Genomic DNA, 69,443 nt, shown 5'->3' on the forward strand with positions numbered 1-69,443 from the left:
TGGGGCTTCAGGTGGTGGGCGAGGCAGGCTAGAAGGTGCGAGAGGAAGGAGAGGTGCTTCTCCAGCCTGTCTGATGGTTTTCTCGTCTCCATGCCCATCTCTCGTCACCTCTTTGGAAAACACGTCTCAATCTCTTTCCCCCTCTTCTTTGGGGCCAGCTTAATGGCGACAATCACAGGGCTTGGGCAGGGCCAGGCCTGGGACAGGGGAGTTGCCCCCCTCTTGGTTTTGGGGTTTTGTGCTTTGGTGGGATAACTCTGAGGCATTCCCGGGGAGCAGTGGAATGAGCCTGCCTGGCGGCTCAACAGGTTTTGGTTACAGGCAAAACGTGTTTATGGGATATTAAAAATAGACTGCGAACGAATTCATCCCTCTCTTCTATTCCTGGCTCTTTGCCTCTGCTCTTTCACCTCCGGGGGGCCCTGAGGCAGGGGCTCGATTCGCCCAGATTGCCTTTGACTCCAGGGTCTCCCCAGCTCTCTGCCGTAGGAGACCCGCCCTCCCGCTTCCGGATTGTTCTAGGTTCTTCTCGCCTTTCCTCACCAGAGAACATCTCTGGCAGAAAAGCTGACAAAGCAATTAACAGCCTGGGCAGCTCATTAAATGCTAGAGCTGAGAGGTGCTAAATCTTCTCCAACCAGTCAAGGGCAAGGGCCTGCAGGTCATTCGAGAGGAAAGCTCTGTCTCGAGTTCTGAGACTGGGCTGCTGGGCGAGGAGCTCACCCCCGTGCCGCAGCCCTGAACCGGCCGCCCCCCACCATCCTGCCCACCACGCGCCGTCCCTCCCTGTTCCCCGTGTGGTCATTCGGTAAATGCGTGCTATACTCAGCCTGCTCAGGTCTCTGCTTTAAGGATCCCATCTCCTGGCAAACCACTCAAGGCTGAGTAACTCCTGGGCAGGACCCAGGATGGGTGCCGTGGGGACACCCAGGGGGAGAGGAGACATCGTCCTCTCCTCGGAGAGCTCCTGGGATTGTGTCCAATTGTGTGTGGAGGGGGTACAAGACACTCAGGCCCAATCCTTGGCAAACTTCCCTGCATTACGTGATGCTGGAATGGCAGCAGATGTGGGGAGCGGGGTGGGAGGGAACTGAGTCAAGGGGAATTAACCAGGGAAGGATTCTGGCAGAGAAGGGCCTTCAACAAGCTTTGAAGAATGGGGCTTGACAGAAAGAAAGTGATCCAGATTCAGGGCAGATTAGGTGACCTCAAAACAGGGCTCAGAGGCAGCAAAGGGGGCCTTTGATTGGAAGAACTAGGATAAAGTGCTTGGAGGTCGACTGGGCTAGGATAAAAATACAGCATCACGAGAATGTTCTCTCTTTAGATCAGACCTAGGAGAAGAATGATGAGGCAAGGAAGGCTTCCTTCCAGGGAAGGACTTAGGATCTTAAGACAGCGGGGTGTTTATGTGTGTGTGTGTGTGTGTGTGTGTGTCTGTACATACGCATGTTACACAATGCAGTGTAAGTGGTTCTCTGTGTGTTGGGCACAGAAGCAAGGAGTGGGTGCATGTGTGTGCTGCAGGTACCAAGGTGAGCTGTGTGTGTGGAGTGAGCCGAGGGGGCACAGTGGCTGCGACAGCCGAGAGTATGTGTGAATCGCGGCTGTGGACAGAGATCAGGAGTGATGACCCGGGCATGTTGCGGAAGGATGACTAGTTTAGGGAACATACGGGATGTTGGACAGAGCAGCGCAGCCCTGTACCTCCGTGTCCCCCTGCCCTGTGAACTCCTCTCTCCTGACGTCTCCTGCAGACCCCAGCCATGGTCCATCTCGAGTCCTCCCTGCAGCACATTCATGCCCTGCCGCCAACCTCCAGTGCACCATCCTCCTCCTTCACCTCTGCTCTCTCACTCTCCCCTCCCATCCCCACATATCCACCCACCCACATCCAGTCCTGCCCTGCTCCAAAACCACCAGGCCCCAGAAGGGGCAGGAAGCCAGATGCAGACCTTCCACTGTGGCGCCCAGGGAAGAGCCTGGCCCCCAGTGCCACGGCTGGCAGGGTTTCTGATGGGAGGTCCGTCCCCACCATCCAGTGAACCAATGTCACTGGTGGGCTGATCTCAGAGGAGCACCTTCACCAGTAGCCACGTGACCATGTTCGGAATAGCCCGTTTCTCTTTTCTCTTCGCCCCAGCCTCCACTTCGCCGTGATTCACTCTCCCATCACCTCTCCGTCTCCCTGGCCTTGTGATTCTTCGGGCTGCTGGCTGAGCACGTTCCCTCCTCTCTGCCTCCATCATCGCTCTTCCAGCCCTCTTTGTTCTGGCTGCAACTCCTGCCCACCCTCAGCCCCACCTGGCCCTGCCCTATTGCTGTGGGGTCAGAGACCTGCTGGGGAGGAGTGAAGACAGTGGGCAAGAAGTCATCAGCTCAGGGGGCACAAGAGGTGCAGCTTGTCAAGAAGAAGCTCAGGTTTCGTTCATTCCTTCATCAGATATCATTGAACTGGGCTCAACACGAGAAATCCATCAATGGATAAAACACGTGTATGATGCGTGCCCCCTGGAGCTCTCAGGCTAGTGGAATAACAACTGAGAAATGACTACTCAGATATGTAACAATAAACGTGACAAGTCGGCAGATCCCGTCGTTTCTGCCTGCACATACATCTAGAATCTGAGCATTGCTCACGTCTCCACTGCTTCACCACGGTCCGCGGCGTTGTCATCTCTCCCTCGATTATTGTGGGGCCGCTGGTCTGGTGTCCCTCCTTAAACTGTTGTTTCCCTTCAGTCTATTTTCACCCCAGCAGCCAGAGTGGTCCTTTAGAAACCTAAGTCAGATCTTGAGAGCCTCTGCTCAGAACATTGTAGCGGCTGCCCGTCTTGTTCCAAGGGAAAGGCGAAGTCATTACTGTGGATAGCTATGGCCCCACGTGATCGATGACCCTCGTCTCTGATAAAATCCCCTCCCACTTCCCCTCTGTTCAACCCTCTCTGGGCTCCCGGCCTCCAGGTAGTAAAGGTGGTATTTAAACCTGGGTCTGTCTCATCCAAGAGTCCACGCCCCTTCCACCAATAGTGTTATCATCCCCTCTTACAAAAGAGGAAATAGATGTTCAGTAAGTTTAAGACTAGGCTATAGTCACATGACCAGGAAATGTGACTATAATTGCAATTTATATCCGCAATTATCTGCATAATTGCAAATCTTGGGATAGACCCCCTACTACTTCTAGAAGATCCTAAATGTCTACCAGTGTAGACCAGGAAATAACATCTTTGGCAGTTCAAGTCACTTCTGCCCTACCAAATTCCCCTTGATTTTGTTTCCACTTAGCTTGTGGTCTTGGTCCTTGCAGCCTAAGGTCACTTTAAACTGATGTCAGGTAGTCAGCCAGGAAATGAACATTTTTCTTTCTTTAAATTCTTATGCTACCCACAACGTAAGGGCAATTTTTTCATCCTCATAATTTTTGTAAATGAAGCTGAGGGTGGCACGCAGGAGGTCTGAGAACACGTCTTCCGCTCCCAGCCTTCTGCAGAGAGGTAACACGGGGCCAGGTTCAGGAGAAGCCAGTGAAAGCCTTCATTGCAGCGTCAGTGGAACCATCGTGCGGGAACAGGGGAAGGCCCATCAGACAAGGTAACCTTGGAGAGAAGCAGGAGGCCCAGGGCACCATCTCCCACTCTGAAGTCAGATCACACCCACGCAATGAGAAGAAATGAGCAAAAGCACCCTAGAGAAGTTTCTCCACCACGGAGAGGAACACCAGAGTTACTGTCTGCAGGATGGACACGAGACTGGACCAAGAACGGACCTCAGGCCTTTCCATGGAGCCGCTGTGCTGGTGCCCTGTCCAGTGGTTCCTGATGGAGTTCCTCCTCCTCCAGGGGCACGAGTCAGTCAGCAGGCGGTAAAGCCTTCTTCCGCCTCAGGCAGTAGTGAGATCCAGCCAGCTCCTGTCAATCTCCCAGGAGCAGGCATCTAATAACCTGGGCTGACAGGTGGCCCCCTGGGATATGGTCTACAGTGGAGCCCTGGGACTGCCTGGGGCACTTTCCAGAATTAACTGCAGGGAGGGTGGGGGCATGGGAGTTTTAGGAAAAGGGAAGTGGGGACATACGGGGAGGCACACACTCTGGGTCCTGAAATTACTTGTTGATGCTGGCTGGGCATTTGGAAGGAACAGAACCCGTAAGTGTCACTGAGCTAAACACACCCAAGGGGTTTGTCACCTTTCCTCATGACTGGTACTAATAATATCCTCTGGGGGAATTCTTTTCTTTTTGTGGGGGGAGGATGGTTCTTTCTCTCTCTTCCTCCCTCCCTTTCTTTTTTTCTTTTTCTTCTGTCTCTTCTGGTTCTTTAGGAGGAAGTTCTGTAGGGGCAATTGGACGGGTTGCGTACTTGATCTCTCTTGTTATATAAAAGGAGAAGCCCAAGTGTTGAGGGGTGAGGAGGCTTGTCTGCCTGGGTCCCTTCCCAGCTCTGCCACCATATCAGTCAGGCTCTCTCTGTGACCTAAACTCACTTCACCACCCAGTGTCTCAGGTTCCCTCTCTGCAAAATGGGGACGGGAGACCCACCTCATGGGATAGCTGTGGGATTAAAGGTACCCATTTGTGTAAGAGCGCGGGGTGGCAGGGCTCTTGTTTACTCTCCTGGTAAAGGTCTTCGTGTCCACCTGACTGCTCCATCACTCATGGACTCTGACAGCAGCTCACACCTCCTGGAATGTTGGGTCTAATCTTTGGAAAAGAAATTGAACATTTATTTGGAGCTATGTTTGAGAAATTAAATGGGGGGGGGATGGATTGTGGTGAACACACTGGGAGGAGGTCAAAGAAATGATGTGAATCTGAAACAAGAAGACCTCATAGAGTTGCCTCGTGGAGCCACCTGTGTACATCTCACCAAACGCACCCAAAATTCTTGTCCTGACGTTACAGTGACTGATGTTTCTCCTCCACTCAGTGCTGTCTTCCTTTTGCTGCTCTGGTGTTTGTGTTTGAGAATGTTTAAACATTTGATGGAGTTTTAATACTTCGCATCTCAAATTCTGGTTGGGTAGCTGAAGGCCTGTTCTTTCTGAACCAAAGCCAATCAAGAGAAGTTAGTTTTGACTGACGACTGTGGTTCCCTTTGGGCCTCCAAATGTCAACCCATTCTCTGTCTCTCTCCAGGAATGGGGAGGGCAGATGGCTTTGTAAGCCTCTTGGTGACTGTGTACCTGTTTGGTAATGCTGTGGTTAGGGCTGAGGCAAGGAAGGCCCACTCTGTCAATCCCACACCCTGACTGTCATCTCTCAGCCCCTAACTTTGAGCCTATGACCAACCATGCTTCTAACGGTTTGCTCCCACACTGGCCGTGTAATTCCCCATGAGTAACATTCCCACTGGGAACCTCATTGTTCCCTTTATTGGGAACCTCTCCCTTCCCTGTCTTCCGGTTTTACTACACAGAGCCGTGACAGGCATCCTCACAGTTCCAGAGGAGTCTCCAAATGTACCTGCTTAAAATCAAGTCGTGGTGGTGGGGAAACTGTGTGTCACCTCCTGCCCCCTGCTCCCAATTACAGTCCCGTAAACTATTTGTAGGTTCTCTCTGGCCCCATTCAATCAACAAATGAATGCCAAGCACAGTTCTCAACTCAGTAAACAAAACAGAATCTCTCTCTCACGAGGCTTATGGGAGAGCCCATGAACAAACACCAGGACAGGATCATTTCAGTAAGAGTAAGCGCCAGCACTTTGTGTGGGATCATCAGAGAAGGTAAAATAGGAACCCATCGACGAGGAGTCAGCTAGGCAGAGGCGACAGCGTGCGAACACCTCCCTACCATCCACAGTGGAAGCATTAGACGTAAGTGAGAGGATTAAACGACATAATAATATATAGTGCGTAGCTCAGTCATCCACTGTGGATGCTCAATATGTGCTAGTTTCTCTCGCTGTTGTCACAGAGAGCTGGCCATCAGAGCCAGCCCAGCGATGACAGACGCCATGCATTTGTCACCCAACAGTGGAGATGTTGTCTCCCCAGTCAGAGGCGAGCTCTCTGAGGACCGGGGCTGTGACTTTGCCACCACGTATGGAAAGCAGGGGCTGTGTCTCCCCGTCAGGGTGCAGGAACAGTCTCCTGTCCAGTCCCTAGGGGAGGGTCCTGTCTTGCTGTTTCATAAACAGGGGACTGACGGCCATCTTTTGCCCCTGTGTCCAGGCTGCCCAAGGACTTGAAGTGCCCAGCAAGCCCGGCCTAGCTCCCTGCCCAGCCCTCAGACTGACCCCTGCTGTGGCGCCCTGCTTTGGCACAGTGCCCCAGGGCCAGGCTGTTGCTCAGGGATGGGATTTCAGCCTGATCTTTACCACCAGCTGCATGTGGCCAGGCTACTGGGAATTTGCGAAATTGTTGCCAGAGGGAGGACAGCTGACCCCAGGGAAGGGGCCACGCAGCCCTTTGAGCCGGAGGTGGGGGGATTGCATCAGAGTCTCATCCCCGGGGTCCTGGTCTCGGCTGGCTAGGGGTGGGGGGTGCCCAGGGATGAGTCGTGTCCCCGTCTGGCCCTCAATTTCTACCTGGGGCAAATCTGTCCATAGCATGGAGCTGGGTGTGCATTCAGGCTTAAGTACAGGAGTTGAGCGTCCCTATCCCCGCGGTCGGGAGCCCCTAGTCTCACGTGGGAGACACAGCCCCTACGCTTGGGGAGCGCCAGCTAAGGGGGAGACAGGTCCTGGCTTCAGGTTTTATCCATTCCAGTTTAATCAATACACAACGCCCAGGGCTCTTCCTAAAGCATAAATATGTTATTTCTCTGCCTGAAAACCTCTCCTGGCTCCTCATCCACTCAAAATAAATGTCAAACTCCATTGCAAGACTTAAAGACACTTTAACCCCTCTCTGGGGTGAAGCCCTTGGTGTGACCGTTGGTGACAGGCTCTCCTGCCACGTCACAGAGTTTCACCTGCCAAGAGGCTCCTTTGAGGGTGTCTGCTAAACTTGTGTTTACCTAGGACTCTCATTTGCTAAAAGGCAATGTTTCCTTGCAGGGTGGGAAGGGGACAGGAGAGAGACAGCTCTGACCATCCCCCAAGGCTGGGGCTGTGGGTTCAGAAGCTGCCCTGTGAACAGAGCTGGCCCCAGGGGCAGTGGGCCTGGGATAAGGTGTCATGGAAGGAGACGGACATTCTGGCCCTTGGGAAATTCCAGGGACTCGGAGGTGGACAGAGTGTGCCCCCAGGACAGGCCTGAGACGTGAAAGCTGCGGTGAATTAATGTGGTCACATGGACATGTCACTCAATACGGGGATCACAGGACGGCAGGAAAGTCATCATTCTAGACAGGAGGGAGGATGAATTGGGGGACAAGAGGCCAGCGTGTCTGAGTTGAGAGAACAAACCAGGAGGTCAGGAGGGGAGGGCGTTGGTTGGTGGAAAGGCCTTGGATGCCATGGGGAGCTGAGATGGGGCACAAGCAGACTCCTTGCACGGCATGGAGGGTCCACTGGGCCTGGCCTTGGTGGTGTCTGCTTCTAATCCAGGCGTCTGAGTTGGGCCGTCCTGTGGGGCATCCACGGCAGTTCCAGGACTCAGGGCTCCTTGGATCCCCACTGCAGTCTCCCTCAGGTCCCCTTCAAGGTCCCCCGGCTCGAGGTGGCTAGAGCCTCCTCCAGGCTGCCTTGCTGCTGCTGCCCCAGCTCCCTACCTCCCTCAGGACTCAGTTTCTCCACGGGAGACAGGGCCTACAGCTCTGTGTTCTCAGGCCCCTCAGGGCAGTGACTTGACGGAGAGCTGGGTGGGATTCCAGAGGAGTGTCCTGGTGGGGCCTCCCGTCCACCCCTCCCTTCTTCTGCCGCATAAGCCTCTTGGTGTGGGGCCCCATGCCACCAGGAGAAGTGGCCCCGTGATTGTTGGGGCGTGTGGCGCAGACGCCGTGAGGTGTGGTGGCACCACGGCCACTCTCATCACAGCTCTCGGCACAGGTGGCAGGAGGGGCCTTCTTCCCAATGGGCTTGCTGCTCCTCCCGCCGTGCCTGTCACCGGGCTGGGCTTCCGAGGAGGCTGTCACCTGGGCCACTGTGCTGAGGGCCAGTGGGGACTGGAAAAGGGGCGAGGCAGAGCCCTCTCTGAGCCCAGCAGATATTCCTCCCCTCCTGGGCTCGGGCCCAGGCAGAGCCCGCCGGGGATGGTGGCACGTTCTCCTTGAGGGGCCTAGCATTATCTCCATGTGAGTTCTCCACAAGGTCATAGAAAAACACTGAGGGGAATGAAGGAAAGAGTGCTCATTTTACACTTTTAACGACAAACAGTGTTCATTCTCATCTTGTGCTGCTGGTAGGGCACCGAGAATTAACCATTTCATAAAGCCTGTGACAATCTGGGAACAGCCTGATTATATTGCCTGGCGTTTGTGTCTATGGGTTAAAAGGGTCAAGTGGTTAAATGTAAACATTTAAAATATACCACCCATATTTAGCCCTGTTTTATCATTTCTTCCTTTAAAAAAAATCTCAAAGTCACAAAAAGTCTTTGAATTCTCAAAAATTGCAAATGGCTGGGCCCTGTCTCAGCTTCTGATAGGCCCCCAGTAGATTTGTTGAGGATAAAGTTCATGACCCAAAGAATACAGCCATGAAGGCTACAAAAGGTTGGATTATATCTAATTTTTAAAATTCTGAATCTCTGGCCCGGAGGCAGAAGAGTAATGGAACCAGACTGCCTGTTTACATCCCTGTTCGATCATATTCTAGCTGTGTAACAGAGGGGCCCATATTCAATGGCTCTGAGCCTCAGTTTCCTTCTGTGTACAATGGACACAATAGGCTTCTCCCTCATAGGGTTGCTATGTGGCTAAAGGAACGACCACGTAAAGAACGTCACTCAGTGATTGGAACCCAGTAAGCACTGTAATTTGCTGTGATTATATGAGAACAGACAAGTGTCCCTGTCAGATGGCCAACTAATGAAAATGCGACCTCAGGAAACTGAGTGGGTCTGTGGCCTGTTTAGTAGGACGGTCCATTCCATCCTCACCATCTGGTTGACACCTCGGGGAGAAGCCTTCTGGAATGACTCGTGGTTGGTGCTTCTCCCAGCCTTGGAAGTGAGTCTGGCCAATTCACCGTGTGCCTTTTGGCAGCTGATGCCCCTCTGCGGGCCTCATGGCCATCTCTGAAAAGCAGGGAGTCGGGTTAGGTCCTCAGAGTGCTGGTCATTAAGAGGGCAGACTTGAGAGTTAATATATCTAAAGTCGTTGAAGAATGTCTGACATGTAGAGAGCTCTATGAGTCAAGTACTGTTGGTGTGGTTGTAATTGTGTTGTTGCTGCTGTTGGATGCTCTCAAAGGCTCTGTCCAGCTCTGATCTCCTGGGAGGGTCTACACTGCGCCAATAGACCGCTGCCCGTAGTGGCCTAACCCCTCCTGAGACTGGAGCAGGGGCCCCGCCAACCCTCTGCTCCTGTGGAGCAGGTCTGTGGCCCCAGGTCAGCTGGGCCTGCTGGGCTAGGCCCTTTCAGATTAGAGGATTGGCTCCTGACTTGAGTTTCTCAGTTGCTGAAAGCCAGCTTTGCAAGCGTGAAATTGCCCTTAGGGTTTCCAGGGTGTTCATTCCTCTGAGGCCACAAAGCATTCATTATATGCAGGTGGGGTGAGAAAGACAAGAGCTAAGGCTGACCCGGGGCTGGGCTGGAGATGGGGAGGCATACCAGCCAGGTGGGCAGCTGTGAGTGGGGTGTGGACAGTTGGAGGGAGCAGCGGAGGGGACGGCAGCCTGGTGCGAAGCACGGGGACCAGTGTTGTCTGCCGCCACCCGCGCTCTCAGCTCCATCTTCCTGGGTGAGGACTAGTTGGAGTAGAGTTCTGTGCCCCAGCCCCAGGCCCAGAAATGGGCTAGATTCCCGGAGCCGTCTCCACGGAGCAGCACGTGGCCTTCTGCCTCTCAGCAGAGTCTAGCTCTGTGGGTAACACTGCGTGTGTGTGCGTGCACATGCATGTCTTTGATCAGAACCGTGTCCTCTTACCCCACCTACCTGGACCTCAGTGGGAGCAAGAGAGGACACTGTCCCAGGGAGAGCGTCCTCAGCGGCTTGCCTAGCTGGAGCAGAGCCATTGTTATACCAAGACATCAAGGCAATAGCAGCCTGCAAATGAATTGAAATTCTCTCCCGAGTCACGTGAAATTACCCTGCTTTCCAAGTCCACGGGGCCTTGTCCATGGAACCCACTCAGCAAGTCACAGGATTCTAGAAGGTTCAAGTTGGCCAGGATCTCGGAGATCATCTCATCTAACCCAGGCCTTGGGGAGACAGAGGGCCCCGATGGGGAGGCCTGAATGGCGCTGAGCCTGTTGGCATCTGCCATATAATGTGTTTCCCTCTGTGGGGACAGGAGAGCATTAAAAAATTGTGCTCATTTCCCAAAGTCACGGAGCCCTTCCCATAAGACACTGAGGAAGAATGAATAATACATACGGACCCCCCCCACCGGACCTCTTTTGACATGGGTGGTCCCTAATAATGAAGGCAGGGACTTGTTCCTTCATCTCCCAAAGGAAAATCTATCAGGAGGTGTAATAAGGTCATGCCAGGTGGGGAGGTGGTGTGAGAATTTCACCACTGGCTAACATCTGGGCACTAGGAAAGATCACTAGAGAATAATCAGAACACCCCTGTCATTGGCTTGAGGGGTAGCAAGGAAATTCCTAGGAGGGGCTGGGCTGTGGCTGGACAGCTCTTTGTCACCCCTTTGTTACCTGCTGCCAATCGCAGGGAGCTACACCTGTGTGCACCTTTCTCACCACTGAAGATTCTCACCTTCAGGTGCGTGGCTGAACACGCCAGGCACAACCAGATGCTACTGGGCATTCCATTTGATAGAGGATAGAGGACAGAGGACAGAGGATGGAGGACAGAGTGTGGGTGAAAACCATTTCACCCATTCCCATTTCAGTTCCTTAGAGTCCTGAAGTTTCCATCTTATCACGACGAGGGGGATCCAAGGACGGTACAGCGCAGAGTGGAGAGCCACCCCTCAGGTGGTCTGTTGGCCGTCCCCGGGTTTTGGGGGAAGACCTGCCAGCTACCTGGGCAGCCAACAGAGGCACCTGAACCCCCGAAGTCTCCGTACTTGGCCATGATCACAGCCTCCCCTTCCTCTCCTGGACGAAGCGGCACTGTGGCTCAGGAGGGCCCCTGGAGCCCAGGGCTCCACTGGAGAAAGAAGACCGTGGGGTCACTGACCGCCCTCCTCCTGCCTCTCACTTCCACACTCCTGCATCCCTTTTCCGCTCTGTGCCAGAGGGAGTTTTTAAAAAAGCAAATTGGATCCTGTCACCCCTCCAGCTTAAACAGACCTCAGTAGCCTTTAGGATAGAAATCAAAATTCTCTAATGGCCCCAAAGCCTGCCTGCCCCAGCTCACCTCCTGCTGCTCTTTCCTGGCCCACCCCTAGCTCAGCTCCCCTGGCTCTCCATCGGTTTCTTGGGAGCACGCATAGCTGTTGGTAGCAAACTATTTAACGCGTATCTGCCCTGTTAGGCTGTAACTTCCCTTGTATTCCCAGCGCCTGACAGCGGCGGACCCAGGACCTGACACAGGGTGGGAGTTCAACATATGTTTGTGAAAAAATGAAACCCCAGAGTCAGAAACACACAGGGGGATGCAGAGATACACGAGTGTGCGTGCACACACACGCCTGTGTAAGAGGTCACACACCAACCCTCTCAGAGCACGTGCAGAGGCTCCTATAGAGTTGGCAATGTGCTAATATCTAGTGCCTTCTTGGAAAACATTAGCTCTCATTTCCCTTCTCCTTCCCCTGAATCCTTGATCAAGTCTTGCTTATTGGTGGCCACTAACTGGTTCTCTGTCCTTCCGGAGAGAGCAGGTGGCTCTTCCAAAGCAGACCAGGTGGCCTTGTCACCTTGTCTCCTTCTGGGCCTCACCTGCCTCCACTCTTCTTAAGAAAGTCTGTTACCAGCCATCCTATCCCTAGTCCCACCTTCCACCCACACATCCGCAGAAACCCAACCCTGCCACCGTCAGCCCCCAGCCCAGCAGCCGGGTCACCCCTTCTATCCCGAGAAAGCTCACCTTCTCCCGGAAGGCCTCCCAGTTGTTCGACTCCCGGGGTCCCCCCTGCCCCACACTTTTGGTGGGGCACACCCCATGGCAGAGCCTTTGGGATCATGCCCTCCTGTCTGCCTAGGTCTGTGTCTAGCTCCTGAAGTTTGTTGTTGTTTAGTGCCACTTTAGGTTGTGATTCACAAGAGGGCAGTGGCTTTATATATCTGTGTGACTTGGGGTGTCAAGGGTCCCAAGGGATCAGCTTAACTGAAAAAATTAAGGCTTTGGCTGATGAAAATGCCCCCGTTAAACAGGGTCAAATAAACGAGGCAAAATGGAGCAGACTGAACCAAGCTAATCTGGTTAAGAGCTCAAAGCTCTGCAAGACAAGAAGTTGGATGAGCTGATGTCACAGGACCCTTCCATCTCTGACCTCCTCGGAGGCCAGGGCATTAATACTGGGGGGCCTGCCCTGCCAAGCCTGGGTATAGGAGGAGGACGGGGGTGGGGTGAGTGGGAGGGGCCGAGGGAGCCGGGTGTCTGCCGTGACCTACATCTGCTCCCAGCACTGCCTGTCCAGCAGCAGTCCATTCAGAGCCTCTGGCAGCGTGCAGCAGCTGGAGACGGGGAGGAGGGAGTGGACAGGAGGCTGGAGGCGGCTGTGCACCCAGGTAAGTGGGCACTGCACACCTGGCTGCCCACCCAGAGCGAGGGTAGGGCAGAGAGGGAGATACTGGGATGCTCTCTAACATTTCTACTCAGGAAGGGGCAGGCAGTGGGCGTGAGATCAGTCGGGGAACACTCCCTGGGGTGCACGTACATCCCCTCTGTACAACTCCAGGATATTTGCAGAAGAGAATTTCAGCGAGTCCTGTCCTGGTGGTTCTATCCTGGCTCTGATTTTCCGGGCGCTGCTTGGCTTGGAGTGTGAAGTGATGAGCAGCTTAAAGATCTGACTGGCCATCCAGAATAAGGACCTCAGGGCTGGGACTTGTTCCATCTTGAGTAATAACAGGTCAGAGCAGTGGAGAGAAACCCCCTTTGTCTCTTCCTGCCTCTACTCCTACCAGCCGAGAAATGGGGGCAGCGGGAACCTGGATCCGCAGGATGCAACAGCAGGTGGAGACGGGATGGAGGCTTGAGGGTCCCGGAGAGAGACCAGGAGACCCTGCCCTGGGGTCCGGGGCTGAGAGCCATGTGGGGACAGGCTGGAAGGAGGACACGAGCTGCTGTGTGGTCCTGAGAAGAATTAGGCTTCTTCTCAAAAGTGGGAATGAACCACGGAGGAGAGAGTATGTTTCCTTCCCCATCCCCTCCGACTGAGACCGCATCCCTCTGGTCTCCAACCAAACAGATCTCTTCCCCATTGCCATTGACCTTGCACCAAATCTGGCTTATTCCTGAAGAGAATGGAGGTCTGGAGGGCGAGATGGCTTAGCCTCGGACCCCTAAGTCCCCGTAGGGGTTCTGCTCCTCTCTCCCTCCCCAGCTGAGACCTGCAGGCAGGAGGCTGGAGGGAGAGGAGAGGTGTTAGCATTGTACTTCTTCATGTGTGACAACCGAGTAAGTGCCTGACGGCTGGTGGTGACGATGATGGAGGTTGAAGATGAAGATGATGGCTGAGATATCTGTGTTGAACTACTCCAGAGTAGAGTAGTAGACAGGTGGAGAGTGGAGGTTGTGGACAGGTGCCAGACGGGGAGTGGGTGGGACGGAGGCCCCTGCAGTCGTCCCCCGGCTGAAGCTGGCTGGGTTCTCCTCCACTGGCGCTGCTCTCCCTCCTTGCCCTCCCCTGTGACTCCTTGCTGCTCAACGGCTGTGGCCCTGTGACTGCTCCAGAACACAGTTGGCACCACGTGGCATTCCAGCACACTGGGGGGCAGTGGCTGGGCTGTGGAGGGGACACCTTGGGGCCAGAAATGCCAGTGGGTGGGCAGTTGTGAAATGGAAGAATGTGAGTAGGAGGGAGGAATGTGCTCTGTCATGTGTGATCCTGTATTTATAGCAGGGCTCTTAGGGGGGGAATGGAGGCTCCAAAATGGAACCCCTTGGCCATGGGCCAACCACACAGGAGGTGGGTCTGCTGGAGAATTCTTTCAAGTCATCGTCTCCCCTCTCCAATTCATGGCTTTCATCAAGGCTCTCACCCCAGCCCAGAGCCAAGACCCCTCCCTCTCCTAGGTGGCACTCACCATGGGCCAAAATGGATAGATGTACTTAAGAGGAAGTCGGGGGGAGGGGTGCGGGTTGGGAGAGGCTGGCAAAACACTCTTGCTCACCTGACGCTATAATTCACTGGCTTCAGAGGGGGGCAGATGGATTTATGGGGAGCCCCTCGGCCTGGGTCGAGAAGAGCTTAAGAGCAGCCAAGTCAAGGATTCTCTCCCGCAGACCCAGTAATGGGAAGGATTCCAGATTGGCTGAGGTTGGGAGGTAGAGGGCTCTGGGCCCTGCTAGAAGGTCTCGGAGTCCCAGAGAATGTCCCTGGAAAAGTGATATTCCAGAGTCAAGGGGGGCAGGCTGTTCAGTAGCTGGAAGGATCCTGAATGCTGGAATTTGATCTCCCGAGGTTCCGGGAGGCTGTTCCTCACCCTCTGAGTGGTCGTTGGGCCTGGGTCCCACCAGGAGGCCAGCCCACCAGCCCAGTTTGTAGGCTCAGCCCCCTGGTGTCCTTTGCCTGGGAAAGGTCCAACTCGGCAGCGTCCTACCCCTTCCCAACTCTGAGAAATCGGTGTTGCTGAGCAGGGATTGCAGGAAACCCATCAGCGTCATTAGCTGGGGTGAGACAAGCTCTCGGGGGCAGTAACCCCACCCGGCTCCCACCCCAGATGCTGGCTGTGGCACTGATGGGTGGGGGATGGGGAGACCAGCCCACACCTCTCATAAGCAGGCCTGTCTTCTATTCTCAGGAGACCAGTCACCACCCTCAGCAGCCAGAGAGGAGCCAGAACTATGGCAGGTGAGGGCAGAGCTCCCCTCCCCTCCCCTAGCACCGCGTTGGCGTTCCTCCCCTGGGTGGAGAGGAGGGAAGGGGGAGGGCTCAGGGAGCTTTGGGAGCTCACCTGCTTCTTTGCTTTTTTTTACTTTTGGTTTGGGGTTTTAACTGGTTTTCCAGAACAAAATGTGCAGAGGCCCCCATGTGGGCCTTGCTTCTGACAAGGAGCCCTTTCCCACTCTCCCTCTCCAGCTTCACCCCAGGGATGCTCCCAGAGTCTTCCCAGGGCGCCCCCTGCCCACTTCCCAGAGGCCCCATTCGCACTGCTGGCGGACCACTGCCGGACCCCACTAGAACATTCAAAAGCACTGCTCACAGGCAGAGCTGTGGGAGACAGTGCTGCCCGACACTGGGGGAGCGAAGAGGGCTCTTCCTCCTGGGGAAAGTGGGTCAATGCTCCATGGTGTGGAAGGGCCACCCATGAGGGAGAGAGGGTAGGGCCCATCTCCCTTTCTCCCGCCTTCTCCAGGGAAGCCCTTCAAGAGGTCCTCTGTCCCTGGGGTGAGCATCCGGCAGCTGGTGGAGGAGGTCCCCAAAGGATGCAGCCTGCCCAACTTCGAGCAGAAGCCCATCACCTTGGCGCTGCAGGAGGGTGAGACCTGGGAGGGGAGCCGCTGAAAGGAGGCAAGATCCCCACTCCCAGCATGCATAGGGCCGTTCTTCCCGGCCTGCCCCCCAGTGCCTAAGCCCATCCCCAGGCCACACCACTTCTCCCTATACCCAGGGGTCCCTGCCTGCCTGGATCCCCAGAAAGGCAAGGCTCTGGGGAGCAGAATGGGTGAGGGAGTGAAGACATGCCATGTTGGCTGATGCAAGAAGTGTCTGGGGAACAAGAACTGGAAATGCTGAACTGGGAGCAGGAGGAGGTTGTGGGGTATCCCAGTGTCCCGCCCTCTCCCCTCCTCCTAGCAGCTGCAGCAGGGAGGCAGCGAAACTGAATGAATTCGGGATCCTCCCAACCCTGGCCTCCGGAAGCCACACGCAGCGGCTCACAGGCTGGGCTCTGGAAGTTTCTGGAAGGCCACATGAGAGAAGTGCCCGGGAGAGTAGGGGGAGCAAAGGCTTGTTGGGGAAGGCATGCAAATTAGTGTTCTTTCCCCAAACCACATCCCTGCAGTGATTTTCAGTTTACAACACTCTGGTATAAGAAAAATCTTGGCCCTCTAGTTTTCTCAATCTGACTCGAAGCCCCACTCCACAAGGTCGTGAGAGTTTTGTCTCATCATTGGGAAGTCCCGTGGGTCTTTACTGCGTACACTCTCTATTGAGATGTCCCTGTGGGGAGCCTGAGAGGTTCCTGGAGGGGGAGCAGCTCCCAGCCTCCCACGCCAGACACGGAGCGTGGGGTCTTTTCTGAGGCTGGAACCCTGCGTCTCAGGACCAGCTCCTTTGAGCGCCAAACAGCCACACCTTTCCAAGGTTGTCGTCCTGCCCTAGAGAGTGGACATGGAACCCACAGAAGACTCATCCGCTTCCCAGTCTTGGGGAGTCCTTCAGACTCCTTACCGCATTCACCTGCAAAGAAACACCCCTCCCACCCCAAGCCCTGCTCACCACCCCTCCACCATGGACAGTCCGGCTGCACCTCCTCCTCAAGGATCCCGGGTGTTGCCATACAAAAGCCAACCGAGGATTGTCTTCTGAGCGCCCGGAAGCTAGAGGAGTCCTTGAGTCAAGGGGACTGAGGCCTGGCGCCCTTCCTGCAGTGGGCCATTGGAACATCTAGAGCAGCGAAGACAACATAAATTAAAATCTCAGTAAACATACTCTCCCCCTCCCCCAACTTGTCAATCTCCCGCCGGCCTCTTCCCGCTACAGGGAAAAATGCCATCTTCCGGGCCGTGGTATGTGGGGATCCCAGACCCGAGGTGAATTGGCAGTGCAGCAAAGGTACCCTCAGTCACTCCAGCAAGTACCAGATCTCTTCCACCCCTGGCGGCAAGGAGCACGTGCTGCAGGTGAGCAGGGGTAGGCTGGGGTCCACCCATCTCTTCCCGTCCCCTCGAGGGGCTCCTTGGTGGCCTCCAAGCCCCAGAGCAGTAAGAGATACCCCCAGCTAGGGCTGAGTCCACTCAACTCCACCCTGTGGCTCCGGGTTGCCTGAGCCAGGTGTGGACCCAGCAGGCTTCCAGGTGGCTCTGCTGATAACTTGGGAGGCAGTGTAGACTGGAGCTTAAGAACTCAAGCCCGGAGTCAGACTGCCTGGTTACGACCCCAGGCCCACACCTTGGCCTAGGAAGGCTGCTTACTTCTCTGCACCTCTGTTTCCTCATCTGTCAAGTGGGTCATAATAGCACCCACTTTATGAGGTTTCTATGGGGATTAAAGGTTATGTAAAGTGTCTGGCAGTGCCTGGCCCGTAGTGAGTCCCACTCAACCAATGTTGGTCAATATTAGCCATATTTATCGCTCCCAGTCATGGACCTCCTACTGTGTGCTGGGCCCTGGGCTAACCACATGATGTAGATTATATACTTTAATCCTCATCATTCACCGTCTTTTGAGGTATTATTACCCTCATTTTTTTTAAATAATTTTATTTATTTATTTATTTTCCCCCAAAGCCCCAGTAGATAGTTGTATGTCATAGCTGCACATCCTTCTAGTTGCTGTATGTGGGATGCAGCCTCAGCATGGCCGGAGAAGCGGTGCGTCGGTGCGCACCCGGGATCCGAACCCGGGCTGCCAGCAGCAGAGCGCGTGCACTTAACCGCTAAGCCACGGGGCTGGTCCTTTTACCCTCATTTTTAAGTAAAGAAACTAAGGTTCAGAGAGGTTAGGTAACTTGCTCAAGGTCCCAAATCTCTTAATACATGACAGAGACGATGTGTAGTCTCAGATACGTCTGACTCAAGTAAGCGAGCTCTTTCTGCTACACTGTGTTGCCTCTGATGGCAAAGAGCGGGCACATCCACCCTCTGTCCTGATCTGGGATTCTGTTTTAGGGTGTGCTTTCCTGATGAGGACAAGGGCCGTGTCTTACTCATCTCTGTGATACACAGCCATGTCTAGTAAATGGAGGGGGATGCTAGCCCTGTCCCCCGCCCTTGTCCTCTGCAGATCAACAAGCTGACGGGTGAGGACATGGACGTGTACCGCTGCACCGCAGTGAATGCGTACGGAGAGGCCATGTGCTCCGCCAGGCTCACCGTCATCGAAGGTGGGCACCCCGGTCCGTCCCTGGCTCTGTCCCAGCTCCCGGCATCTAAGGCCTCCTCGCACCTGTGGGGAGGGAGGGGGCCCCAGGAGGCTGCTGCCCTGCCTGGAGCCAGAGCTTGCGGCCTCGTCCACTTACACACTAGCTCTGCGTGTGGTGGCACAGGCGCACGCTCGGCAGACGTCCCATTGCGGGCGCACTGAGGGACTTTCTCTTAGCCCCGTGGAATGAGCTCAGGACCTGGAAGTTGGCTTCTAGTCCTGGATCTTCTGTCAGCTCATTCAGTGGGCTTCATTTTCTTCTCTGTGCCTCAGTTTCTCCACTGTAGAAGGAGTGCTTTGTACAGCTCCACACCAGAGGGGGCAGACAGGTAATATAAAGCCCAAACCCTTCCTCAGACATGGGGTTTTTGTTTGCACAGTGTGTCACAAATTTTAAATTAATTGTCAACATGTAATCATTGGAAGGTAGCAGTCTCTTGAGAAAGCAGATCTAGTCTCTCAATTGGTCCTGCTTCTGTCTACGAGTAAGAGAAAAGCCTACGACAGGTAGCCCAAGAAATAAAGACACCTCACTACTTCCCATGAGAAGAAGTCCAGAGACTGGAGTCCAGGGCTCCCAGCTCCGGGCTGTCACAGGAGAGCAAGGCTCTTTCTGTCTCATGCTCTGCCACCCTTAGAGCTTGGCTCATCACCTCGTAGTCATAAAATGGCTGCTGCAGATCCACACTCAATCCACATTCATGGCGGGCACAAGGGAAAAGAGTGGCCCCGGCAAAATCTGTCTCAGAAACTCCTTGGAGACTTCTGCTTACATCTCAGGGGTCAGATCTGTGTCTCATGGCCACTGCTGGTTGCAAGGCAAGCTGGGAAGGCAAGTATTTAGCTTTCCAGCGTCTCCGGTGGATGCGGGGATTAGGAAGAGGATTGTGAATGGCTGCAGACAAACAGCAGGCTGAGTGTTTGCAGTGTTGGGCCTGCCCCTGAGAAGGCAGCTCTCAGGTGGAGCAGAAGAGCAGCTGCCCCTTCAGACATGGTTCAGTTTGTTGTGGTCACCTGTGGTCCCTTCACCTGTTCGTGCCACCTCTCTGGGCCCTGCAGACGGGGGCGTGGGCCTCCCCTGCATGTCATGATAATCAGGCTGGTTCTACCCTGGTCATGCTAAGGGCCTGGGGTATCAAAGTTTGTGTTGGACACACCCTCCACCCTGCTCATCCCTCTTGCTGGGCTGTTGCCAGGTCTTAGAGGGGAAGTCAGGGCCCCGGCACTCTGTTGGTCTCCTGAGGGCCATCAATGTGTCTTCCTTCTCCCCTTGCCTGTCCACATGAACTCCTTCCTCTCCTCCTCACGGTCCAGTTGGCTTTCGGAAGACTCGGAAGAGGCAAAACGAGCCCCAGACGGGTAGGTGGCAGGGTTGTTGGAAATCTCGTTGAGGTCTTTGAGGGATGTACTGCTCAGTGCCTGCTGCTCCCCACTCGGCCAAGCCCCTAGGGACACTAATGGGTCATCACTAGCCCACAGGAGAGCCTCTTTCAAAAGCTCAGTTGTCAGCCTCGGTCCACAGGCCCCCCCTTTAATCCCCTCCCCACCACACCCCCTTTCTACAGAAAAGCCTGCATTAGACCCTGGGAAGCCCACCCTGGGACTGGGGCCTCTTTCTTGCTTCTTTTCTAGACCTCAGGAAGGAGCTGGTGGACTTCCGGAAGTTACTGAAGAGGTGGGTCTGGCCTGTCCGTGGGGGGTTTGGGAGGCTCCCGTGGTGCCTGTCCCCTGCCACTTCCACGAGCTGAGCCCTCACCTCCACCATCGACACACACAGGGAAGCTGGACTGCGGGCCGCCTGTGGGAGGAGGGGCTCTGAGCCGGGAATTCCTGATCCAGCTCTGCCGCTTTTAAGCTCGACATCGTTGAGTCGATCATCTCTTCTTTCTGGGTCCTGATTTACTCATTTGTAAAATCAAGTGCTCCACTAGAAGAGAGATTTATAAAACTGTTTTAAAGCAACAGAACAATCTCCTCCCTTCCCCAAGACATCTTGCTCGGAAATCCACCACACAAGTTGTTAGGAGCAGAGTTTCTCCTGTGACGCTGGCGCTGCGGGGCCAGGGCACCCCTGTCCATCTCTGGGTCCTTCCGGTCCCAACAGTGGTCCGTCCCAGATCCCCGTCTCTGGGCCCTGTCCGCCAGCACAGAGAGGGCAGCTCCCCAGGACCCCTCGGGACGCCAGGGCCAGGTCACCAGCTCCTGGGGCTCCCCTGGCCTCTGACCTGCCCACCCTGCTCCCCAGGGCCACACCTCCCGCCCCGGAGAAAAAGGTGGACATGGAGCAGGTGTGGCAGCTGCTGATGACGGCCGACCGGAAGGACTACGAGCGGATCTGCCTGAAGTACGGCATCGTGGACTTCCGGGGCATGCTGCACAAGCTGCAGGAGATGCGGAAGGAGCGGGAGGTCAAGATAGCACAGGTACCCTCGCCGCCACACCCCACCTGCAGCGGCGCCTTGCCAGGCCGCACACCTGGAGCTGGGAGAAACTAGACGTGGTGGAGGGGCCCCTCACCTCGCCCCCAGTGTGGTGTCCGGCTAAGGACCCAGGCTCCCAAGTCGGCGTCCTGGCGTTGAACCTGGCTCTGATACTTCTAAAATCTGGGGCTTTGGAAAAGTTAGGGCCTCTGTGTCTTGATTTCCTTATGTGCAAGATGGGTGTTCTAGTCGTCCCTACCTTATAGGGTGATGGAGGGGATGAAAGAGAGAATGTACTTAGCTTGGTGCCTGACGCACAGCGAGGGCTTTACGTTAGCTTCATCGTCATTGTCCATCGCTGGCACCAGACCTTGGGCACCTGCCTTGTCTCTGAAGGCCTCCAGAGAAGGGGATTTCACAGTCCCATTAGTATTCCCATTCCAGTGTCTTATAAACTGTACAGGAAGTTCTTTCCTGTGTCTAACCTAACTATAGGATAAGTCTAATTTTTCTTCTGGAAATGCAAAACAACTGGTTGTCGTTATCCTGAAAGTGGCGTTTTATCAACTTGGAGGTGGTTCATCAAATCTCCCGTCCAGGGCCTCGGCTTCCTCTCCTTCAAGCTTCCTCATCTGTTTTAGCACAGAACCCAGCATAGGGCTTTGCACACAGTAGGTGCCCAGTTTTTTGATTTTTGTTGGCTGGAATAGCAGAAGAGCAGAAAACCATGTTCTCAGAGCACCTGGACACTGGGGGCCTCTCCTGCCCTGCTTCCTGGCCTGTTGTCTCGTCCAGAGATTTCCTTACTCACGGGGCTTAAGTCTCCCACTTGTAAATGGCCAAACGGTGCTCAGCTGGGATATTGGGGGCTGGGGTCTGAGGGTTTGTGGCCCCCCAAAGAGAGAGCTCAGAGAGCTCCCTGGTGGGTTGTCTTTGTACGTAGTACGTCAACGTCCTCTCCAACTTGAGACACATCAAGGTCACCAAGGACGGGATGGCATCATTTCACCTGGAGCTGGATCTCAAGGATTTGGGGAGCAAGATCTACCTGTATAAGGTGAGGCTGGAGGGGCCACTGAAGGGGCAGGGACCCGGCAGGGATGCCGCAGCTCTGGGGTGGAACTGTGGGTCCATGGGTCCCCGTGTGGGAACAACCGGAGAACACAGGTGGTGAGCCCTGCGTGCTGTGGAGCTCCTGGTTGGAGTCAGGTCAAACCCCAGTGTAGGCATTCCGCAGAGGCCTCCCACCTCTCACTAAGCAGCCAGAGTCTCCAGCCAGGGCCCAGGGGTAAAGAGGGGGTTCCCAGCAAGCGCACCCCCTTCCACGCGAGCTCTCTCTCCAGAGACCTGACATGTCCCCGCGTGGGCTCCAGGAGTAATTACCATCAACCATGTGGGGACTGGGGCTGGTGTGGGGGGACAGCAATGCATGATACTAGTCCTGCGGTCAGACACCACACTGACAGAAGGAAGACGCTTGTCTCCCCAAGCCTCAGTTTCCTCATTTGTAAAGTGAGGAACTGGAAGGCCTGTCTCGGGCGTGCTGAGATGATAAATGAGGTCATGCATGCCGTGCCCCTCCTCTGCCTCTTCCTGCACCTCTGTTCTTGCCCCTGGCCTGTCCCTCTGCTCCAGCTGTTCCCTCTGCCGGCCCTGCTCTTCCTGACATCCACGCGGCTAAGCCCTCCCCTGCAGGGAGACCCCCGCCCCCTGCCCGCCCTGGGTGACACTTCAGCCCCCCGGGGGCAGGAATCCTTGTTTTATTCTCAGATGTGTCCAGGCACCTATACACTGCCTGGCGCACAGAGGGCACGTGTTAGCTGTCGTCAGTGTTCACAAGAGGCAAAGCCACCCAGGCTTGAGCTGCAGTGGGGAAGTGCCTAGATGACTGGGTTACGGGAGCCTTGAAGGCGCTGAGTGCTCTCTCCTTCCCCTCCATGAGTGAATGTACTGGGCCATGGCCCTTGGTGTGGCCTTCCTGCCCCCTGCTAACCTTGAGGGCTGCTTGGGCAGTCGTCTTCTCGGTCTGAGCTGCGACCTCGAAATCCCAGGTGCTCTCACGTGACACTGGTAGATGCTCACTCCCCAGGGGGGTCACGGGGGATCCCAGAGCATTTATTCCCCTCCGCCTCACATTGCCTGTTCTGTCTCCAGGCCCTGCTCTCCACCTCCAGCCCACCCCTGCCCCGCCCGCCGTGTGGCTCCAGCAATACGTTTTCTGGCGCCTGGGCCAGTGGGAGGCAACTGCCGTCGCGGCAGAGTGGGATTGGGGCGGGGGCTGCTGGGGACCTGCCGAGGTCCCAACCCCGCTCTTCCTTTGCCGGCCTCAGGATGGCGAGATGGTGCCCTACGGCTTCGACAACCAGACCAAGCACTGTCTGCGGCGTCTAGGGAAACGTTACCACTTCCAGATCCAGGACCTGCGGCCTGAGGATGCTGGCATTTACCAGGTCAAGGTGGAGGATGCCGAAATCTTCTCCACGGAACTGGAGGTTGGTGGTGAGTGTCTTCCCTGCAGAAGTTTGAGTGGGGGTGGGGGTGGGGGTGGGGGGTAACCAGGTCAGTGCCATGGGTGGGGCGTAGATGAATGTGATGGGCTCCCCAGGCAAAGACAGGTGGGGAGAGGAACGTGTGCCCCCATGGCTCAATGGTGATAGTCTCTTTCCAAAAGTCTTGGCCTGTGTTCTTGGCCCGAAAAGTCCGTGTTCTCTTGGTGCTGAGCTGGGCTCTGCTGAGTTTCAGCCACAGACAGGACAGACATGGCACGCCCCTGCTCACAGACCTTCCACAGCAACCAATCATTTTCAGATCAGATCCTAACTAATCCCACAGCCTCTGGAGCCTCACTCCTGTCTGATGCAGGTCCTCGTCCCCCACAACCCTTAGCAGCAATCCCCACCAGGGTATAGGTGCTTGTACCCACACAGACGTCTTCCTGCTCTGCCTCTCATGCCCCCTCCCCTGGGAACTGTCCCTTCCTCCCTCATCAAACTCCATCCTGTCCGCACGAGGAGCCTTGTACATGTCACCCTTGAGCACTTGACAGCTTAGGGGCTCCTGGAAGGAGAGGAGGCCAGGGAAGGAAGCTTTGGGCAGATACATCACAAAGTACATGGCTGAGCTAAGGCAGAGGGAGAAAGAAGGCGTGAGCTGGCTGGCAGGCCTGGCATGCCTGGACGGGGCTCTGCATAGCCTGGAAATGATGTGGTGTGGGGAAAGGAGCGGGGCCTTGGAGTCAACCAGACCCGGCTGTGAGTTCTGGTGGGGCCACCTCCTAGCTAGGTAGACTGGGGCCAGTCATGGAACTTCAGAAATCTCGGCTTCCTTACCTGTAGAAAGGGGTAATGAGACCTGGGCATGGGATTAATAAGATGCCGTACGGGAAGCACCAGCCCTCAGCATCTGGGGCTCCTTCAGTGCCCGCCTGGCCCCTGGATATGACACTTGGGTTGAGAATTGTAGAATTCCAGAGCTGAAAGTAGTCTTTCTGTTCACAACCTAATTATAACCCCTCATTTTACGTGGAACCTGACACCTGGGCGAGGAGCCGACCGTCCAAGGTGACACAGGAGTTTGTGGCCGAGCTGGTCTGAACCTGGATTTCTGACCTCCCAACCCTGCTGAGTCAGGTCCCACTGCAACACGCTGCCAAGCTGATGCCCCCGTTCCTCCTTCCCTGACAGCCATCCCCCCCCGAGTGGTGGTCCCGCTGACCGAGGTCCGCTGTGAGGAGCACGGTGATGCTGTCTTCCAGTGCGTTCTCTCCAGCCCCTGCCCTGATGCTGCCTGGAGTTTCCAGCACCGGCCGCTCCGGCCCAGCAGCAAATATGAAGTGTCTGTGTCCCCTGATGGCCTGACCCACCGGCTGGTGGTGAGGGGGGCCCGTTTCGCAGACATGGGCCTCTTCTCGCTGGGCACCGGGCTCCATGCCTCCAGCGCCTGGCTGGTGGTTGAAGGTAAGTGGTCCACACCTCTGTCTTTCCCACCTCTCCCCAGGCAAGGCCTCAGGGCTGAGGAGGGCGTGAGGAAGGCCGGGGTCAGGGGCTTCCTCTGGTCAGTTATTTGCTCAGAGGAGGAGGGAGGCTCCTTGGCTCTATTCTTGACCCCCGCCCTGCAGGCTCTTCCCAGCCGGCCCGGTACCCCTCAGCTGCATGTGCTCTGTTGGCCTCTGCAGTCACTCTGGGGGCACAGATCCAAGATGGCCCTAGAGTCCTGGACAGGGCTTGGGACAGTGGCCTCGGCTCAGTATGGATGAGAAGCCCCTGGGTCAGGCCAAAGAACACCCTTAAACCCCCCTGGGGATTTGGGTTCAGGAGATCCTAGGAAACTGTAAATTGGACATTTGTAAGACAGCCAGTGGGGCAAACGGATCTTTTAAAAACCACACGACTGCTCTGGCAGTTTGATAAGCAAATGACTTTTGGCTTCTGTGTTTCCTCCAAAAGTCCCCATGAACCACATAGCAGGGTGGGGTGGCCTCTGGGTACAGGGCTGGGGGAGGTGGTAATGGGACTTATCCATCAACGAGCTGGCACATCCCGGCTTCCTTCGAGGTGGTCGGCTTGTCTCTCTACTGGGAAAACTGAAGATCAGGCAGAGCAGTCAGGTCAGACAGGTGCCTGGCCTGATTCAACAGGCCTTGCCTCTTGTCTCTCTATGGGGGTGCCGACCACTCACCAAAGCTGGGAAGGATAAAGGCCTGACCACAAGTGCTGACCACCAGCTGCAGGCACAAGGAGCCCAGACCTCAGAAGCAGAAGATTCCTGGAGCCCCAGCGGCGAGGGAGGGACGCCCAGGGAGCAGGGCCCCGGCGGGGACTCCCTCGAGGGGGCTAGGCTGGCTTCTGGGCTCCAGCTCACAGCCGGCCCAGACAGAGGTGGCCTTGATGGGCATGGCTACTCCTCGATGGGGGACAAGGGGGCAGCTGACTCAACCTGGGGCCCTGGGAAAGCAAAGGGCTTTCTGGAAGCAGAGGGAGGCAGAGTCACTCCTGGGGAAACTCAGCTGCATGGAGAGGGAGGCTGGGACAGAAGCCTTCCAGGGAGGCCCCAGCTGTGGGGAAAGGGCCTAGAATCAGGGCTGGACCTCACGGAAGGTCAACCACAGGGTCGTGGCAGAGACACTGATGGAGGCAGCGGGCCCGCAGGAGGCTGGGGGGCTGGGTCCCAGAGTCCTCAGGCTGGAGGACTGGGGAGCAGCGGAGAAGGAAAGGAACACAGAGAGGATGATGGGAGCCCACTGGACAGGCACAGCCAGGAACTCCTCCAGGGCGGTCAGGGGGGACCTGCGATAGGAAAGAGGGCCCTGCGGGGATCCCAGTCGGGTCCCATGGGGTCTTGGTCAGAAGGGGAAGTGACAGAGATTTCGCAGGGAGAGAGCCTGGGTGAGATGGAGAGAGGGGAGGATCCAAGCAGGGAAAGGGGGAGAGGAGCAGCAAGGGCGGTGTGGGGTAGTGGGGCAGGCCTGGGGGGAGCTGGAGACAGCAGTGGGGCAGGAGGTCCTGGCGCCCTGGGGTCCCCTGGGGAAAGAGGTTCTAGCTCCAAGGCAGGCAGGGGCCCTGAGTCTGGGGGCTCTTGGGGAGGTAGCGCTGCTGACCATGGGGAAACAAGGGGTTTCTGGGGGTCAGGGGAGTCACCAGGACAGACATCTGCAGGCAAAGACTTCCAGGAATTTTCTGGCGGCAGAAAATTCCCCCTGGGACATGGGAGTCCTGAGGCCAAAGGTGAGGGTTCCCTGCAGGAGGCAGAGGCTGGAGGCCCAGGGGCATCTGTGGGAAGGGGCTACAGAACCAGCCCTGGAGGCCCAGGAGGTCCTGGGGGCTGGGAAAGGGGCCCACAGGGGCTCAGGGGAAGGGAGGGCCAGGAGAGTGTGGGGGCCTTGGGCGAGGCAGGCGATGGTTCCGGAAGCCTCCAGTATTCCCAAGGCCAGACAGCAGGTCAGAGCGGAACAGGGAGGGCCGGCAGAATAGAGTCTGAGAGAACAGGTCCTTGGGATGACAGCAAAACTGGGGCCCACCACCAGTCTGGAGTGCTGGGGCCTGGTGGGAAGAATGGGGGTGTGGGTGGTGCCCAAGTGGCTGGGCTGATGGGGTCTGGTCAGGGGGTTGATGCCAGAAGCCACAGGCTAGTTGGATCTCCAGGCCTGGGTGCTCAGGGGTCTGGGGGGACACTGGGAGACATGGATGGATTAAGAGGTCCAGAAGCAATAGGGTCTGAAGCAGATTTCTGGAATGGCTCATGGGGCCCTAGAGGAAAAGGACCCAGAGGTGAGATGGGCTACAAGGATGGCTCAGGAGGTCCAGGGGGAGTGGAGTCTAGGTATGGTGATGGCTTAGGGTATTCTAGGGGACTAGGTCCCAAAAATGGGGCTGGTTGCCATGATGGCTCAAGGGGGCCAGGAGAAGTGGGATCTGGTCGGGGTGCTGGTTATAGAGTCTCCTCTGGGGCACCTGGGGGAACAGAGTCTGAGGAAGCGGTGCATGGGGGAATGTGGTCTGGAGACACAGAAGGTTATGGTCCTGCAAGAAAGGGGTCTGGGAGACTTGCTGGTCTCAAGAGTGGCTCAAGTGGCTCTGATGGAGCTGGGATGGATCTAGAGGCCAGGGATGCCTCCAGAGGCCAGGGGGACATTGGCCCTGGGGGAAGGCATCGTTCCGATGGTGGCCTGGGGAGTCCTGGGACAGCGGGGTCTGTGGGTAAAGGTGGCCTCGGGCCCTCTGCAACAGTGGAGACGGTTGGGGAGGGACAAGTGGGAGCTGAACCAGGGGGTTCTGGAAGAGTAAGGCCTTGGAGTCAGACGGGAGATTATGGGGGCTTCAGAGCCTCAGGGGCTCCGGGGGCCTTTGGAGAAGGAGGCCATGAAGATGGCTCTGGGGGTCTAGGAGCCATGGAGCCAGGGTCTCTGAGGGCAGGGGGCAAAGTGAGTGATGGGGTTGGGACCAGGCACCGTGGTGCGGGTGCCTCTGGAGCTGGAGCCAGTTATTGGGACGATGCCAGGCGCCCCGAGGCGCTAGCTCCTCACACTGGGGCCGGTTCCGAGAACCAGTGTGTTTATGGGTCTGGCGATACACTGGGTTATGGGGATGGATCAGGAATTCCAGGACCTCAGGAAACTGGAGGCAGAACAGCTTATGGAGGAGGGTCAAGAGGTCTTGCGCCTGGAAGGATGGGGCCAGGGGTTGAGGCGGGCTTTAGAGATGGTGCAGGGGGCCTTGGAGGAATGGGGTCAGAGGCCAAGGCAGGTTATAGAAATGGTATTGGGGGTTCTGGGGAAATGAGGTCAGTAGATGAGGCAGATTATAGGAAAGATTTGGGGGATTCTGAGGGCACGGGTTCAGGGGGTGAGGCAGGTTATAGAGATGGTTTAGGGGGTGCTAGGGGAATGGGGTCAGGGGATGAGGCAGGTTATCGGGGTGATTTAGGGGGCATTAGGGGAATGGGGTTGGGGGGTGAGGCAGGTTACAAGGATGGTTTAGGAGGTACTAGGGGGATGGGGTCAGGGGGTGAGGCAGGTTATAGGGGTGATTTAGGGGGTGCTAGGGGAATGGGGTCAGGGGATGAGGCAGGTTACAAGGATGGTTTAGGGGGTACTAAGGGACTGGGATCATGGGGTGAGGCAGGTTATAGGGATGGTTTAGGGAGTACTAGGGGGATGGGGTTAGAGGGTGAGGGAGGTTATAGGGATGGTTTAGGGGGTGCTAGGGGAACAGGATTAGGGGGTGAGGCAGGTTATAGGGATGGTTTAGGGGGTGCTAGGGGAATGGGGTCAGGGGGTGAGGCAGGTTACAAGGATGGTTTAGGGGGCACTAAGGGACTGGGATCAGGGGGTGAGGCAGGTTATAAAGATGGTTTAGGGGGTGCTAGGGGAATGGGGTCAGGGGGTGAGGCAGGTTACAAGGATGGTTTAGGGAGTACTAAGGGACTGGGATCAGGGAGTGAGGCAGGTTATAAGGATGATTTAGGGAGTGCTAGGGGAATGGGTTTAGGGGGTGAGGCAGGTTATAGGGATGGTTTAGCGGGTGCTAGGGGAATGGGGTCAGGGGATGAGGCAGGTTACAAGGATGGTTTAGGGAGTACTAAGGGACTGGGATCAGGGGGTGAGGCAGGTTATAAGGATGGTTTAGGGGGTGCTGGGGGAATGGGGTTAGGGAGTGAGGCAGGTTATAGGGATAGTTTAGGGGGTACCAGGGGGATGGGATCAGAGGGTGAGGCAGATTATAAGGATGGTTTAGGGGGCACTAAGGGACTGGGATCAGGGGGTGAGGCAGGTTATAGGGACGGTTTAGGGGGCACTAAGGCACTGGGATCAGGGGGTGAGGCGGGTTATAGGGATGGTTTAGGGGAGACTAGAGGGATGAGGTCAGAGCATGAAGCAGGTTATAGGGATGGTTTAGGGGGTGCTAGGGGAATGGGGTCAGGGGGTGAGGCAGGTTATAGGGATGGTTTAGGGGTTACTAGGGGGATGAGATTAGAGGGTGAGGTAGGTTATAAGGATGGTTTAGGGGGCACTAAAGGACTGGGATCAGGGGGTGAGGTGGGTTATAGGGACGGTTTAGGGGGCACTAAGGAAGTGGGATCAGGAGGTGAGGCGGGTTATAGGGATGGTTTAGGGGGTGCTAAGGGAAAGGGTTCAGGGGGTGAGGCGGGTTACAAGGATGGTTTAGGGAGTACTAAGGGACTGGGTTCAGGAGGTGAGGCGGGTTATAGGGATGGTTTAGGGGGTGTTAGGGGAATGGGGTTAAGGGGTGAGGCAGGTTATAGGGATGGTTTAGGGGGTGCTAAGGGAAAGGGTTCAGGGGGTGAGGCAGGTTACAAGGATGGTTTAGGGAGTACTAAGGGACTGGGTTCAGGAGGTGAGGCAGGTTATAGGGATGGTTTAGAGGGTGCTAGGGGAATGGGGTCAGGTAGTAAGGCAGGTTACAAGGATGGTTTAGGGGGTACTAAGGGAGTGGGGTCAGGGGGTGAGGCAGGTTATAGGGATGGTTTAGGAGGTATTGGGGGGATGGGGTCAGGGGGTGAGGCAGGTTATAGGGATGGTTTAGGAGGTATTGGGCGGATGGGGTCAGGGGGTGAGGCAGATTATGAGGATGGTTTAGAGGGTACTAAGGGAGTGAGATCAGGGGATGAGGCAGGTTATAAGGATGGTTTAGTGGGTACTAAGGGAGTGGGATCAGGGGGTGAGGCGGGTTATAGGGATGGTTTAGTGGGTACTAAGGGAGTGGGATCAGGGTGTGAGGTGGGTTATAGGGATGGTTTAGGGGGTGCTAGGGGAACGGGGTCAGGGAGTGAGGCAGGTTATAAGGATGGTTTAGGGGGTACTAAGGGAGTGGGGTCAGGGCGTAAGGCAGGTTATAGGGATGCTTTAGGGGGTACTGGGGGGATGGGGTCAGGGGTTGAGGCAGGTTATAAGGATGGTTTAGGGAGCACTAAGGGAGTGAAATCAGGGGATGAGGCAGGTTATAGGGATGGTTTAGTGGGTACTAAGGGAGTGGGATCAGGGGGTGAGGCGGGTTATAGGGATGGTTTAGGGAGTGCTAAGGGAGTGGGATCTGGGGGTGAGGCAGGTTATAGGGATGGTTTAGGGGGTGCTGGGGTGATGGGGTCAGGGGGTGAGGCAGCTTATAGGGGTGGTTTAGAGGGTACTGGGGGGATGGGGTCAGAGAGTGAAGCAGGTTTTAGGGGAGGCTCCAGAGGATCTGGGGAAATGGGGCCAGAGAGTGAGATGGGCTACAGAGATGGCTCAGGGGGGGTTGGAGTAACAGGCTCAAAGCCTGGAGGGGCATATGAGGGTGGTCCCAGAGGCCAAGAGGCCATAGGCTGCAGGTCAGGATCTTGGGCAGCATCAGAGGGGTCTGACAGTGGCACAAGCTCCAAGGATGGTGCAGACAGGGGCCGGGGAATGGGGCCTGTGGATGGGGCACATCCTGAGGTGGGCTCTGCAGGAATGCTTGGTACTGCAGACAGCCCAGGACACAGGGACAGCCCCAGGGGCCCAGGGCTGCTAGGGACTCACGGAGGGCCATGGATCCTTCCAGATGGGCAGGGCTCCAAGGGTGGTCTTGGGGGATCTGGAACCTCAGGGTCCCTTGAGGCATTGGGGGCTCTTGGCTCTAAGGGAGAATCAGGTGTCCGAGTATGGCAGGATGGCTCTGGGACCCCAGGGTCTCCTGGGGCCAGAGAAGTTCCCGGTAGGAAGGGCAGCTCTGCAGACCAAGCAGGGGGTGTGGGGACTTCTGGGTGTCTTGATGGTCAGGGAGCAGTGGAGGGTGATGCCTGGGCAGGGACAGCTGCTCCGGACTCTGGACACGAACGGGACTTCTGGAAAGCAGGCCCAGGGACAGCAGACAGGGGTAGAGCTGCTGGCTCAGGGGCACTGGCCCCTCAGGGAGCTGGGGATGCACTGCTGGGGGGCAGGAGGATGGGAGCAGGGTTGGGGAGATCAGCAGGCGCAGGCCAGGTGCTGGATGGCAGCGGGATGCCCGGGGAAATGGGCAAATCAAGGCTGGGGTCTGCTGATGCGGGAGGGGGGAGCCGTGCTTGGGCCCCAGGCTGGGAAGACCAGGGGTTTGGCCAAGACAGCATTGGTGCTGGGAAGCAGCCCCCAGGCTCCAGGGGTCCCAGTGCTCTGCAGGAGAAAGATGCCACTTTCAGTGGGGCCCATGAAGGGTCAGAGGCCTCCAGGGGCGGGGAAGGGGCTCCAGGCCAAGAAGAGGCTGGTGGATGGCGAGGCTCACGGGGTCTGGACAGCAAAAGTTCAGGCACTGGAAGAGGCTGGTCCAGTGGCCCAGGGGACGCAGGTGTCCTGGATAAAGAGACTTCCAGTTACAGGGAGAATGGCTTCACCCCAAAACCTGGGGATGCAGGACCTCAGGGAGCCTGGAATGGCCTAGATGGTCCCTTTGGCAGAAAAGACTCTGGAGACAGATCAGAGGGTGTCCAGGGCATGGGTGCTCAGCCAGGCAAAGGGCTGAGAGGAGGAAGGGGATCCCTGGGGGGTCAGGGGTCCCTGGAGGCTGAGACTGACAAGGCCCAAGGTCCAGGTGCCCTAAAGGAGTATGAGGGGTGGGGAGCAGAGGAGTCTAGCAGGTCAGACGGGAGGCCTGGTGCACTCGGGGGCAGGGCTCAAGCACAGTCAGGGGCCGAGTTTGGAGACTCAAAGAGAAGAGGAGCGGATGAGGCCAGAGGCCTGGGGCGGCTGCCTGGAGAGGGGAGCAGAAGGGGCCTGGGGGAGGCTCTGCATCAGGACTGGAGCCAGGACCCCCCAAGTCATCCTGGCAGCAGGAGAGGCGGCAGAGAGGCCAGGTTGGACGCCAAAGGCCAGGCGCAGGATGCCACCCAGAGTCCCAGATCCAGATACAAGCCTGGCACTGGCCATTTCTCCGAGGAGGCCCGAGGTAGGTATTTCTCAGCCGGGCTGACTCCAGGGGGTAGAGCCAAGGGGACCCCCTGGACACTGGGATTCCTGGGTCGGTCCCCATTCTGTCTGCAGCCCCAGGAGTTTGTCCCTACCAGTGTTCCCATTTTCAGGGATCTCTTCCCAATCCGGGAAGAAACCTCTTCCTCCTTGTGTGGGGGATCCAGGCTGCGTGGGGCTCAGGAGTGTCCTGGGTGTGCGTCTTGACCCCCTATGTCCAGATCACTGGAGTTGTTGGACTAACCCTCTGCGGGTTACCCAGACTTCCCGTCTGTGTGACTCGGGGGCTCCTCCATCTGCCTTGTACCCAGATCTCCCGCACCAGCCTAGGCCCTGCAGGAAACATGGGAGGTTCGGCTTTGCTGGACCTGGCTGAGCCCAGTTGGTGGGGCGTGGTGGCCTCCAGGGCGCAGTGCAGCCATGGCCTGGGAGGCTGGGCCTTGGAGGAGTCCCTGTGTGACCAGCCCCAGACGCGTCCTGTGTCTCCCCAGGCCCCATGGGCCACTTCTCCCAGGGCCTGGTGGACACGGAAGCGCAGCAGGGGGAGGACGCCATGCTGTCTTGCACCCTCACCCGCGACCTGGGACCTGGGACCTGGCTTAAGGATGGGGTCAAGGTACTGCCACCCCTACCTCTTTACTGACCCAGTTTGAGGGAGGAACGAGGTGAACAGAAGAGAAAAGGGCAGAGGCTTTGCAAGAAAGATTTTTCTTTCTTTGCAATGAAGACTTTTCATTCTTCATTTTACTCAGGCACCTGCCCTGGGAGCAGTCTGAATAGCTAGCACCTCGTGTGTTGAGAATAAACCGGGTTTTGCAATGGACATGTACCCCACTCGCTCCTCCCTCAACACGCCCCTTGCCCTCCTGCCATCCAGAATGCCCTTCTGTCCCCACACCTGTTGAACTCTCCCCATCCTTCAAGGCCTCTTACAGATGCCGTCTGCTCAGCCCAACCAGACGGGACCTCTCTTCTCTCTGAGGGGCCCCTCTGTCTCCCTCTCTGGCTGTCATCTCAGGAGGAGGGGCACCCCAGTGGTTCCGAGCACAGCTAGACCTGTCTCAGATCCCAGCTCTGCCACTTCCCCCTCAGGTGACCTCTGGTTTCCTCGTGTATAAAATGGGCTAATACGGTTCCGACTTCATGCTGTTGGTGGAACAACTGAGTGAGATACTTAACACGGAGAGCACTGGCACGTGCCTGCATTAGTACCGGGCCTGGAGGAGCTGGGCGGGGTGGGATGACCGGCTCCTCTGTGCCTTGTTTCCAGCTCGGCACCCGGGATGGAGTCGTCTTTGAGCAAGACGGTCTCGTGCACAGGCTCCTCATTGCCCACGTGCAGGGCACCCAGGCCGGGCGGTACACCTTTGTCGCCGGCAGCCAGCGGAGCGAGGCCACGCTGACTGTCCACGGTGAGACCCAGCCCTGCCAGCCCACTCGGCGGTCTCCCTGCCCCAGAGGATACATCCCCCTTCCCAACACCCAGATGTGTGGCTTATCTGCAGCCAGTCTAACCTCATCCTCAGTCTGAGAAGATGATTTCAAAAAGCCAGCCCTCCCTGTCCCTTGTCAGGAAGTCCTCGTTGGGGTCTAATCCTGGTCCCCTCGGCTGCAGAGGAAGCCCATTCATCCCCTGTTAGTCCTCAGGAGGTGGGGAGGGGTTCTTTTTTCTTACCCAAACTTCCCTCTCCGGTTCCCTCTTCCCCAACCCCCCAGAGGCTCAGAGCCTGCCCTTCTTTGACCCCCTTGCCCTGTTCTGTCCCTAGAGCCCCCTGTTATCGCTCCCGATGTGGCAGAGAAACTGAGAGAGCCACTGGTGGTCAAGGCTGGGAAGCCGGTGACAGTGAAGATCCCCTTCCAGAGCCGCCTCCCCGTCCAGGCTGCCTGGAGGAAGGATGGGGCAGAGCTGGGGGGCGGCAGCAGTGGGGGCGCCCAGGTGACCCTGGGGGACGACTTCACGCGGCTTTGCCTCCCCAGCGCCAGCAGGAAGGACCGCGGCCAGTACAGCGTGACGCTGAGGAGTGAGGGAGGCTCCGTGCAGGCTGGGCTCACCCTGCAAGTCTTAGGTGCCAGTCTCAGCCTTTTCCCCAGCAAGCCCTGAGGGTCCCGGGGTTCTGGGCCCTCCCTGCCAGCAGGCACAGCCCGGGGGTGGGGGGTCCCCTGGCTCTGCTCCTCATTTGCATGCTGTCCTCTGTCCCCTCCACAGACTGGTTAGGAAGAAGCAGTTTAGACAAATAAAGGGCTGGGCTGGCGCTGGGAGAAGGGACCGTTGTGCTCTGAGAGCTAATACACTGGGCCCTCGGGAAGTTGCTGGGGTGGACGGTGGCCTCCAGCCTTGAGTGGTGCCCTCCACCTCACCTGGTGTATGTGGGTGTGCTGGGGGGGAGACCAGGAACAGCTCTAGGTAATGCCCACTTGGGCGCCCCACCCCATTGCCAGCTTATGAACTGATGAGGGGAAAGTCCCACAGTGCTCCCCTCCAGCTCCTCTGACCCCCCCTTCTCTTCCTGCTCCTCTTGGTGGGTCCCAGACAAGCCCCAGCCCCCACAGGGGCCCCTGGAGGTGCAGGATTGCCAGGGGGCTGGTGTCTGCCTCCACTGGCGACCCCCGCGGGATGATGGGGGCCGGGCTGTGGAGCACTACATGGTGGAGAGGCGGCAGGCTGGCAGGAGCACGTGGCTGAAGGTGGGCGAGCCCCCTGCGGACAGCACCAACTTCACCGATGCCCACGTGGAGCGGGGCAAGAAGTACGCCTTCCGCGTGCGGGCCGTGACCTCCGAGGGGGCTGGGGAGGCCCTGGAGTCTGCGGAGGTGTTGGTGGCTCCTGAGGGTGAGAGGCTGGCGCTGGGGGTGGGGAACAGTCCCGGGTTCCCCACTGTGCCCAGAGGATGAGTAGGTCTGCCTTGGAGGCTGAGAACACCAGACAGTGCCCTGGGGTCTTGAGGCCCTTCTAGAACACTATGGAGACTCCTCACCTCTGCTGCATTCAGGATCTCACAGGCGGATCAGCAAGCAAGATCAATGGGGTCTTCTCCCAGCTGTGGCAGTCCAGGAGTGGGAGATGGACAAGCAGAGCCACTCTCTTAGGACCTTGGGTGGGGCAAGCATCATCCTCCACCAGAGGACCCTGTCTGGAGGGTATCTCAGGGGACTTGGGCCTGAGGGGCCTCAGGGCCACCTGTAGACTCCTAGGCCACAGGACTTCCCTGGTCCCATCATTGCTGCCCCCAAACAGCCAGAACAGTGTCCCAGAGCAGGCCAGCTCGGCCCCCTGACCCTGCTCGGGGAAGGACAGTGTGGCCCGCCCCCAGGGGCCCCCTTCCTCCCCCAGGACCTGCCCAAGAGCTGGCCCCTTTCCTTGGCCTCTGGCTGACTGGCACCTTCTCTGCCCCCAGCTCTGCCCGGGCCCCCTTCCACCCCAGCCATCGTGTCAGCCTCCAGGCAGGCCATTACACTGACGTGGACGGCGCCTCGGGGCCCTGGCAGTGCCCACATCCTAGGCTACCTGATTGAGAAGCGCAAGAAGGGGAGTCACACCTGGACAGCAGCAAACGACCAGCCCGTGCCTGGTGAGTGGCCTAAAAGGACGCTCCATGTCGTCCCGGTCTCTGAAGCTCCCCTAGACCCCCTCTGGGCTGCAGGGCCCCGTGGCGGCGTCATGCCAGATCGGTCTAGCACCTGGGCCTCACCTGGGGCGGTGCTGCCCCTGGGGACATTTGGCAAAGTCTGGAGACAGTTTGGGTTGTCATGACTGGGGTGCGGGAAGGTGGACAGTGGCATCTGGCGTGAGAGGCCAGAGAGGCTGCCCGACATCCTACAGCACACAGCACAGCGCCCTCCCTGCCCCCGCTCCCCAGCAAAGAATTGTCTGAGAAATGTCAGCAGTGCCGCGTTTGGGAAACCTGCTTTAAGAGAAGAAGTCTCAGGACGGAAGCCAGAGATGGAGCTGTAGGCCCTCGCCCCTCTCCTTCTGGCCTTGACCGTAGGCAGCTCACTCCTCTCTCTAGATCTTTGCTTCCTCAACTGTAAATTGGGGGAGAAGCGTCCCCTGCCCACTAAGCAGATTCCAAGGAACTGCCTTCTGGGATCAGAAAAAACAGAAAAGCCCACGCCAAGGCTTGTAGGGGAAAGAACAAGCTCAGGGTGCCAAGCATGTTGTGAGGAGACCCGGTTTCCAGCCAGGCCTAAGCTTCTTAGGAGCTGAGGCCTCTCGGGGCCTCAGTTTCCCCAACTCTGGAAGGAGGGAGCTGTACTGAGGGCATCCTTCCAGCGTTACTACGTTGTGGTTCCGTTTTATTTTAATATGACAACAATGCTGTAAGGCACAGAATCAGAGAGGTAAAGGTGCTTGCCCAGGATCACCCAGAAAGTTAGTGGCAGGACCAGCAGGGGTTCGGGGCCTAACCCCTCTGCAGTGCTCTCTCCCCATTGGAGAAAATTGAGCCACACCGGGTGGGCTGGATCGTGGGCTTGGTCTTTTCCAGAACTCGGAGATACTGAGCTGTCCGTCTCCCCTTGGCCCAGTCCCATCAGGGTGGGACTGACACGGGGTGGGCTTTCCACAGAGAGGAAGTGGACTGTGGTGGACTTGCGGCAGGGCTGTCAGTATGAGTTCCGGGTCACGGCCGTGGCTCCCTCTGGCCCTGGAGAGCCTGGGCCCCCGTCGGATGCCGTCTTTGCTCGGGACCCCATGAGTAAGTAGAGCACCAGGCTGGGATGAGGAGGTGGTGGTGGTGAGCAGAGGATGGCTCTGGAGCCGGTGGCACAGGACAGGAGGCCACGGGTCAGGGCAGTCCTGAAGGAGAGGGCAGGAGGGCTGGGGGATAAAGATCGGAAGGCCTCTGAGGGGTGGCGTATCATAGGGGCCCAGGGGAGGTATAAGCCCCCGATCTGAGCTCAAACAGGTCCAGGGGCCGGGCGGTGGGAATTACAACTCCTTCCCAAGATCACTCCACTCACTCTTCAGCTCTGGGCAGGCCAGTCCTATAACCATCCTCACCCCATCACTTTGGGACAGGTGAGGGACCACAGGGGAACCTCACCATCAATTTTCTATCCAGCAATTATTTGCTCATCCTCAGCGAGGTGGCAACATGGTGCCAGGAACTAGGTGAATAACCTTGTCTCTGCCCTCGAGAAACTTCCCGTCTAGAACAGCATTTCCCCATCTGGGGTCTTGGGCATCAGGGTACCAAGAGATACCAGAGACGTTCTGAGAACAACAGAAACAGCAAAAACAGGTCTGAGAGCCAAGATGTTTACGACATGTAGCCTATGATACTTTCAAGTCGTACAGGAAAGAAACCCTTCCTACTTTGTTTGATCCAAATTTCCCCGATCTGAGAATACCTTTTCCACAAAACACCTGTCAGAAGCTTCCCTCCAGGCCTACAGCTTGGGACGGGCTGCTCTGCGTACCTCTCAGGAGCCTCTTGTTGTCTTATGAGCCAGCTGGTGACTGGACGTCCAGGGGCTGCATGTTTCTGGTGCTTGCTGGATCGGCCAGGTGGTCGACACCTCGAGGGCACCTTTGTGTCCCCTCAGGGCCTGGCACACCACAGGTGTTCAGGCTGTTGGAATGAATCCAGCAAGAACAGGACATTATACGAGTTTAGTTGATCAAGTGGCATGTACGTTGTGGTCCTAGAAAGGGCAGAATGTGGGGTTGGGGGACGACGGAAGAGAGCTGATCCACGCGTCTCACTCCTTGCTGATGGCCCAGGCCCATCCTACTCGATCCATCACTCTCTCTTGCTCAGAAGTGACGGGAAGGAGACAAGGGATGAGCAGTGTCCCATAGTCGCACCCCAACCCTGCATTTTCTAGACCTTGTTGCTGAGCATGGTCACCTGACCAGCAGCACAACCTGGGGGCTTGTCAGCAAGGCAGATTCTCGGCCCTCACCCCAGACCTACTGAATTAGGATCTGCAGGTTTAACAAAATCCCCAGGCGATTTGTACACAAATTAAAGCTTGAGACACGGGGCCCTAGCCCAGCGGTTCTCAGACTTCACTGCACGTTTAGAAACAGTGGGGAGCTCTTAGAGATCCCGCTGCCCAGCCTGTGCTCTGGACTAATTAAATCTGAGTCTCTGGGGAGGGACCTGGACGCTGGTATTTTTAAAGCTCCTGGGTGATTCCATGTGCAGCCAGGTTTGAAAGCCGAAGCCCTGGATGGCTGTGCAATTGACTAAGCCCTTTTGCACTCATCAGACCTATGTTTGCAAATCCTCACGGGTGGGCAGGGCCTGTGTTATTATGGTTCATTCCCAGGTCACAGGTGAAGAACGAGAAGTATGGACTGAGGGCCCAAAAGGCAGTCAACTAGGAGCTCAGAGTTCAGAATAAAAAGATAAAGAATTCTAGTCTTCAGGGATCTTGGAGCCTAAGAAGTCATCAACTAAATTCCGAATTTCAGGAATTAAGGAAGGAGAGTTAAGGGAAGGGGGTTGGCGGGTTGGTGAATGAGTGGAATGAGTTGGGGAGGGCTTCCTGGAGGAGGTGAGCTGGGATCTGTGGTGCATGACTGAGGCAGAGTATGGGATGGAGTAAGGACTGGGTTCCAAGAGGGCGCTTCAGGAGAGTCTAGAGTCGGAATCCCCAAGTGAGAGAAGTCCGCAGCTTCCCACAGGAAAACCGATGAACAGCCACACACAGTGGCCACCCTCAGGGGAGGGTGACAGCATCCCTGACCTTCCCGTGGTGTCTGGCCAGGACCTCCAGGGCCCGTGCGGGACCTCCGAGTCACAGACACGTCGCACACCAGCATCACGGTGAGCTGGGCCCGGCCGGACGCTCAGGAGGGGGATGAAGCCCAGGGGTACGTGGTGGAGCTATGCGGCTCGGACAGCCTCCAGTGGGCCCCGTGCCATTTGGGCACCGTGCCAGGCACCAACTACACAGCCAAGGGGCTCCGGCCCCGAGAGGGCTACTTTGTGAGGGTGACAGCGGTTAACGACGGGGGCCGCAGCCAGCCCACCACCCTGGATACGTTGGTGCAAGCTGTGCCCTTTACTGGTGAGTGCCACCTCCCTCCTCCACTGCAGGCCTGTCGAGAGGGGCCTCCGAGCGCGTCCATGCGCTTTGCAGGCCAGGACCCCCTCCCTGGTTTAATGAGGTGTCACGTATGAGCACCTATTGTGAGTGAGGCTCTGGGCCAGGCAGGCCCTTCAGAGATGTTTCCTCATTACAACTCATAAAAATCCTACAAGGTTAATGTTTTATCCCCAATTTACAGATAAGGAAACTGAGGTCAAAGGTACTCTACCCTGGCTCTCACCACTGCTACGTGGCAGAGTCAGGATGTAACCCACCTGACTGATTCCAAAGTCCAGTCTCCCTCCAGCGTTCTTTGCTGCCCCCAAGCTCAGCCTAAGAAGGCACGAGTGTTGCTCGCCCGTGCGGTTCATGCTCAGAGTCGAAGCAACCCAGCTCCCTGTTATCGGACCGTGGAGTGTCCTTCCCCTGGGGCTTTAACTGCTGGAAGCAGCTGACCCTTCTTTGATCCGAGCTGACCCTGGGCCATCCCAGCAGATCCTAGTTGTCACTGTGACATAAGGGAGGCGTGTATGGTGATAAGCACACGGCACCTGGCCTCTGGAATCCCGGATCTTGTCCTGGCTCTGTCCCTGGCTCAGCGTGGCCTCAGGCCTGTCACTCCCTGTCTCGGATGGGGGTCCTCTCATCTGCAGAAGGGAAGAGCCGGGCTCATTTTCACTGTCCTCTTCTGTCCCAGCCTCCCCCTCCCCCTCTCCCTGGTGGCTTCCCTTTGTCAGCACCCGTCTCTCTCCTGCCAGCCTCTCCCCACCAGCTCCTGCGAGTCCCAACTTCTTCCCTAGTTCCTTCGGGGCCCCCCCATTAGATCTCAGCATCAACTAGGCTGGCCCAGCCTTCCCCTCGGGGCTGGGACCCAACTGCAGAGGGAGGTGACAGCCATCCTGTGTGTTCCAGTCTGTCCCAAGTTCCTCCTGGACTCCAGCATGAAGGACTCGCTGGTGGTCAGAGCTGGGGACACCATTCGTGTTCCTGTCTCCTTTGAAGTGAGTACCCCTGGTGGGGTGTGGGGAGCGGAGCCCAGAGCAGACAGGAAGCTGGGCTCAGCCCTGCAGCCCTCTTGTCTCCCCTGCTCCTTTATGGGCCCTGGTCAGTGACCTGAGCTTGTGCTGGTAATCAGGCCAGCCGTGAGGAAGGGGGGAGGAGGGTCCTGCTTGAAGGGGCAGCCCACCTGGCCACTGGTGGCCGTTCTGCTCGAATCCACAAACCTCTGTCATGGTAGCTTCCAGTACTGCATCTCTAAACGAGGGCACCCACTTTTCTCCACCTCCCCTTAGTCTGGGGGTTCAGGGGTCCTGCAGTTCGTGACCCCCTTTGACTTCAGAGTGTGTATTGTGCAGGCACATGACCTGCACGTGACTTGGGATGGTTCTCGAGCACTGCCACGTGTCTCTGCACATATAGCACGGCAGTGCAGTGTGCTGGTCAGAAGCACAGACGGCCTGGATTCAAGCCCCGGCGTCCTCACTCACTAGCTTTTCGACTGTGGATGAATATCCTAACCTCTCTGTGTTCCCACTTCCTCGTCTGTCAAATGGGGATAATTATAGTAACCCGTCTCAAAGGGTTCACGGAATTAATGCATTGAAAGCGCATTGAAACAGGGCCTGGCGAATGGCAAGCACCCAGAGGGTATTAGCCACAACTGTTAGTATTAAAGTCATCACCATCATCATCGTCGTCCGTGTGGGAAGCTCACAGGTGGCAGAGCCGGGTTCAAACCCAAGTCTAACCCTAAATTACATGCTTTTGACTATTAGACCACAATAGTGACAGTGACGATGATGACAAGGTATTTAACGCACACTGGTGTGTACTAGGTCTTGGGCCCTGCTCTCTGTGCTTTCTGTGTAAAATTAATTGACTTCTTGACTCCTCAGAACAATCCTGGGAGGCGAGTTACTGTTCGCATCCCCACTTCACTCTGAGCCTCATGTGCCCAGTGCTGAGAGTCCGAGGGGAGTTGGTGGGCAGCCATCACGCAGCTGAACTGGCCTCCCACCATGGACAGGCCAGTCCTCCTGGGCTACTGCAGGGATCCTCAAGTCACCCCACTTGGTCTTGGGCACCAGGGTGCTTAGCACTCCCCTCTCCATGAGTCCCCCTCAGTCCCATCGGCCTAGCTCCCCCCGGCCGTGGGAATCCAGATCTAATTATGTTTCCCTGCTCAAAACCTTACACCAGCAGCTCACTGCTTACAGAAGAAACTCCAGATGTCTGTATGGGTGTGATGCTGAGGGCACTTAGCATTTTTGCCTGACTCCTCCATCTAGCTTCCTCCCCTGTCCCCCAGCCCCGTCCACACCCATCTGCAGCTGGCCAGTCACCCAGCCTCTCAGCTTCCTCCCCTGTCCCCCAGCCCCAAACACACCCACTTGCATCCCACCAGTCACCCAGCCTCTCCCTTACAGCACTTTCCCACTCAGTCTGGTGTTGCTCAGACATTTCTCCTCCCAGATGCTCTTCTCCACTCACACCCCAAGCCCAGCATACATGCCGTTGCTTCCGCAAAACTTCCCCTTCTCACTTCGCCTTCCCCTCGATTCCCCAGGCTTCCCCCATGCCCGAGGTGACCTGGCTCAAGGATGGCTCGCCATTGCCTAGAAGAAGTGTGACCTCCACCAAGGACGGCCTCACCCAGCTTCTGGTTCCTACGGCCAGCCCCTCAGACAGCGGCGTCTACACCGTGGTGCTGAGGGGCCTGCAGGGGAAGGAGGCCACCTACAGCTTCCACCTGCGGGTGGCAGGTGAGGGGGCCTGGGCTGGGGCTTGGACACGGGCTTGGCCACTCATCAAAGTGTGGAACCTTCCCTCTGGCCTGGTCAAGGTCTCAGCTGTTCCCCCAGGCCTGGGTTTGCAAGGGGACAACCACCTAACCCTCCCAACATGTTTGAAGAGAGAAAGGAGGAGAGACGGAGGCAGGATCCTGGGGGGTTCATTGCTCTTCTGCCTTAGGAACTTAGGGACACCTAAGCCACAGCCCTCACTGCATTCCAGCAATTCTTCATTTAGGGTCAGTGAGCGAAGACGGTCACCACCGTTACCTGACTCAAAGGAGCCCTGGGAGGAATTGTCTATGGTCCTTGTAGGAGATAAGGGTTGCCCTCCCCACTGCGACTCCCACGCAGGCCCCCCGCAAGGAGCTTCTGGAATACAGAATCGATGAACAACTAACAACGGGGCTCTGCAGCTTGGTCCTGTGAAAGCCCCTACTCTGCCCGTGTCCTGTGTTGTTTTACTTACGACCAGTGAATTAAAATGATTCTTTTGGAGAGGTCTCCCTGCTCTAGAGATAACTGTAGACCCCGGCCGAGCTCTCTCTGGCTCGTGGTACCTGCCTGCAAGACTGCATTCCCCAGGACCCCAGGAGACTTGGGCCCCGGGAAGGGCCACGGCTGAAGCCCACGGGCATTTTCAGGTGGCCCGCTGGGTCCCCCCAACGCGGCTCCCTGTACCCTCCGTCCTCAGCGTGCCCGCGGGCACCCGGGCCCATCCGCCTGCAGGAGAACGTGCCGGGGACGGTGACGGCCGTGTGGGAGCCCTCTCCGGATGAGGCGGGGGACACCTCGCTGCACTACGCGGTGCTGATGCGCTGCTCGGGGCTCGGGCCCTGGCGCCCTGTGGCCGACGGCCTGCACACCAACCACTACACTCTCCTGGGCATCCTCCCCGGCCTCGAGTACCACTTCCGGGTGGTGGCCAAGAGCGAGCTGGGCACCAGCCAGCCCTCGGACACCAGCGAGCCCTGGTGCGTCCCCCGGCATCGAGGTGAGTGCAGCCGCTGTCCCACGGGCCAGCCCGGAGGCCGGGCGGAGAGGCAGGCACCGTGTCTCCATGAGGAGCTGGCCCAGTGTCCAGCCCACCCAACCCACCTGCCCTGACAGCCTCTGTGCCCCGACTCCAGGGAGGACCAAGGGGCGTGGGGGTCCACACGTCTACGTGCCTTTGGTGGCTTCTCCAGTCAGTGGCAGGCAACCAGGTAAAGAGAGATTACTGTTTCTCTGAAAACAAAGTGTAGTCAGTCAAATAAATGTAGACCTTCAAAGCGGTGTACCACACAAAATTGGGGTTCTCTTGCCCTATCTGCATAAAGAGCCAATTATTACGGCATCAGCTTTTGGGGAAGGAAATCAGCTTTTTTGCTAGATCCATCTGCAGGGAGATGGGGCATATGCTCTCAGATCTGTCTCCCGGATCCAGGGCTTGGGGCACAATTTATGGAATGAAGGGCAGGGCTGTCTGAAGTGTGGAGATAGATGGTTGGAAGAGAGGAGAGGAGAGGTAATTGGTGATCTGTGCAAGTGCAGTCAAGCTTCATGCCTCTTCACAGGATGTGTGTTCACAAAATGGCGGTGTTAGCATGATCTAAGGGTGGAGTTTTTAGCTCCTTGATGTCAAAAGGTCACTTATCGAGCGTTTGTGCAGGCCCAGTTGATGAGTTGGTAGTCTCAACCAGCCTGAACTGGACAAGGGGTCTCAGCTCCTGAAAAACCACTCTTATTTACTCTGTTGATAAGATGGGGTCAGTTGAACTGGTCCTAGAGGGCCTGTGGTTACAGCAGTCACTAGAAAAAGCAGGTTATAAAACTGCATGACTTTGTTTTTCCAAAATACAAAAACAGGAGCCAGCCTGGTGGCATAGTGGTTAAGGCCCCCGGAGGCCTGGGGTTCGCAGGTTCAGATCCCAGACGTGGATGTACACACCGCTCATAAGCCATGCTGTGGCAGCATCCCACACACAAAGTAGAGGAAGATGGGCAGAGATGTCAGCTCAGGGACAATCTTCCTTACCAAAAAAAAAAAAAAAAAAAAAAAAAAATCGGGAAGGTTCCACACCAAAATGTTAGCTGTGGTTGTTGATAGGTAGTGAGATGATGCTTGGTTTCATTTTCTCCTTTTGATTTGCTGTATGTTCTAATTTGTCCACAGTAGATGTAAGTTAGTTTGTAGTAAGAAAAAAAAATCCCAAAAGTGTTTTCAGAAAAGGAAAAAAAAAATGAGTCAGCTTAGGGGCCACACTTGCAGGTAAGATGAGGCAGGAAGGCCCAGGAGGTGCCCCCGTCGCCCCAGGACCTTCCTGCCCGCCTCTGCTTCAGCCAGCGCTCCCAACCTCTGACCTCCTCTCTCTGCGGTCTTCATCGCAGACACGTTCGCAGTGAAGACCCCAAGGTTCCGGGAGCCCGACCTGCGCCAGAAGCCCCGCTTCCTGGTGGGGCTGCGGGCCCACCTGGTGCCGCCTGGCTTCGAGTGCTGCATGAGCTGCGCCGTGCAGGGCTGTCCCCGGCCCCATGTCACCTGGTTCAAGGATGACCAGAGCCTGGAGGGAAACCCCGCCGTGTACAGCACCGACGTGCAGGGCGTGTGCTCCCTGGTCATCCCCAGCGTCTCCCCCAAGGACAGCGGACGCTACAAGGCGGTGGCCGAGAACGCGCTGGGCCAGGCTGTCAGCACCGGCACCCTCATCGTCACAGGTATAGGGCCTGCCCCTGCAGGGGCCAAGCCGGGGCGTGGTGGGGATGGAGGTGCAGCCGCCTGCCCGCCTTCAGGGAGCCCTCAAGGGGCCCGTCCCCTCTAGAGTGACGGGGTGGGGGTTAGGACACCAGGGCGCTCTGTCTGGCCCTGCAGAGCTCTGGTATTTACCCTGGCCATCCCCGCCCTTCCGGGGCCTTGGTTTCCCATCTGTGAAGTGCAGTATTTGGACCAGATCAGTGACAAGCAACTCTTGGCTTAAGGGGCCACATACCTCCCACCTGAGCTTCCCAGCATGGCCTTGCAAGACAGTTCAAGATGGGAGATGAGGGGCTTCTTCTGTGCTGCACCTTCGTAAATATGCCCAGATATGGGCATTTAGTGCCCAGAAAGCCAAGTGGATTCTCATTGGTCTCCTTTTCAGTAAAGCAAATAATATATGTTAATAAGAAAACATTTTTACCCACTAGGACTTAACACATCTTGTATTTTGAATAGTAAAAAAAATGTAAATCCTAAACATTTTTAATTATTCGGAGTTGACCTTTGTGCAAGAACGGCCCTTCAGCACTGGACCGCATGTCTCTTCTCCCTGTGGCTTCTGTGCCAAGGCCTCAGGAAGCCGCTCTCAGAGAGGCCAGCTTGTGCACGCACCTGGACTTGGGGGTGGTTATGGTTGCCTGAGGGGCCAGGGGAGGGCTTTGCCCAAGCTTGGAGAGCACGTGCTGGCTCTGGATTTAAAGCCAAGCCCCCTGATGGCAGAGCCCCCAGGCCTGCCCCACTTGCTGTACTGCCTTCACCACTTGACAGGGGTGGGGGGAAGCTGCCCCTTGGGGACCAGCCCAAATAGCCTGGTCTCTGTCTTACAGAATCCAGCCCATAGCCCTGCCTCGCCCAGGATGGCCCTGCTCGGCCCCACAGCCATGGAACGATGACAGATCCCCGAAGCTTCACTCTTGACACCCACACTGGCCCGAGGAGCCAGTCCCGAAGGATGGAGGACACTGGTGGTGCCCGGAGCCCCAGGGAGACTGGAGTGAGGGGGCTCCAGAGGAGGTCCCTCCAGGAGGGCACAGAGTCTTTGGGGAAGGAAGAGAAGGAGGGGTGGCATTCAGCCTCCCGGCCCCAAGCTAAGTCACTGAACAGGACGACAGCGAGCCTCCACCGTCACCGTGTGGGTTTCCTCTGCGCTTCAGGAGATCCAGTGAGAACCTGCCTGCAGGATGGAGGCCGCGTCCCCATTTTCCTGGGCTGGGCCCCTTGGAGGGAGAGCGGGAAGAGCTGGGTCTGCTGTGACCATGGGGAGGGAGGAGTGAGGGAGGTCAGAGCATCCGGGTGAGGACGAGGCATCGAGTGCATGTGTGTGGCTGCTTTCTGTAGTTTTCTTCATTAAAATAGTAGACTAATACAGGCAATTGTTTGCAAATGAACTTGGGGTTGGTATGTTGGAGGAAAGATTCCCAAAGCAGAGGCCTTATACCAGCTCCAGCTGGGAGGATGGGTGGGCTTGAGGGGAGAATTGGGCTCATCTGCAGCCCAGGCCTGCACAGTTGATTCCCAGAATGGGAAAGCTGAGGATGGTTGAAAGGTCTGTGTGGTGGAGAGACCTCCCTTACTGCCAGACTGTGTCTCCTGCACTCCTCTATCTGCCAAAAATCCTGTAAGCAGCAGAGCTAGAAGCCTCCCTGGGTGTTATACGCACAGGGGACGCAGGGCCAGGGTTCCTGGGACAGCCTCATGCCTGTCACTCCCAGGGCAGGAAGGAGTCTGGGTTGGGGAATCCTACTCCAGGATGTGCTCTGTGAGCCCCAACAGAAGGGCTGGAAGACCATCAAGGGCGTGATGGGGATTTGACCCTCACTCAGGGCCTCTCCACAGCCCCCACTGCCCCATGTCCAGACGGGACAGGAAGGACCCCGATGTGACCCACCACCACCAGAAGCTCTTGTCCTCCCTCACCCTCAAGCCAGGGTCCCTGACCCTCCCAGGCTCCCAGATTCCCGAGTTCCCAGGGGGAAGGAGGAAGGAGGGAGCCCTGGGGAAGGCTGAGTCCTGCTCTCCCAGTAGGTCAGCTCTGAGGCCTGCCAGGTCACCCAACTAGCTGGAACACGGTCTGCTCTTCACACCCCAGCTCCAGTCCAGGCTCCTGCTTTCCACAGCCTCCCCTCGCACCCACCTGCAGGCTAGATGCAGGAAAGAAGGAGCACAGGTCACAGGAGGGGGACGGAGGGGGGCTGTCAACACCTTTCTGAGAAGTGGGACCATGTGACGCAGGAGGAGCTTTCTGAATTGGAGAGAGAATTGTGCACCCCAAATAGACCAAGAGTGTCCCTCCAGAGGCGGGGCACGGACCAGACAACTTGTCTGCCTGGGCCGTGGTTCATGCCCCTTTCCTGGGGGCTTCTCTCCCTGTCTTGGCTTTGCTACCGCAGCAGCCAAACTGGAGCCATGGGAAAGAGAGCAGTCCTGAGAACTAGGGGCAGAGGCTGACCCCTCAGCCTATAGGACTGTTCTCCCGAGTGCTTCCCTGCTGCAGGGCCCGTGGTGGGGGTGGGGGGGACAGGGCTTCAGCCTAGAGTCTGCAGTGTCGGAAATGGGGAGAAGAGGGGGCTTGCACAGAGGGTAGACCCAGTGCCCGGGGCCTGCCTGGCCCTGAGCAGGGCTCAGATAGCAAGGATGGGAGAAGAGCCCTCTCTGCACCATCAAGGATGAGGCGGGGCCTGATCTTCCAAGGAGGAACAAGGACGACAGACTAACTGGTGGTGGCTTCTTGAGACATTCACCCGTTTGATGGGCCTCGTGCAGGGGCTGTGCAGGGACATACAAAGACAGCTCAGACGTGGGTCCTACCCTCAAGGTGCCTGCCTTCGGGAAAGGAGGAAAGCCTTTACACCAGGAGCCATAACCCAAGTAGAAAGTGGTACCTACTCTAAGGAAGGCACCAGGAGAGTCCTGAGGAGCTCAGCGGAAGACAGATGCTACAGGCTGAGAGCATCAGGGAGGGCTTCCTGGAGGCAGCAACATCCTTGCAGGACAAGTAGGGAGTGGGCAGGCAGAGATGAGGAAATGGTGTCAGAGGGGAGAAAGTCAGGAGCTCAGGCTTGGAGGGGGGAAAGCACGGCCTGGGCCAAGGACGAGAAGTGGTTGCTTTTGGACAGCTGGGCCCAGGGCAGCGGCAAGCAGTGGCCTGTTCTGGTGGGGAGAGCAGAGTGCTACCTCCCAGGGCAAGTAAGGCCACGTGTCCCAGGAGGGGCTCCGTGCTTCTTCTGTGACTGGGGTACAATGTGAAGGAGCAGGGAGCAGGCACGGGCATTTTCCTTCATTTCTGCACAAACCCCGAAGCCCTTGCCAGTCAAGTACATCGAATCTGAGCATAAATTTAAGGGTGAAGACTAGTTCTGCTACTAACTAGTTATGTGACCTCAGCAAGTTCTTTACCTGTCTATGCTCAATTCTTCATTTGTAAATTAAGAATAATAGTTACCTAACCCAAAGTCACAAAGGTTTTCTCCTAGAAGTTTCATTCAAGAAATGTAACCATTCTTACATTTTCATTGTTATATTTAGACCTGTCCATTTTGAGTTAAGTGTTGTATGAGATGTGAAGTCATAGGCGGGGCTTTCTTTTTTTCTTTTTTGTTTATCCAGTTGGTCTAGCACCATTTTTAATGAAAGATTTTCCTTTCCCCCATTGAGTTACCCGGGAAGCTTTGTTGAAAATTGTTGACCAGATATGTGTGGGTCTGTTTTTGGATTCTGTCTTGCCTACTCCTTTCCTATTTTCTGGAAAAGTTTGTACAGAATTGATATAGCATCTTCCTTAAATGTTTGGTAGACTTGAGCAATGCTGCTCATTCCTTTGTGCAGGTCAAGATTTCCACTTGGTGTTATTTTTATTCTGTGTAAAGAATTTCTTTCTTTCTTTTCCCCAGTGGCAAGGCAACATTTTATCAAACCAAAATGTGATAAGTCCTACGAGAGAAAGAACTGAGGGAGCCAGATTTAGGTCAGGGAATGGAGAGGGGACCAAGAATCTCTTTAACATTTCTCGTGTTGCGGGTCTCTTGCCAATGTGCTCTCTCAGCTATTGTTGGTCTGGAAAATCTTTATTTCTCCTTCATTTTTTTCTTCAGAGTCTAGAAAAGAGATTTTTATTCAATATTTTATTATATAAATGTTCACAGAAAAGTTGAAAGAATTATACTGTGACCCGTATGCCTGTCAGCTGGGTTCTACAGTGAACATTGTCGGGTTTGCTTTATCACACATCCAGCTGTCCATGCATCTCTCTATTCACCCACTGATTCATCTCATTTTTTGATGCTTTTCAAAGTAGGTTGCAAACAGGAGTACACTTCACACCTAAACTCTTCAGCATAGCAAAAAGATTTTCTTCGGGTATGGTATTTGGCCACTAGAGGGCTTCCAGATGCCGTAAAGGGAATTAGAAAGTAAATCAGTCTCAAGTCCTCAAGTGTCAGGTCCTGGAGACATTCCAGGGTGCAAATGGCATCAAATAAAAGGAGAGGCTCACTCTGCAATCCAGTGAGAAGATTGTAACCCTTTTATCTTCACCCTCAGATCCCCTTCCTCTTTTTACAGCCACTTTATAAAAGAGAAAATACACCCTTGACCCCTCTTTCCTTCAAATGCTTTGTGCTGTTGAAGGTAGCAATTCTTCAGATCAGAGTCTCCGAACACCCGAGGAAGCCAGGATGTTATATTTGTGGAATGAGCAGATAGCATGGATTAAATGTGTCCATTTGTCGATTATTACTCCCGTGAGGGCGGGGCTGGGTTGATTATGTATCCCCACGTGGTGTGTAGATAGAACTTGGCCAGGCCCACGCTAGGGCTCGATAAATACTTACGGAAGGAAGGAGTGAATTCAAGTGCTTGATCCAGATATAATCTTCACACGTTTAACGTCATTATAATCAAAGTTATGACAATTAGCCTGCTTAAGGTAATAGGGCTCAAAACAGCTATGTAATATAATAGATACCATTACATTTTGAAAGAGAAAAAAATCTAAATTGTAGCTCTTTTTTTCAAACACATGAAGATATCTTGAGGATTCCACTGAGAAGTTATTACTATTATTATTGTTATTTACAAAAATAAGTCTTAACAGAAAACATGACTCAGACTGCTTGGCCTTGAGCTGGCTGCGCTGATGCAGAGATGGCCATGGTTTCCAGACGTGCAGCAGAAGATTTGCTGTAAGCCTACATCGCGTCCCCCACTCCTTCACATCTGAACAGCATTGTCATCGGGTATAGAATTCTAAGCTGACAGTTTTTTAAAACATTTTCAATACTTCAAAGAGGCCACTCCATTGTCATTTGACTCGTGGTTTTGCCAAGTCTCCTGTCGTCCTTGTCTCGTTCCCCGGTACATGCATCTGTTTCCTCTCCAACTACAGTATCAACCCCATGAACGTAGGAACTGGCCCCTATTCATCCTTGAATTCACCTTCTCGCTTGGTCCCGGGCACACAGCGAGGTCAAATATTGGTTGATTGTTCCTCAAGATGTTAGTGTCCCTTCCAATTTGTCAGAGGGCCCACGTGCAAAGACTCAACCACACATGTGTCTTTTCCTCTCATGGCTCTACTTAACCAAATGAAAGGAGGTTTGAAGGGGGAATAGAAGGCAAGTGTACAGAAATTGAAGTAAATTTTTGATTTAAATGCAACCTTCAGTCATATTGGACCAGGGTAATCTACCTAATTCCATGGGGATGAGGACAAAGACTTTAAACAAATAAAAAATGAAATAGTGTTAATATACAACAAATATTGGTTCTTTAAATAAGTAGGGAAATGGTGCTGGATAATTGATAAACTATTTGGGAAAAAATTAAGGTGGATGCTTCCCTCGCACCATACACCAAAGCACACTTCAGATGGATTAAAGAGCCGATAATAGAACATGCACATAAAAGTAATAGGAAAAATATGAGTTATTATTCATTTCATCTTGGGGCTGGAAAAAGACTTACTAAGCCTTTTACATCGAAGATAAAAACTTTTTATAGAGTTAATTATACACCAAATAACTTTTGAATTTTAAAAAGACCCTAAACAAAGTTAAAAGGCAAATGACAAACTAGTTTAAAAAATTCACAACACATATGACAGTCAAAATTTATTAATAAATAGAGTTCTTATAAGTCCGTAAGAAAAAGGCAAACACTGTGACAGGCAATTGTACAAAAGGAAGTGTGTAGTTTACCAAAAAATACAAAGAAAATTGTTGCAATTATGTGCCACTTGTTACTAGTCAGTTTAGCAAGAGTTAAAAGGAATTATAACATCTAGTCTTTCCAGTGTGTCAAAGAATATAAACTTCCATACACTGCTGGTCTATAACTTGATACAATATCTCTGCAGAAAAAGGAATTAATTTGTACCAAAAGCCTTAGCATGTATAAATCTCTTGACGATGTGGTAATTTTACTTCTCTGCATTTATTGTTAGGAGGGCAAAATAGAGACTTTTTCAGAATACCAGAAACTGAGAGAGTTTACCGTCAATAAACTCTGAGTAATTTCCATGCTATACTTCAGACAGAAGAAAAACGATTCTAGGGATAAGTTCTGAGATGCCAGAAAGAATGATCAGCAAAGATATTTTTAAATATTTGGGTAAATAAAAAGTACTGGCTGCAAATAATAACAATAATCATATCAAATAGGAAAGACTAAAATAGTGGACAAAAATTAGATGTAATTTGGGAGAGGAGGGATCAGAGATAAAATATGGTAGAGATGTTTACTGTCTTGAAACTTTTGTGCATACTAAGAATAACTCAAGTAATGCCTAAAATAGTAGATTCAGAGTGTATAATTTCAAAACAAAATATGGAATGAGAAAAATAACTTCAATCAATCCAAAAGATGGCAAGTAAGGACGAAGAAGAAGAAAAAGATAGAAGAAGGGGGAGGAGGAAGGGAAGGGGGGGGAGGAGGGGGAGGAACAGAAATCCTGGGACAAATAGAAATAAATAGAAACCTATCAGTAATCACAATAAACGTAAGTAAATTCTCCAGTTAAAAGTCACCAGAGGCTGCGGGAAGGTCTGGCCGCGCTCACGAAGCAGACGGGCCAAGCCTCCCGTAGCGGCTGGTGAGGGGGCGCTGCTCCCCAGGCGTGGGGTGTGCCTGTGCGGGGTCATGGGCCTGCTTCTCTGAGGCCCTCTCCCCTGCCTCTCCTCAACTTCCGTCCTCCCACCACCATCCTTGGGAGGCGTGTCCAGGCTGGGCCACCACCTCTACAGCTCCAGGGAGGATTGGGTGATGGGGTCACTTGGGGAATTAAATGCTGGCTTCTGGAAATAAAACTTCACTCGCAGCTGAGTGTGGGAGAGGTATTAAAGATGATATTTCTTATTCCCAAAAGGCGGGGGGCAGGGGTTGTCCTAAAAGTCGGTGAGCCAGGTTTTGTGGCTGTTACGTTATCCCATTCGTGTCTGGAGTTGGCCTGTGGGGCAGTGTCTGTCCTCTGCCCACCTCGCCCCCAGTTGCCCCTCTGCTCAGCTCCCTCTGGACGCTCTCCAGGAGCCTCCGCTGAGGCCGTGCACACACAGCCTGTTACCAGGTGACTCGGGACCCCCACCTTCACCAAGTCCTTGAAGACCCACTGCTGAGAATGGGGGGGAGCCTGCAGGAGGAGGGTGCTGGGGGTGGAAGACGGTGTGTGGTCGAGTCTGAGAACGGGTGGAGGCAGAGTGGGCCCCGGCTTAGAAGGGCCCCTCACTTGGTTTCATACTCTGCTGTTGCTGTCTTGAAATTCTTAATAGTTTTTAAACATTTTCATTTTGCACTGGACCCACAAATTGTGTAGCTGGTCCTGGGCGGGAGTGGGGACACCACTGAGCAGTAGCTCCTAAATTTTGATGCGTGTCAAAATTATTCTGGCTGCTTCTCACTAACATTACCACTGGTAATAATAATACAAATCCCCTGGAAAATACTTGTTAGTTCTGGAGCGAGACTTGAGAATCTGATTTTAACAAGGGAACTCCCCTCCCTCCCGAGCTGATTCTGAAAGAGCCAGAACCATCATGCGGGAGCCACCTCTTCAAGCAGTCCCTCACGCTGATTCACAGAGTGGGAAACTGAGGCCCAGAGATGGGAAAAGCCCCATCCAACTCACAGGGCCAGATTAGTGGCAGAGCTGAGCCTAGAACCTGGGTCCTGGACCCTTCCCAAGGGCTCCTGTCAGAACCCCTGTGCGTGTCAGGAGCAAGGACAATGGGCCCTCCCTGACATCTCCCCTCAGTCCAGACTCTGCCCTGCCACCCTAGAAAGACACTGGCTGGCTTGCAGCTCCGATGAGAATCAGGTGTGCTTCTCACTGTCGTGACGATCTGAGCCATGGCCCCCATGGACAGTCATTCCCTTTTTGGTCCCTGAACCCCTCACTGGGCCTGGAAGAGGGGGTGCCCCAGCCAGGAGCCTCCCTGCCTGCTGCCCTGGCGTTGGGCTGTGGCACCTCTTCCTGAAGCCGGTTGGCTCTTCTTGATGAGTTCAGCTTCTCCCGGGGATGGGCATCGACTGCGGTGGACTGAGCTCTGGGTGCCGACTAGCTTGCCCTGTGCAAGCAAGAAAGGGGATCAACCCCACCTATCGTCTCCCACTCCCAAACCCTGAAGAGGCAAAGGAACGGATCATCTTGCTGCGGGAATTCACTGTTGGCTCCGACCAAGGAGCCACCTGGAGGCAGGGACTTCACAGGCTGAGATGGGCAGAAGGATCCAGAATAGGAAAGCACCCCATTCCCAGAGAATAAGGGGCTGAGTTTTAGCCCTCATCCTTCCTCTGACTCGCCGAATGGCCCTGGGCAAGTTGTTTAACCTCCCTGGGCCTTGGTTTCCTCCTTCTGTCAGATGAGGGGTGGGGAGCCCTCCCTTTCCTGTCAGCTGGCTCTGCAGAGTAACTCGGTGGATGTGGAGTGAAGGAGAAACATACTTCCAGCCGCCCCCAGTGGGTGACCTTCTTTGGGGACACCAGAGCACTCGTCTTCTGTTACCTTGGGCATGGCAGCCAGCGTTCCCTTGGGGAGGGTGCTTCAAGCTCTCCCTTCCCTGCCTGAGGCCGGCTGCTGGTCTGGGCTCCCTCTGCTCCAGCCCCCTCTTCTCACTGTCCCTACAGACACCTGCCCGGCCCCGCCACAGTCCTCTAGGTCAGTGCTCAGACAGGACCTTCTCTGTGAGGTCTTTCATGGCCCCCTGATTTAAAATGGCACCTCCCTCTCTACCAGCAATGTCTGTGCATTCTCCTTGGTTTATCTTTCACAGAAGCGTTTATTACCATCTGACATTGATTTACTGGTTTGCCTTGGATCTGTTTCCTCTAGTGGGAATGAGGGCAGATTTTTTTGGCTGTTGTGTTCATTGCTCCATCCCCAGGCCTAAGATAGTGCCTGGCACACGGCAGAAACTCAAGTATTTGTGAAGTAATGGATAGAGTATGGGCTTTGGATCCAGACTGTTGTCTCGACTCAATAAACTGGCCAGCTGTGTGATGTTGGGCAAGTTACTTAACCTCTCTGAACCTCAGCTTCCTTATCAGTAAAGTAGGCACAAACAGTACTTCTTTCAAAGAGTTGTGAGAATTGAAAGTGCATAAAAAGCCTCCCACTGGGGCTGACCCAAGAATGTGATGGGTGGCTGTTGTAACTGTAAATGGTTAGGAGTGCAGCAATGGTGCAGGACAATTTTCAAACAGGAAAGTGACCCCTGCTTTGTGGCTTACAGAGCTGCAGCCTGAGGGTCCTGGAGGAAGAGCTGACAGGGCTTCAGATGGCACAGGCCCAGCTGGCGCTGAATTTCCAAGAAGCCACAGGGGTGGCTGGGTGGGTGCTGGCCAAAGCCCCCCAGAGAGACTGGTCCAGGTACTCCCGGCCCAGAGAGGCAGAGCTATCTGTGCTGCTGGAGAGGCCGGCCAGCCTGGAGCAGGGGACCCTGAGGCTGCCCAGCGAGGGCTGGACTGGGCCCAGGCATCAGGCTCCCATCTGGGGTGTCTTGTCGAGTCCCTGGCCATCGGCCTCCGGGAGGCCTGGCAGGTGCTCCGGCCCCTGGGGAGAGGCGTGCAGGGGGCCCAGGAGGCTGGCTGGAGGCTGGACCAGAGGCTGCGGGTCCAGTGAACCTTAGAGGTAGAGAGGGCCCTGGGCCAGGTGGGCGGGCTCTCCCAGACAGGAGCCATGGGAGCTGGGGGAGGGGAAGGAGAGTGTGGCGGCCCGGGCCCGGGGTGTGGCAGCTGGAGAACATCTGGGGAGAACATGGTGGGCCAGACAACTGCACTGGGTCAGAAGGCCACCAGTGCCTGCCGGGGGACCCTGGGCACCTCCCTCAACCAGCCTGGGTCTCCGACTTCCCTCAGACAGGCCGGCACTGCGGTCCCGCCTGCATCATGAGGCCATGAGCATGAACACACTTTATACTGGCGATGTTACAGCTGGATCCCCTCGGGGTCTCCTTCCCTGCTCTGCTGGTGGCAGCTGATGGCAGCAGGCCCCTGCTGGGGTGGGGTGGGGGGTGGGGAACTGATGGGGCAGAGGGGACCTCACGGTCGGGCTCACCTTTTCCCGTGTCGATGTCTTCCTAGCTCCAAAGCCTCAGGGTTTCCAGAGCTTTATCCTCCTGAATTTATCAATTCCCTCCTCCAGTAGTTACCGAGAGCTGACTATGCACCGGGCACCACCTGGGTGCTGAGAGAATGCACATGCTCTGTGCCCTAGAGTAGCCCCTGGAGTGGTCACTGGCCAGTGACCAGGCAGTTGCGTGACCATTGAGTCAGTGCCAGCTTCAAGATAAAAACAGGGTGCTATGGGAGGGATGCCTTACCCAGCTTAGGGGAACTAAGGAAGGCTTCCTGGAGGAAGTGGCACCTGTGCAGAGTCCAAAAGGACACATTAGCAATCAGTAAGTCATAAAGGCAAGGACGAGGTTCCAGAGAGAGGAGCTAGTGAGAAGTGGGCATCACTGGGAGAGAAGGAGGTAAAATTTGGGTCTTCAGGATTGGCTATCAGCTGAGAGGGGAAGTGGCACTACCCCTGAGAAAGTGGAGTCAACATGGGAAGGGTCTGGAGCGTCCAAGTGGAGAGCCTGGCAGGGAACTGGGGGGGATTGGGGTTGGGGCTGTGCATCACGGTCCCTCTAGTGAGGAGACTGCGAGAGGGGTGCAGTTACCCTGGGGTGGGCTGAGAAGAGGCTGGACCCCAGGGTGGACAGAAGTGGCTCAGGTGGGGGAGGGGATCCAGCAGAGCATATTAAGGAGGGAGAATCTGGATGCTCTGGGAGGTCAGGTGAGGTCAGACCTGAGAAGGCTCCCCAAGGTCTGGCCAGGGCTGGGGAGCGGCCTCTTCTGGGGCAGGCCTCTCTCTCTGGGGCCTGGAGGGCAGGAGGAACAGAGGGGCTCTGGCTGTAGATGGGGTGGGGGGCAGGGAGTGGGGCCTCTCCTCATGGAGCCCCTGCGGGGTGAGGGGCCTGGCACGCACTGTCTGGAAGGGACAGGAGAGGGAGCAGACCCGGGACCCCAGACGAGCCCAGCTGGGGCTGTGGGCCTCAGCCTTCCTGGTGTGGCCGGGCTCCCACAGAGGTAGGCCTGGAGTGGGGAGGACAGCTCCCAGGCCCAGGGTGGGGTTTGGTCAGAAGAGGCTGTGAAGAGCTCAGGGTCATGGCGCTGAGGATGTTGGCGAGAGTGGGCCGTGGTACTGGGGGCGCGACCAGGGAGGGACCCGCGCTGGGGTCGCTTCATGGAGGACGTGGCATTTCAGCTGTTGCTCACCAGACGGTGAGAGCGCAGAGATGGGAGAGCACGCGCCAAGACGTGGAGGGGATTACGCAGCATTTTGGGGATGAGACTGGGGTGGCTGCAAGGCGGGCTTCACGGGGCAGCAGCAGGAGGGGAGGCCTTGAACGCACCCTAAGGGCATTTGTGCTTCGGTCGATTTGTCCTCCGGGTAGCCAGCTGAAGGTGTTTACTGGGAAGTGACCTGCCTCCTGTTCTAGGAGGCCACTCACTGTTGGTCCAGATCGGTAAAGCCCCCCACACCTGGTTGAACCCTTGGGAGGACCGAATAAGCTAATGTAAGCAAAGGGCCAGGAGCCTCGGACCATGCCCTCCCCCATCCTCCTCCTGCCATCTCCATCCCCTAAGGGTCAATTTCAGCACCTTTAAGAGACATGTGGTGGGCGGGCAGAGAGAAGCCCTTCGCGGGGGCCCTCAAATCACACAAAGTGGCCCACACCCCCATATGGGGCAGCCCAGCGGGCAGGGTGTGGTGTCCTTTGGGGGTGAATACAGCAGCCCCAGGCAGACGGAGAGGGGGACGAGTGGTCCCAGAGCAGGCAGAGTGGAGCCCAGACTCCCAGTCTGGGGTCCCCACTCTCCAGACTGCTGTCCAGTCCCGAGGGAATGCCCAGGCCCTGGAGCCTGTGCTGCCTGCCCCTGGCCTCCGGGCCCTGGCCGCAGCAGCTGCGGGCAATGAGCTGACCGAGGAGCAGCTGCCGCAGCCCAGGCCCTGCAGAGCCTCCGGGAGCCAACTCGGCCCTGGGCTGCAGGGCCGCCCACCCGGAGACCTCTGATGCCCGCGGTGACCTCCACCCCCGGTGGGGAGTGCTGCTCGGATGCCCAGTCAGGGCCTGGAGGCTGCTGAAAGCCAGGCAGGGGGAGAAGTCTTGAGGGGCTGCGGGGAAGGGTCCTTGAGCCTCATTTTCCTCATCTGTCAAACGGGGGTAAGAATTCCTGTGTTTCGGGGTTGCTGGAATTCAGTGGGGAAATGTGCGCGGAAGTGCCAAACGCAGGGCAGGCACCCAGCTGATGTTAGAATGCATCCTAATGACTATTCTCCACCTGCCTGGCCACTGGGGATCTAAATCCTCCAGAGTGCAGGAGGCAGGTCTGGGAGAAGAAAACCCTGGGGGGGACCCTGCTCCCATCTCCACGTCTCCTACTCAGGAGTCCTCCAGCCGCTCCTTCCACCTCCCCACCCCCAACCACAGGTGGGTCGCAGGGGATGACCCTGCTGAGAGGCAGGCCAGGGACTCGCGCCTCTGGGGAGGACCATGGACCACAGACCACCGATGAGCCCTGGCCAGGACATCTGGCCTCTGACCCAGCTCCAAGACACTTTGGGCAAGTCCTCTCCTCTGTCTGTGCCCCAGGGACCCTTCTTGCCCAGTCTGTGGGTCTTTGTTTCTGATACTCTCCAGCTGTGATGGGAACGGGCCTCCCTCCCACATTTCATGCGCACAGGTCCCCAGGTGTGCGCCCTCCGGCCCAGGGAGGAGGAGCTCCCCAGGCGTATGCCCTCCGGCCCAGGGAGGAGGGTTGAGGAGGGCACAGCAGGAGCTCGGAAGGATGTGACAGGCGCCTTCCCCAGCATCCCTGTGATGAGGACTCCTGGGGGCCAGCAGGTCGGGCTGGAGTCAGGATTTGTGGTCTGTGGGAGGGAGAGAAGGGCGGAAGGCTGCAGCACGAGGAAGCCCAGGGTTTTAAGGGAATTGCCAGAAGTTCTTCCCGGAAGGGGGAGACTGGAGGGGAGAGAGGCGTCACTGAACTCGCCTTGCAGTCAGAGGCCCATTTCAATACCACCGGCAGAACTCCGGACCTCATTCAGCACCTCTGTGGGCACCCTGTGACCTGCGGAAGCCGAGGTGTGCTGCGCTATCCCAGCCCAGCCCTGGGCCAGCAGCCTGGACCCGGATCCCACGGAGACTGTCTGTCTGACGCCCAGAGAGGCAGAGCGCCTTGCCCAGTGTCTCACAGCGAGTTAGTGGCAGAGCTGCAATTAAAATCGAATTCCCAGTTCAGTGTTCTTTCCACTCTCCCCTCCAGGCTCGAGCTTGTCCTGGGACTGAGGCTGCAGACTCCGGGGTCCCCCACAGGCTCTCTGCCCAGTGGGAAGCTCTGGGTGTCCTGGAGTGCCATTCGTTCGATCCCAGCCGTCATCTGCTGGTTGTGTGGCCTTGGGCAAGTTATTTAATACCATGAGCCCAGTCCCTCATCTGTACGTGGAGATAACCACAGACACTCCCACAGAGCACTGGGATGAGGACTCCCCGTTACCCCACATCCTGGACTGTTGTTGTTCCTGAATCTCCTCACCCCCCCAGGTGGAGGCCAGCCAACTCTCCAACACCACTGTGGAGCGGCTGGAGCAGGGGAAGGTGGCCCGGCAGTGAGGTCCAGCAGAGGAAGGGCCAGGATCCTGGGGAGAGAAGCAGGGTGGAGAAGAGGGCAGGGCTGGGGGAGGGACAGGAGAGACTGCAGCCCTTCCTCTGAGTCCCAGGGTCAACCAGCAGACCATCCCAGACTGACCACCAGGTGGCGCCACAGGCTTTGCAGTGGGGCTGGGGAAGCTGGCAGGTAGAGGGGACAGCGTGGGGCTAGGGGAATGGGGAAGGGAATGGAAGGTGGGCTGGAGCTGGGCCCTGGTAGTGGACACCAGCATGTTCTCTCTCCCCCTTGGCCCTCTGCCAGGTCTGTGGAGAGAATTGCATGCTGGACCCAGGAGCCCTGTGCCTGGGCCTGGGAGGGGATGTCTCCTTCCCAGCCCCCTCCCCTGCCACCCTCTGTAGTCCTCAACCTGGGCGGGCCCTCAGCCTGGACAGACCCTGGGCTTGGACAGATTCTCAGCCTGTGCAGACCCTCAGCCTGGACAGACCCTCAGTCTGTGCAGACCCTCAGCCTGTGCAGACCCTCAGCCTGGACGGACCCTCGGCCTGGACGGACCCTCAGCCCGGTCGGACCCTCAGCCTGGGCGGACCCTCAGCCTGTGCAGACCCTCAGGCTGTGCAGACCCTCAGCTCAGGACCTTCTGGAGGTTGGGGCTCAGGCCATGGGTGTCCCTGGGAGGGGCTTCACAGTAGAAGTTGGGGGGACAACCTAGAATGTATCGGCATCTGGGATGGCCTGTGGGTGAGGGAGGAGCTTCGTGGGCTCTGGGTGAGGTCAATGGACAGGACCAGAAGACCATCCTTGTGCCACCTTCCCTCTCCTGCTGCTCCTGGACCTGCCAGGCCTCCTTCCTGCTCCTCCTCAGCACCTCTCTCTAGCACCTTCCCTCCTGGATCCTGGGTGGATCTAGACTTCCTCCTCCTCTCCCCCTGCTGGACACTGGGGAGGATGGGGTTAGAGCAGAGGCCAGGCCCACACTGCAGACCCTCCTCTCTTCTTCCCTGGTCCAAAGCTGGGGACCCCTGAGGGTCAAGGAGTGGTGCCAGGGGCACGGCCAGAGTGAGTACCCTCAAGGCCTGGGCTCAGATGGCCGAGATAGGACTGCAGAGTGTCCCATCAAGGGACAGGCATGGCCTTGGCCAAGGAAGCGTGCACAGGGCTGGTGGCAGAGGACACTGACGCCAGGACTAACCAGGGGCACAGGCCCAGAGCCGGCATGGGGCTGCCTGACAAGCATCCTCCCTGGAAGGTGGATGGGCGGTCCTTTGCCTCCACCCTGGCCCACCTCAGCCCGGGGAGCTGGCGGGCGGGCCCGGAGGGAGACTCTGCAGGGGTGCAGCCTCGCTGCTGACAGCTCTGTGGCCCTCCAAGGACACGGCGTCCTGGGTGAGGTGCCTGGGATGTGAGGCGCAGGCTGGGCACAGGCTCGGGGGGTTGAGGCCCTGAGGGCAAGGCCAGGCACTTCTCGGCAGTTTGCAGCCTGGCTGGAAGCTGCCAGCACACAGCTCTGGGGAGGGCTCGTCCAGCACAGAGTGGTCTCATCTACCCTGGGCTGCGCCTGCCAGCTCCATCCTCCCAATGGACAGGAACATTTCCCTGCCCAGCAAAGCCCCAGACCCTATGGCCAGTGCCCAGCCCTGCCAGCCTGCACCCCAACATGGACTGTTCTCTGTGGGACCCTCCTTCCTATGGACCCCCCCGACCCAGGAAACCCAGCCCTATCCTCTGTCCCCCTCACCTCCTCTTTCCCACCCCATGAACAGTTCAGACACCCTGGGCCTCCCTCCAGGCTGAGAGCCTCGCGGCTCATGGCTGGGCTGTGGAGAAGATGCACGAGTGCCTACTGAGGCAGGAGCCCCCCCTCACCGCACCTCAGGCTATGTCCCCGCTCAGAGAGTGGACTCCCAGCATGGCTGGGGAGCACGTCTCCCACCCACAGAGCGGTGGACTTGGGGAGCCTCCAGCTGGCACTTTGTGCCCCCCACTGCTCTGCTGCCCTGTCTCATCTCTGCTGGCATCCTCAGCCGGGACAGCCCACTCCTCGTCTAAAAGTTGGAATAAACGTATGTGCTGGACCTGGGAAGTGTGCACTGGGCAGAGCAGCCACTGGCCGAACTGGGTGGAGGCAGGGCTGCAGCAAGTGGGGCAGCGGGAGCCTGGGCGGTGCTGGGACAGCCCCTGGAGGCCCAGGCGAGCCCCGCCCTCTGCTTCTTGGCGTGTTGGCAGAGGAAAGGCCCCTGGTTCTGCTGAGCTTGCCGTTTTCAAACTCCTTCCTGAGAAGTGTGCGTAATGAGTAGGGAGTTGGTCCACGTTGGCTCATCCCGGCAGCATCATAGGCATTGCCACACTCGCAGAGCCGCCCGTGGGGCTGGGGACTGCCTGGGGCCCTCTGTTCCTCCTCCGGTGGGTCCCACAATGCTGGCCTCCCTCCTGGAGCTGGGGGAGGCTGGGCTTGTTCGTGTTCCCAGATGGCGGGGGCCAGTCAGGCTGCATCAAGGGAGTTATGAGAGGTCAGAGAGGTCAGGGGATGGGTTTGGCCCAGGGAGGTGGGGTGGGGGAGCTCTCACCTGTTACAGGTGCAGGAGGTGTGGCTTTGTTGTTTCCTGGGGGCTGTGGCCAGTGGATCACCCCTCCCCCAGGCCCGGCCTCGTCCTACTCCAGAGTCAAGAAAGACTGCCCCTTCCCCACCAGGAGGCCAGGCCCAGGATCTAGACCCTGGACCCCCTGGAAAAGTGCACTGGCTGCATGGAACCCTCATGGGACATCCCCTCCCTGGGCCTGGGTGGGTGCAGCAACCCTGGGGAGAGCCTGCTGTTCCCCGGCAGTGGCCCCCACCCACCCCGTGTCAGGGGAGCTGTCCATGCTTGCACCTGGCTTCCCAAGCGGTGAGACACAGCTCCCAGCCCGCCTCCCCAAGCCGCTGCGGCTCACACCCTGCCATCTGGGCGGCCGCGGCTCCCTGCGAGCAGCCTCTGCGAGCAGCCTACGACTGCCCCCAACTCCCCCAGGGGGCAGTGGACCCAGCCCGGGCCCCCTGGAGGAGGGAGGCCAGCCGGTGGCCTGTAGGGAAATGCAGCTGCAGGTGGACAAATTCTCCTCCAACTCGGGGACTGATTCTCCCAGCCTCACCTGGGCCTGAGAGTGGGGCGGAGGAGTGGAAAGGGACCAAGATTGGGTGAGCCTGGACCGGGTGTGGCCTCTGACCTGGAGCACAGCCTGTACAGGGCAGATTCTGGTAAAAACGTGTGCACAGATGGGTGTATCTGGCCTTGGCTTCTGGGCAGAGAATCTGACTCGTCACTCCCAGGGCCCTGCTCAGACGAGGAGCTACACCCACCTCTCCAGCTGTTGTGACTTCTCAGGCTGCCTTCACACCTGTCTGTGTGCCCAGTTCACAGCTTCCTCCCTCTGAGTCTGTCACCTCGATGATGTGATGTTTTTAGCTGTTGAGGTCTGTTTTACATACAGTCAAATGCAGACCTCAAGTGAGCGTGGCGATGGGTTTTGATAAATGTGTACAATGTATATAAACACAGACACAGCACATCCCTGCCCCGCTGTGGGTCTGCCCTGTGAATGGTCACCTGCGGACATGACCTATGTCCTGGTCACCTTTATGTCCCTCCAGCATCTGGCACTGGGTGCCAGTTTGTACGTGGGAAGCCTCTTCTCCATTGACTTGCCTTCGCAGGCGCAGGGTGCCTCACACTCTCTCCCTCATGGAGGGGGTCTCTGGTGCCCTGGTTGTGTCCGGAAACAATCCCACTGAGTTATGTGGTCCAGGCTGAATCCGCTCGCCGGGGTCTCTGTGCTCCTGCCTCTGAGCTCCACCCACAGCTCCCAGCTCCTCTAGCCGCTGGCATAGAGGCTGCCTGGGCCTCCGGATCCAGGCGGTGGGGAGCTGAATGTCCTGTCCATTCCTGGGGTGTTAACAGCTAAGGCTTGGCTCAAGCACTGCCTAGGGAGGCCAGCCTGCTCTGGCCCGGGAGAGGCTCTAGGGCTCTGACCCTGTGTCACGGCTCCTGCTCCAGGGCTGGAGTTAGCCCATGTGTAGCCACGAGAGCTCTGCTTCAGTGCTGGGCCCTGTGCCTTGTTCTTGCTATGATTGGGGTGAGGCCTCTGTCTCCCCAATCTGTAAAATGAGGAGGCGATAAAGAAGTGCCGTCAAACTTTTGGGGACACCGAAATGTCTTTACAAACAATGATATTCGAAACATTAATACATAAAATAGATAAAAGTAGAGGCACTCAGATAGAATTGGGCATGAGGGGACCAGAACCCACCCACCAGGATCTCCTGGGGCCCCAGCGAGTCCTCGGGTTCCATGACACACACTCCGACATCGCTGGTGAGAGCGCCTGCCCCAGAGAGAGGTGCACGGATCCTGGCTCCTCTGTCACCCTGAGACCCTGGCTGACCGTGATGGGGGAGGTGACAGCGGGCAGGCTCTCCCCTGCAGGGGATCTTCTAGCAGAAAAGAAGGAGAGGAAGTGACCCGCTATCGACCGAGCTCTTACTCATGTGCCATAAGGCTTCATCTCCATGACGGTCCCACAAAGGGGTTGTTACCACCCCATCGTTCAGATGAGCAGTTTGCTCAGAGTCGAGAGGAAACTGCCCGGGATTACACAACTGGCTCCCTCCAGGAATGTCAGGTCACGGTGAGGAGTCTGGCAGGTGGGAGAATCCCAATCTAGACGGGGCCTCTGATACTGCAGGAGATTTACCTCATCCAACAGTCACTCAACAAACATGCCAGGCATGAAGCGGAGAGTCTGTGTCATGGCAGGAAGCGGGTAGTCTTGGCCCAGAGACCGCTTCACCAGGAAGCTTGACTGTTGTGCTTCCCTGTTCTCGGGACAGCAAAAGGTGGGAATTCGGCTTCTTTCAGGCCTTCTGTGACCAGGCGGACCCGCTCCCCAGGGCTGGGCTGAGGGTGGCCATGGAGGGGGTGGGGCCCGTGCAGGTGGACTGAGGCCAGCGGCAGGGGCAGATGGGAAGCAAAGGCTGGACTCCTGAGCCCAGGGGCTCACTGGGCAAGATGAGTCAGGAGGCGAGGGGCTCTCCAGGCCTCCCTGGGGGTCTGGGTCTCTGGCTCTTTCCAGACGAGCAGGAAGCCTAGTGGGCACCGAGAGTCTGCTGTTCTCTGAAGCAGAAGCTCTGTGAGGGCAGGGGCTGGTCTGACCAGCTTACCACCCCTCCCGGCCCGTCGCTGGGCTGCCCTAGTAAATACGTGTCAAGTGAAGTTGTGGTGGGAGATTTGGGGCTGGATCCTGTGTCCTCAAATGCCCCCAGGGCCCGAGATCCAGAAGGGGGACCTGCTGAGAGCAGAGCTGGCAGGAATGGGGCCACGATTGGGCTGGATGCCTCACATTTAGCGGAGAGCTGCCCCCGAAGTGAGGAGCAGGGCCGGGGTGTTGGGGCGGGAGGAATGTGGGGGGACAGCTGATGGGCTGGGGGCAAGGGGGGGCGGGGGGGGCAGCCTGCAGAGCACCTGGTAGACGTCAGTAGGGGGACCTCATATTTCCTGTTTCCTGTCCGCACCTGGCTCCCGCCACGCCACCCTGGGTGCCTCTGCTTAAGAATCTGTGCCGTCCAGCAGCACACGGAGCCACAGAGCACAGGCTTCAAACACTCCATATCAGAAAAAGAATTTAAAATATCTTAGCAATTTTTATATTGATTACATGTTGAAATGACAATATTTTGGATATATTGGGTTAAATAAAATATTTTATTAAAATTAATTTCAGCTGTTTCTTTTTACTGTTTTAAATGCAAGCGCTAGAAAAAGGAAACACACACGTGGTTCGCGTGATATTTGCTGGACAGCTGTGACCCCGATGTATCTCTGAGTGGCTCTCTGCCCACTCTGGAATCTCAGGGCTCCGTCCAGTGTGCCATTTGTCCCTGCCCTCCAGACTGGCTGACCTCTGGGCCTGTGCACGGGGTCAGGTGGTCAGAGGCCTGCTGGTTGGGCTCAACTGGCAGCCTGTCGGCGCCGGTGAAAAAACTGCCCAGGGAGGAACCTGATGGCCCGGAGCCACTGGGGGAACCCAGCTCTGAGCAGGGATCAGAGAAGGACCCCGGCAAACACGACACGCGGGGAGGGCCAGCAGGGAGAGCCAGCCTTGTCAGGGTCTTCTGTGCTGTCCCACGTGATCCGAGAGGCAGATACATGGGGAGAGATAATGTCATCTCTGCTTTATGTCTGAGGAAACTAAGGCCCTGGGAGGTTAAGGAACCCAGCCTGAGTCACACGGCTCCTCAGCGGCAGAGCCGTGATTCAAACAAATTCATCAGACTTCAAAACCTCTTCTCTTAGCCTCCAGCTTGTCCCGTGAGGAGGTCTCAGCCTGGAGGTGGGAGTGCGGTTTGGGAGTTCCACCCTCGGGGAGGGAAGGGATGCATTTCAAAGGTGGAGACAGGACCCACGTTCTCAGAAGAACTCCTGAGTCCCTCCACATGTCTGGGCCAAGGTCACCCCCGCCATTTACGGTGGGAAGGGCTGCCCAGTGGTGAGCCGTGGGCTGGACTTCAAGGCCAGGACTCCTGGACCTTGACAATTCTGCCATTCAGGGGACAAAAGCCCAGAGACCCAAACAGAGCCCTTGGCTGCGGGTCCCAAGGCCCTGGGTTCTGGGAAAGAGGAGGAAGACAGACTGTTTTATTGCTACTTGCTCTGTAATTAATGACTTAATGACCTTTTGGGAGGTGAAAGGAGCCGTTTATGGCCCCTGAGAGCGTGACCCAGTTGAGAGCTGAGTATCCATGCCCTGCAGGGTCGAGTGGGCGTAGTCACTACCGTGACCTTTGCCTGCTCTGTGCTTCAGTCCTCCTGGACCCCTCCTCTCGGGCCTGGAGATCTCTGTGAGGGACCTGTGGCCTAAAGCGGCCACTGCCCACTGCTGCTGGGGATGGTGCCCTTGCTCCAGACGCTCCGGTCTGCTGCTGCAGGGGACAGCACCAGCCATCGCCCCTCCCTGTCCAGCCTCAACGCCACGATGCCTGGCTCTGAGGGCCCACCCTGCTGTGTTCACACGGTCACGAGGTCCTTCCTGGGACACACTCCCCTCGGAGGCCAGGTCTGGGCACGGAGGGTCGGCTTCCTGGCTGCACCCGAGCTCTGTCCTTGCTTTGTGCCCTGTCTGCCACGTCCTCCCTTCACTCTCTGTCTCTGGCCTCAGGGTCCTCATCCAGAAAATGGAGATGGTCCCACACACTCCGTAGACCTAGGAAGGTTAAGTAAGATAATCCATGAAACACCTGGCAAACAGATGCTCTCCAAACCCACCTGCTCTCCAAATATAGCTCCCACCCCATCTCCTCTGAGAGAGCTTCTCCTGGGCCCCGTCTCCCCCCAGAGAGGTAGGTGGGGACACTCACGGGATAGGGGGAGGCCAGGGCATCCACCCCACTGCAGCCCATGGGGCCAGATCCCACCACCCAGAAATGACCAACATAGACATTTGCTGACCACCAGCCCTGACGTATCTGTAAGCGCGGATACAGACAGAATGGTAGGTGGATGATAGATAAGCAGAAACAGTTGTATAAGAACGGGGTCATATGTTACATGCTTTTAAAATATGAAAATGTTAAGTTTGTTTGTACTTACTCATAACAGAAAAAAAAGAAAAAGAAACAACTGAAGGCATGATTCTACCTTGGATAAATGTTCCTTACCACAGAGGCATTTGCACTTCTGAGTTCCCTCTATAGACAAGATTAATTACTTTTGAACATCACCGTAAGGGGTTGCCTTCATTGTAAAAGGATGGCTGATCCCCTGCTCTGAGGGACGAGAGGATTAGCACTCTCCTCTTCCTCCCTCCCCTTCTCCACATCCCGATTTTTGTGGCCTATGTTACTTTCTTGTTGTGGGAGACTTGAATGTTTATATGCAGCTCCGCAACAGCTCTGCGTTTAAGTGGCTGCAGGGCTCACCCGTCCTTGCTTCTCCGGCTTTCGGTCCCTGAGCTCTCTGGCTTGCGTCGTGCATGGTTTTCTGCCTGTTGTCGTCAGATGGTATTTTCAGGACAGGCTCTCGCGTCTGCGGAGGCCTCTGCTGCCTTTAGACTCACTTGGCAGAGTGTCTGCGGGTCATGCTTTCTTCCCTCCATATCTGTGGACATGACTCCATGGTCTCCTGGCACTGAATGGGGAGAAAGACGTCTAAGGCGAAACTGAGTTCTCCTGCTTGGAATGACTTATTTGCCTGGATGCCTGAAAAATTCTTTACACTTTGAAGTTCAGTAACTTAGGACACATCTAGCATGGACCTCTCTCTCTCCGTGTTTCGCTGGCCTGTCACGTGCCCTTTTCACCAGTAAGTTCAGTCCTTCCTTTATTTAGGGGAAAACTTTTCTGTATAACATCCCTAAATATCTTTTCTGTTTCGTTTGTATGGTTCTCTACTTTAAGGGCATTAATTATTCTTGTATTAGCTGGTCTTTGTATATGTATTTCGTCCTCCAGACCCATCATCTTCTAATTGCTTTTACGTGTTTTTCTCAGCATTAATTATGATGGTTTCGAGACTTTGTGCCATTCTATTTTTATTCTTGTATGTTTCTAAATCCTTTGTTAGATAGTAACTCTATTTAGTTCTCAATTTGTTTTCCTGGCCTGCAATCTCTTTTCATCTCATTCAGTTTTATTATCATCTAGTCTTTGAATTCATATCGTAGCAACACACTTCTCAAACGTGAAACACCAGCGAGGAATTTGTTTCTGTTTTCAGCTTGGATTTTCTTCCAGACTGGATTCTTCGCCTCTCTTTTTCACATTATGTTCCTTCCTTTCCATCTCCCTGCCCCTATCATAGATGCTCATAGTTGCTGTGCTATTTCTTTTTCGTACTGCTTATGCTGATGTGAGCAGCTCTGTCCACACCCTCTATTAGCTCTGATATAAAGCCGATGACTCACATTCACCTCGCAGTGTTCCCTGGATTGCTCCACGCGTGGAAATCTCGCCCTCATGCCTGCGGCATCCCAGAGACGAGGACCAGGGTTCCTTTCTCTCGGTCCCGGCATGCTGCTGGACACAATGGATGTCTGAGTCTGACCAGAATGGTGTGAGGTGGGGGCTGCATTGAGCTCTCAAGTCCTGGAAGACTTTTTTATAACTACAGAGGATTCTCCACAGCAGTTCTGGGAGCATCTTGAGAACACAACACGAGAAAAATGTGTTTAAATTATAAGAGAAATTGAGATTACTCAGAAAGTATCACTTGCTAAATTCTAAGAGTTTGCCTGACACTAACTAATTTTACAGGGGCAAAAACCTTGGGATGCTTTCAACGTGGGGAGGGGGTTTGCTCCTCCATCCTCTCAGGGTGCAGAGCTCCACACCTCACATCCACCCTGTCGGGAGAAGCGTTCCTGAATAATTCCAACAAACACCATCACTTCTTCAACACTTGCTCTGTGCCAGGCACTTCGCTTACCTTCATACTAGTGCTCTCAAAACTATCCTACAAGGTAGTTGTGCATTTCCTTTTATAGACGAGAAAACGGAAGTTCAGAGAAGGTAGGTGACTGGTCGGAGGACACAGGCTGGGGGACTTCCAGGACAGGAGCACAGACCCTCCCTGTCCAGCCCCAAAGCCTGTGCCTGCTGCCGCACGCCTCCTGGTCTGCCTTTGGGAAGCATGGGTAGGTTTAGAAGAGGCAAGGGAAACAGGATGGGACTCGGAAGACCGAAGTCCAGATGGTGATGGAGGTAATGGGAACAAAAAGGATGAAAGGGCAGAGTCAGGAGTGAGAGAAGGGTCTGGATACACACCCGGGAGACCTGAGAGCAGGGACCTGGATGGACATTTGCACACTCGTATTCACAGCAGCCAAAAGGTGGAAGCAACCCCAGTGTGCACTGATAGACGAAGGGACAAACAAAATGTGGTCTATACCTGCAATGGAATATTATTCAGCCTTAAAAAGGAAGGAAATGCTGACACATGCTACACATGGATGAACCTGGAAGACATGCTCAGTGAAGTAAGCCAGACATAAAAAGACAAACATCATGTGATTCCATTTATAGGACCTAGAGTAGTCAGACTCATAGAGACAGAAGGTAGAACGGTGGTTGTGAGGGGATGGAGGGAGGGAGAATAGGGAGTTATTTTTTAATGGGTACAGAGTTTCTCTTTGGGAAGATAAAACAGTTCTGGAGGTGGATGGTGGGGATGATGGCACAGCAGTGTGATGCACTTAATGCCGTTGAAGTGTGCACTTAAAAATGGTTAACATGGGGGCCCAGCCCCGTGGCACAGCGGTTAAGTTCAGCACACTCCGCTTTGGCGGCCTGGGGTCCATGGGTTTGGATCCCAGGCGAGGACCTACACCGCTCATCAAGCCATGCTGTGGCAGCGTCCCACATACTAAATAGAGGAAGATGGGCACAGATGTTAGCTCAGGGTCAATCTTCCTCAACAACAACAACAAAAAAAGGTTAAAATGGTAATTTTTATGTTATGTATATTTTGTCACAATTTTTAAAATGTACAAAAAAAAGTTAGCTGGACCTGGAGTGCTCTTTAAAACTTCTGGTTCCTGGGCCTCACCCCAGACTTGAGTGGGTTCCTAAAATATGCCTTTTAAAAGAAGTAGTGCCAGGTGATCCTTATGCCCTGTGGTTTAGGAGCCCTTAGCGAGAGGCAGAGGCCTGAGGAGAGACAGGAGCCTGG

The 69,443-nt window shown here is 56.1% G+C and overlaps 1 protein-coding gene across 1 annotated transcript; it reads left to right on the forward strand.

The window, feature by feature from the left end:
• The first annotated feature begins 15,402 nt into the window (after nt 1–15,402).
• On the forward strand, nt 15,403–45,904 carry IGFN1 (immunoglobulin like and fibronectin type III domain containing 1). The gene is made up of 24 exons (XM_058533909.1): nt 15,403–15,412; nt 15,479–15,601; nt 16,828–16,967; nt 18,070–18,169; nt 19,522–19,566; nt 19,840–19,882; nt 20,453–20,630; nt 21,571–21,684; nt 22,958–23,126; nt 24,311–24,583; nt 25,310–25,356; nt 31,903–32,020; nt 32,532–32,656; nt 33,311–33,452; nt 33,807–34,106; nt 34,571–34,870; nt 35,436–35,609; nt 36,606–36,734; nt 38,755–39,057; nt 39,991–40,079; nt 41,645–41,840; nt 42,562–42,861; nt 44,238–44,564; nt 45,432–45,904. Exons 1-24 carry the CDS (start codon nt 15,403–15,405, stop codon nt 45,443–45,445), a joined length of 3,759 nt encoding a protein of 1,252 aa, XP_058389892.1. The 3' UTR covers nt 45,446–45,904.
• The last annotated feature ends 23,539 nt before the right edge of the window (nt 45,905–69,443 follow it).

The sequence above is a fragment of the Diceros bicornis genome, chromosome 38 (assembly GCF_020826845.1).
Source record: "Diceros bicornis minor isolate mBicDic1 chromosome 38, mDicBic1.mat.cur, whole genome shotgun sequence".
NCBI classification, from domain to species: Eukaryota; Metazoa; Chordata; class Mammalia; order Perissodactyla; family Rhinocerotidae; genus Diceros; species Diceros bicornis.

What these genes read in the sequence shown, in the direction of transcription:
- IGFN1 (XM_058533909.1), top strand. An exon ending in CACGGAACTGGAGGTTGGTG is followed by an intron (nt 23,127 to 24,310) that starts GTGAGTGTCTTC and finishes CTTCCCTGACAG; the next exon opens with CCATCCCCCCCCGAGTGGTG. An exon ending in GTGCGTCCCCCGGCATCGAG is followed by an intron (nt 42,862 to 44,237) that starts GTGAGTGCAGCC and finishes TCTTCATCGCAG; the next exon opens with ACACGTTCGCAGTGAAGACC.